The sequence below is a fragment of the Cupressus sempervirens genome, chromosome 11 (genome assembly GCF_028749045.1).
Source record: "Cupressus sempervirens isolate cs-2001-9-10 chromosome 11, ASM2874904v1, whole genome shotgun sequence".
Lineage (NCBI taxonomy): Eukaryota > Viridiplantae > Streptophyta > Pinopsida > Cupressales > Cupressaceae > Cupressus > Cupressus sempervirens.
In genome coordinates, this window is record NC_143128.1 from 626,005,024 (window position 1) to 626,077,112 (window position 72,089).

Here is a 72,089-nt window from a genome sequence, read left to right on the forward strand (position 1 = left end):
AGGGATCGAATTTGACTGAACTGCTTTTAGGGGGATTGAATTTGACCAAAACCATGTGGCACTGACTAGATGCCAAGTGGTGTGTACACATCCATAGGAATCTGATTACATCGGATCTGACCAAATTGAATCCACCAGAATGGGAAAAATTATATAAGTTACAAAAAGACAAATCTACCAGTCATTTATGTCATATGAGCTTGTTGGAATTGCGAAGCAGGAAGAGCTACAGAAGTCATTCGGCCTGATTAGGCATGTCAACAATTTTCCCTAATTTTTTAATATGTTTTAATAAGTTTTATTTTATGTTTTCTTAGGTAAAATTATGGTTTTTAATTTGTATTTTAAATATAGATTGTTTTAAAGAGTTCAAATATTTTATATTATTATATGTTTATGTTTTTAAGTAGTATAATATTAGATGAAGTTTAGAAAAAGTCTTGAAATTTAGTAAAACTTAGACATTATTAGAGAAATTAGATTAATTGTAAAACATTATTTATAGAAAATAGTAGAAAAATATATAGAAAATATTAGAAAATTTATAAACTTTAGAAAATATCAAAAAATTTAGAAAATATTAGAACAACTAGAAACCTTAGAAATTTTAGAAAACAATAGAAAAAAATTATTAAATATAGAAAATTAGTTAGATGTAAATTGGAAAATTTTAATATTTTTATTTTGTTTTTATTACAAATCATTAGAAATTGTTCTATAGGTAAAGGTTTAGAAACTACTGTAAACTTGTAACTAAAACCATTAGATTGAACTAAATAAAACTCTACCTCTTACTATGAACACAAATAAATTCTAATTGAAACCTTAACATTAAATCTTAACATTGAAGTTTATAAATTATAGGTAGGAGGGGAACTTAACATTGAATATAATTAAATCACAACATTAAACCTAATCAAACTCAAACTAAAACTCTCACATTGAACCAAATTAGACTCTAACTCCTATATTGAACTTTGAATCCAAATATGTTGACCTAAACCATAAATGTTTAACCCTCTCTCTCTAGATCTCAAACTTGTAATGTGAGTTGTCTCTCTCTAACTCCTAAACCCCATCTCTCTAAACCCTGAACCACTCTCCAACCCCATAATCTTCAACATAATTTCATCTCTCCAATATCATCTCTCTATCTCTCTTTCTTAGATAACTTCATCTCTCCTCTCTCTCTTACATAACCTCATATCTCTCAACCCTAACCTCCTCTCTCTTTCTAGATCTCAAACTTTTAACACTCTGTCTCTCTTAACTCCTAAACTCCATCTCTCTAAACCCTAAACTGCTCTCTAAACCTTAAACAACTCTATAACCCTATAATCCCAAAACATCTCTCTCTAACTTACATAACTTCATCTCTCCCAGCCCTAAACTCCTCTCTCTAGATCTCAAAATTTTAACCCTCTATCTCTCTCTAACTTGTAAACTCTACATATATCTCTCTGAACCCTAAATTGCTCTCTAACTCCTAAATCCCATCACTCTAAACCCTAAACCACTCTCTAACTCCTAAACCCCATCACTCTAAACCTTAAACCACTCTCTAACCCCATAATCCCTAACACAACTTCACCTCTCCCATCTCTCTCTCTCTCTCTCTCTCTCTCTCTCTCTCTCTCTCTCTCTCTCTCTCTAACATAACTTCATCTCTTTCTCTTACATAACCTCATCTCTCCCAACCCTAACCTACTCTCTCTTACATAATTTCATCTCTCCCACTCCTAAACCCCATCTCTCTAAACCTAGGTCAAAGCACAAACCTATGCCACCTTTTTGTAAAGGAATATGCTAACAAAAGTATAATTGTTCACCTTCAATGATATAAAACTGGTATTATTATTTAGAATTTGAAAATGAAGTAAACTAATGAAATGTGTAAAAATTGATCAAGGTTAGGATTATAATTTTTAATAATTATTTGGAATAAGAATTGATATATTTTCATAATTTTTTAGTTGCTGAAAAATATTGAAAATTAGGGGTCTAGTTCCCACCACAAAACTATATGGAAATAAACTTATTTTCCTTTGATCTCAAAGTATGTTATAGATAGCATACATATCTATAACATTAAAAAAAAATGGCCTTAGACTTCTACTTTCACTTTTATAATCATTCAAAGTTCAACTCACCTAAAATCGATAGTTTTCATCTCCCACCAGATTTTTCAAAACAAATCTATTCTAACCAGAATAAAAATTTTACATTCTATAAGAGGACTCTCTCCTCAAGAACGTCATATAAGTTTTAAACTATTTTGATATGATTTAATATTTTTTTCTTTCTCAAAATTGACATCTTTTTGAGTGTTAAAATATGTGCGTGTAGAATTTTTCAATTATAATACTATATCTAATTAAAATATTATAAACTCTATATGAGAATATTCTTGACTTTGAGCTCTATAAAATGGTGTTTATAAGTTATTAAAAATATATCATAAAATTAAGTAAAAGTTATTGAAACATCACTTTTCTGAAATAATTACATTTCTTTGGTAATTGGAAACAAACTAGTATAAAACAAGGATTTAATAGACATTTCCAATTGAAAAAGTGTGATACTATATATAATTTAGCTTAAATGAATTTATCTAGATCATATATTTGAACAAAATTTATTTTTAGATAGAAATACTCAAATTTAGTTATTCTAATAAGTCAACCTGAAAGGTGACACAACTTTATACTTTTACCCCTCTAAACTACTCTCTAACCCCTAAACCCCATCTCTCTAAATACTAAACCACTCTCTAACTCCTAAACCCCATCTCTGTAAACCCTAAACCACTCTTTAACTCCTAAACCCCATCAATCTAAACCCTAAACCACTCTCTAACCCATAATCCCTAACGTAACTTCATCTCTCCCATCTCATCTCTCTCTCACACACACATAAGTTCATCTTTCTCTCACTTACATAACCCCATCTCTCCCAACCCTAACCTATTCTCTCTCTCTCTTACATAACATCATCTCTCCCACTCCTAAACCCCATCTCTCTAAAACCTAAATCGCTCTCTAACTCCTAAACCCCATCTCTGAAAACCCTAAACCACTCTCTAACCCCATAACCCCTAACATAACTTCATCTCTCTCACATAACCTCATCTCTCCCAATCCTAACCTACTCTCTCTAGATCTCAAACTTTTAACCCTTTATCTCTCTCTAACTTCTAAAACCCATCTCTCTAAACCCCATCTCTTTAAACCCTAAACCACTCTCTAACCCCATAATCCCTAAAATTGTTATCTAAATTTGATTTGTACCTATTAGTGAAAACAAAATATAATGTAATTAACATTTCTTTATATGTTGTACAAATTTTTTTTTTTAGCAAGATTGATTTAGTGTATTTTGATTTAATTAATTTATATAATAATTTGTGTGTGTGTGTGTGTGTGTGTTTAGATCTCTATTATTAGCTATCTAGTTTTATTTTTTTATATCTTTCATCATTATGGCATCTAGGGGTACTAATTCTAGAGAGGCTATTGTACATGGTCATCCCCATAGTGGTTCATCCCATAGATCTACTACTAGTACCCATGATAGGGAGACATCATTCAATGAGACTATTTAGCACTTACAGAGTGCACTTGATGCTATTGATCAGATTCTATAGGATTCACCTACCCTACAACATATAGATAAGGTGACTATGATTGGAGATGAGTTTGCTAGCATGATGCACGCTGTTGAGGGTTTTAACCCTTATGATAGTGTTAGTTTGGACACATTTTATAGCGCTCTATCCCATAGTGTTAGTGGTGGTTTTTTATGTAGGGAGATAGATCATATGGTGCCAATGGAGAGTGTGAAGAGCATGTTCCCATATTATCAATCATTGAAAAATGTCAGATGGTACCATGCTACGAGGTGTACTGATCCATTGGTGGCACCTTTCATATATCCTCGTTGGTTCATTGCACATCACATGTGGCCCCAAAAGGATGAGTTCCCCTTATATTTCTGCAAAAAATTATTTGTAGAATTTCACCTACATTGAGATATTGATTATATTGATATCCCTACACATTGTGGGAAGGATCAGGGTAGGTTCTCAGATAAATTCAAAGACCTAGATGTTCCTACACCCGTTAATAAATGGGCATTGATTGGTCCAAACCTTTTGGTGATTCCAAAATGTGTAGACTAGAGATAGAATGATAGATTATACACATAGAAATGTATATGAGAGGATTTCCACTATTGCTACCTAGGTGCATGAGATGTCTTCTGACCGAGTGCATAGATACATGACATGCTCACAATCTACATCTACAAGTGGTCACACTACAGCATCATCTTTAGGTGATGATATGTATCATTAGGTTGACATCCCATCTCTAGTAGATGTCTCCATGGAGTCTTTAGTAGAATACTTGAGGGCTATTAGTACATGTTTATCCACTAATCTACTTTCAGCCTATTGAGCCATTCAGTTCTTGATCGGACAACCAATTAGTGCAGTGCCATCATATGTGAGTGGTATCATCAAAGGTATATCAGAGTCATAGGGTGGTCAGGGGTAGGAGGACATACATGTTGTAGCTATAGCTCCACCACAGACCCTAGTTGAGGAGGATGCAGCCCTCCCTAGCAAGGCAAGTTCTTATCCACCATGACATTCATTGTTCACATATATGCTCATGGATCCTATGCTTGGCATCAAAGATATGACCTTTGTATGTAAAAATGTCTGCTAAAATATTAACACACTTCTATGAGTCATTATACCCAAGACTACCCAAAAATGAAATCTCAAATGGCAACTCATAGCTCTCTATTCATGGAGTGCAAGGGTTTGTAATGGAGGCCCTTAGTTTAACCTAGTTTGTGCCCATTCAAGTACACCATAAAATGAGAGATTCAAAGAGGAAAAGAAAGAGTGCTAATCTCTATGATCATAAAATATGAATGCAAATGAAGATGCAAGCTAATATAAATAATAACAATGCAAAGAAATGCAAGAAAGGAAATCTAACCTATGAAAGGAAATAACAATGAAAGATTAATCTATGAAAGAAAATATGACTCTAAGCTTATATGTAAATGCAAGGATGAAGCATGATGATGGAATCCATGGATGCATGAGAGAAGCGGACAAGAGAGAGAAGTTGCAATGAAGCTCCAATGTGCAAATCCTAATGCTCAAACTCTTCTCCAAAATGGCTCTCAAAACTTGTAGCATAACAACACTATAGCAACTAACTATCCAAATGAGAAGGAGATGGCTCCTTATATAGTCAGTTGTGGAGGTGGAAGGCTTCTCACAACCAATATGGGATAATAAGGCGTGATTCATGTTAGACAAAATTCTACCAATAAGAAAAGAGGAGTGTTTGACAAGAAAGTGGAAAGAGAAAATTAAGGAATCCCACTTAGAAATATGTGCATTTAAGTGTAGAGAAAAAAAGTATTCATTTGTTTTTATTTCATTTATTTCTTTTTTTCATTGTAAAGAGAGATTTAAGTGGAGATTTTATTTAATTAAAATAGAAGTTTTCTTTTAATTAAATTAGATTTAGAATAAGATGATCAGACCTTAAGAGATATTGAAATAATTAATTAATTACAATTTTATCAAGGAAAATGATTTGAATTTATTCAATAAAATATTGCAATGCATTGATCCAAGAAATTGATAAATTGATTCAAGAAATTGATAAATTGAAGAATGGGGGCCCATAGTCTAGGTGACCATTTTATGGTGCATACATTTGCCCCTCTTTGACTAATGTGTGATCATTTCGGGAACACATGAAATAAAAAAATTAAGTTGAAGTGTGAGGTCAATTTGGGATCACAAAAAAACACAAATGTGTGGTCAACTTAGGAACACATCAGGACAAAGAATACAATTTTTTATAACAATTTTGTCTTGACAAAGATAAGATTGTCCCAAGTGGAATGAAGCCTGATAAAGTTGAATCAAGTATTGAAGTTTGATAGGTACTTCCCCCTCATGATCAAAATTGAAATGAAATAGAGGAAAAATAACAAATTTATAAATTTGATCAAATCAAACTAAATATAAGATTCTTGATGTAAGATGAAAGATATAAGGATCATAGAACCAAGGTAGATCATCAAGCACGAAAGAGTATTCCCTAAAGTTGAATTAGAAGAAAAAAAGTGGGGTGAAAGCAAATAGAAGATAGAAGTTTGGAAAAGGTGGAAAGAAATGGAAAGAAGCAAGAGAATTTGCCTCAAGAAAGAGAATGTCTCAAAATCAATCAACTATTTAAGATTTAAAAAAATTATTGAGATCACAAAATAAGATAAGGAAATGAAGATCAAGACATGACCATAGTTGATTAAAAGTCCACAAGAAAGATGAAGGAAAACCCTCTCAAACTCATAATGCAAGCTAAAAATGTAAATCAACATGAATTCTAACAATGCAAGCTACATGAAAATGTAAAGGTGTACTTGCAATAGAGAAACTATAACATAAGATTTTGTGTTCATCATTCGTTAGAGAATGTTAAGGAAATTATTTTCATCATTGGGTCATTATTAATAGACATTGGAAAATCACACAATCATCACTAGTCGCAAGCACAACTATGAAGACATGAATGTAATTTATATAGGATTGGAATGTGGAAAGATTCTAACATAAGCATCAAAGACTTAAGGGTCAAGATGACTTCAATGTTAGCTTACCTAATTTAATGTAGAAAAACCATGTTCCCATTAGGGCATGGATGTTAGGAGGACCATAAGAACGGTTGTGCAAAAATAGTCAAGGATGATGCCTCAAATCTCCTAAGTGTTTAAGGGGACAACAAGAGACACTAGAGTTTTATGACCACACCCATAAGCAAAAGGCAAAGAAAATATGCCCCATGCCCCAAGTCCTCTAGCTGTACATACTAGAGAGAGTTATTAGACAAGGACACTCAACAAAAATTAATAATAGTCAGAACACAAAGAAAAGTACATGACATAGCTCAAGCACTAAGTATTTTTGTTTTAAAAATTTAAGTGTTAACTGATATTGACTTCCAAGGATAAGGATCAAATTCTTCCTAGTAAGTAAGATTGCATGACAAAACTGGGTAAGACCAAACCAGTAAGTGTTAAATAAACACTTGATGTTAGGGTGGTGTATTGAAAAATACAGTTGGGGTGGTGTTAAAAAACATTGTTTGCAAGGTTTCCTAAAGACTACCAAATCTAAGAGACCAAAGCTAACACAGTTATGCCCCCTAGACAAAGAAAAAGACCAATTGTAAACCAAGGAAACAAGGACAAGGAATGATGGAGAAAGGCTAACTGTTGAGGAAATGTGCTAAGAAATTGGGGTGCAAAGGCCTCAAGTAGCTCCCATTTCAAGGTTTTCACCACTTGGATCTTATTGCAATTTGTTTTTCTTTCTTTTTTGTGTTTTTCAAAAAAAAAAAAAATTTGTAGTTTTGAAATTTATAATTTTTTTTGGTGACACATCAAAGTGCCTATTGCTAGGTTTTCCCTAAGATGACCATTTTTTCAAGACATTTTCCAATTTTTAGAATTTTTGACAATATATCATTTTTTTGGATTCTTTGAATTATATCATTTTTTTTGGATTTTTGAAATATATCATTTTTTTAGTGATATAGACTTGAGTGAGATAGGTAGACATATATTTGAAATGATGATGGCATATGGAGACTTGCACACACCTACGCATCTTGTGCAGCAGGAGGCATGGGTAAAACTTTACAAACATGTTTATTTAATTGTCTACATATCTTCTATTTAAAATGTTAGTAAAGTATAACTTATGACATATTTGTTTCTTCTATTGCATACAGACTGCATCTACATCTCATGAGGGTGGAGATGGAGAGATAGCTATTGACCCTAGTCATCTTGAGCCACAAGTAAATTTAATTGTACTTATGTTATTATTTATTGAATTTATACACATGTTCATGATACATTTGTTCTTATATTGGACACAGGGTTCGAGATCTCATCTCAGTCGATCACATCGTGGAGCATGACATGATCATGTTAAATATTCATAGATGTCATATATACATGAGTTTAGCTCATATATTTTTGATGTTTGATAATGATTTACAATGATATCATTTAGATTTACAACTATGAGACATTTTACATTTACAACATGCTCATATTTGACATATTTCATTTTAGCATGAGTTATCTGACCATTTGCATTTATAGTAGACATATATGATATTTTGATGAGTTATGTGACCATTTACATTTATTTTTGACATATTTGATATTTTCATGAGTTATGTGACCATTTACATTTATAGTTGACATATATGATTTTTTCATGAGTTATGTGACCATGTTTATATGTAGTTAATATATTTGATATTTACATTTATAGAATATCTTTTATGTAAATGTGGAAACATGTTTTTGAAATCTCTCCTACATTATTTTTTAGATAATTGCTAGTGTGTAAGAAATTTATGTGTTCTATAAATGAATGAAAACATGTCTTACATAATTTTCTAGGTGTGTTGTAAAAGTGTATAGCAAATGTAAATGTAAATAGAAATAATTACATTATTTTTTAGATAATTTTTAATGTCTAAGAAATTTATGTGTTCTATAAATTAATGAAAATATGTGTTACATAATTTTCTAGTTGTGTTGTAAAAGTGTATAGCAAATGTAAGTGTAAATAGAAATAATTACATTGTTTTTTAGATAATTGTTAATGTGTAAGAAATTTATGTGTTCTATAATTAATGAAAATATGCATTACATAATTTTCTAGGTGTGTTGTAAAAGTGTATAGAAAATGTAAATGTAAATAGAAATAATTACATTATTTTTTAGATAATTTTTAATGTGTAAGAAATCTACGTGTTCTATAAATTAATGAAAATATATCTTGCATCATTTTCCAGGTGTGTTTTAACAGAGTATAAATATTGAAAAAATAAAAACATGTATGATTATTGAAAAAATACTTAAACCAATGTAAACAAAAAAAATTATGTATATATAAATTTAAAATATTTTTATGAATCATTAAACCTATCTATCAATCAAAAAGTTGTTGATACATATGGTCAGGATCCTCTCTATCTTTAATAATCTCCAACAAATTTTCATGCTCCTCGATATCTAACCTCCACTTTGGTTTGCTACATCCTTTTTTTGGTATAATGTCAAACTAAATCTTTGTGGCTAAAGCCAAGTGGTTGTAATGCAAAACTTTTTGGCCAAGCATGTATTCAATAAATTGAACACCATTATGGTCAATTTTCATTTGCTAATAATAGGTGCCTACAAAATAAGATTTTTACTTCATTGGGTATTCTTAACAATATAGAAAAGAAATAATTGTTTACAATTAATCTCTGACTCTCTAATTAGTTGTATACATCTCATAAGAGGATAATCTATACATTCTATAACAACTAAACCAGTTGCATATGACTAGTTATCACCATCTGTGCTTGGTTTAGTCAACTTGATTTTTGCTTTTGTGCATCTAAGTAAATAATAATCTAAACCTTCCACATTTTGAGGATCCGCATACACAACAAAGATATCACCTACAAATGTACAAAAATAATGGGAGCTATAAATAAATAAATATAAAAATGGAACATGTTTGTAGAAACTCACCTGAAACAACTAAATCAGGAACACGTTCGTAATCAGTTGAATACATAGGATTATGTATGTCTATGTCATTCTCATCTTCTTCATAAGCAGTACTTTTGATTATGTTTGTCCATGTCCATTCAAAGACATAGTCATTCACAATATTCTCTCATTGACCCATTGTATTGTTTTGAATGCAAATATCACAAAAATATGATTTTTCTCTTACTTATTACTGGAGGTTTGTGTTGTCTGGTAGTCATCAGCTGATGTAATCTTCTAATTCCAACAATAGGTTGATAATTGTAAGGATTTCATTGATCAATATATGTAACATATTAAATTGGCAAGTATCGATGTTAATATTCATAATATTAAAGTAATCATATCAAAGCAAAATGGAAAGTTTACCTTGCACTTCCCAAAATAAAATTTTTATTATATGTTGTATCACAAGGAGAAAAATGAGATTTGCACCATTCAACAACTTGATTTTCTTTGTCTATCTTTTCACTTATATAGGAAAGAAAATTGTATCAATTTTAACAAAATATAAAAGAATTATCTAGCAAATGGTCATATACATCAAATTTGATTAGTACATAACAATATTATACCTGAAAGTTCATGTTAGCAAAGTGCATGCTTTACACATGCTCATACTTCATCATGTTCTTTTCCATGACTGCTTTCAAAGAAGTTCCAAAGAAACTTAACATTTTATCTCGCATGTTGTGTTGCAAGCCAATTCAACGCTTTTATAGACTTAAATTACCCTAGGAAAAAAATTAAAATAAATATATGAGTAATCAAATCTATATATAATTAATTGTTTAGTTAATTAAATATGTGCATGAAATTTTAAATTTTAACTTTCAAATACACATACCAACACAACCATCAAATCAAATCCAATGTTCTAAAGTATTTATCCCACATTTCGCGAGATCATCAAAGAACATTCTAAAATAATGAGGTACATAGATCCTATCATGAACCCTGTCATCACTAAGATAAAAATAGACCTCCTTGATGATAATGTGTTCATTTGAATTGATACTTTCTACCCCATCCACCTCAAATTGTGCATGTCTATAGGAAACTTGTAGAAAAATTGCAATTTGATCTGAGTGATAATATTTAGCTTGAATTTTAGATTGAGGGGAAAAATTATAGTTTTCAGAGAAGTCTAAAATTGATTTAATACATCCTAGTGGAAAACAAATTTTTGAATCTCAAAGTTGTTTTGCTTGCCATCTTGCACCATGAAAATGTTGGATGTGTGGACTTATCTATAAAATCACCATATAGAAAATTTCTTTCCTTCAAAGCTATTTTTATTTATTCTTCTCCATTCTTTGTTCGATATATCTCATACTAAAATCTATTCCACACAACTGGTGTTGAAACATCAATATTGTCCATTTCATATGGAAATATTTGCAGCTCTCCACAATTTGTACATGCATTTTTTATGCATTGTACATTGAATTCATCTGACTCTTCAACATTATCACATAACAAAGACTTGACAAATTATGTTGTGCTTCTAGGAATTATCACATTTAGCTTAAGTATTGTCATAGCTTTTCTAAAAGATTGCAAATAAAGATAAAACTCAATATGATTTCATTAACAAGAAGTTTCACATACCTTATTTATGCTTACAAAACATGGGTGCAAGCTCTCAAACATTCTTTGGAAAATTTTCGCATTTGCAAATTATATTTTAAAAGCTTCAAATAATTCACTTTGTATTGTGTCTACAAAGTGTTTTGAATGTGTTATTTTCATACCCATCTCTTCATCTTTGATCTGCATAGTGTCTTTCTATTGTAAGAAACATGTGGCTAACTGGTTCAATATTCAACAATTTGTCTTCTAACATCTTTAGAAATTCTATCCTTTTAAAGAAGTCGACAAATATTAACCTAGTTCTTTTCAATTTTCTCATCAAGCAAATTTCTCCTCTTATGTATCTTTGAATAGTTCTTCTAGATAGATCAAGCATTTTAGAAATTTCTCGAACTTGTTTTTTCTGTGACAAGTCCTTTTTCGTAATCATAGTCACCAATGCTCTCTATGAAACACTTAAATTAGCTACTCAACTTTTGTTATCAATATTATTTAATGCATCTGTCAAATTTTGAACTATTGTTTCCTTGACATTATCTTCTAATCTTTTCTTATTGTTCACACCTAACAACTCTAGAACATGAGTCATTTCTCTTTTCCTAAATAATCTGACAAATAATTGTGCTTTACCAATCAAAGATTTATTTTCAAAAAATTCCTCCCGCATATTTTTTAGATGTAGCTTAATTGTACTTTCAGGCATCATGTGTTCAGGTGATTTAATTTCTCTAGAAAGAGAGTCTTCATCCATCTCTAGCAAATTTTCCAACCGTAAACCATATTTTCCAAATGTCCTAATACTTTATGGAACTTCAACAAGATCTTCTTCAACTTCAATCAATGGATCTTAAATTGGTGGCTCTATATTACGTTTTGTCCATCCTTTCTTTTGATCATCTCTAACTCGATCATATATTTTTTCTCTTTTCACTTTATTCTCCATTGCACAAAAACTTGAAAAGAGAGCTTGAAATCATCTACATACAAAAGACTATGATTACAAAAAAGGACTTGTCACAAAAAAAACAAAAAAAAGGTTCAAACAATTTAGAAAAATACTTTCAACTTTAGAAACTTATTATGTTTGACTAAATGTAAGACTACAAAATCTTAAGTAGTTGCATTAAAGCATTGTTAAATTTAGATTAAACAATTTATTAAATATATTAAATAAATAAAATAATTTAACTATTTAATAATTTTAATAGTTTTCATAATGTTTTAAAATACCTAAATTCATTCTAATATTTGATTTAAATCAAATTAATTAATTAATTTTAGATTAAAAATAAATTTAATTAATCGATTTCAATACAAAAATAACTTTCAAAATCTAATTTCCAAAAAAAATTTCAATAAAATTGATCTAATTCAATGAAATTTCATGTAAAACTTAACATTTTTAATACTACAAATGCAAATATGAATTAAATATAACAATTTAAAAATAAAACTTTATCTTTAAAATCAAAAACCTATTTAATTGAATTAAATATAACAATTTAAAAAATAAAACTTTATCTTTAAAATTAAAAAACCTATTTTATTGAATTAAATATAAGAATTTTAAAATAAAACTTTACCTTTAAAATTAAAAAACCTATTTTATTGAATTAAATATAACAATTTTAAAAATAAAAATTTATTTTTAAAATAAACCTATTTTACTGTTTAAAGTGGATAAAAATTTTAAGCTCGTGCATGTGACTTTGTGTGAATGACTTTTCAGTCGTACTAATTTGGTTGGATCCAATCCAATCGGATTGAACCTAGCCAAAACTGTCTAAGTGTCATCCAATGTGGCACTTTCTTTCATGATTTTTTCAATTTTGAAGAACTTAACACTTCAAAGGCCAATTTCATCATTAGAATTAGGATTTCAAAAAAATAAAAATACCACTAGATAGAACTTGCAGTCAAAATTATGCCAATATAAATTTTTTTATAGGTGACACAATATCGATAACAATAATTGCAAAATAATGCAAGTAGGTATTTCAACATTGAAGATGATGCACATTCAGAAAAATATGAAAATTAGTAGATGATACCAAAAAAAAATTAAAATGATGAATTGTTCTAGAGGAGACAGTCCTCTTTGGTGATATATAACATTTATAATGGTTAACATAGATTTACTAGGGAAAAGATGGTGGGAATGAAAAACCATTAAATTATGAAAAGTTCAACTTAAAATAGCTATAGTAGACAAAATATACAATATTTTTAAAAATTTCTTTTTGATAGTTCTAGGTACATATATCGTCAATAACATACTTCAAATTTAGATGAAAAAGCATTTATTTTCAGTTATTTCTGTGGTGGGAACTATAACCCCTAATTTGTTTGATTTTTAACACTATAAAAAAGGTCATTAAAAATTATAAAAATATACTATTTTTATTTTTTAAAATTTAAAAAAAATATATACATAAATTTTGTCCTTTTCTACACATTTCATTAGTTTACACCAACTTAAAATTCAAGACAGAAATATGACTTTTACATTGTTGAAGTTTAACACTTTGTTTCTCCTAACATAATATGGCTTGAATCTTTCAAATAACATCTTCTCAACCTTTATATCAAGATTTGCACTACAAAATGAGACATACATTTCATGTTGTGTTATGTCCAGCCAATGTTTTGTATGATGTTCATAAAGGTTAGTGCTAACCCTATGTCCGGGAACATCTCTAATATTTGATGAAGGATGAGTATTATCATTCCAAAATGATATTACCATTTTTTTTTCTATCATCAATCCTATCACAATAAGGATCTCTACACGTAATTGCCCAATTTCCTTCCAAAGTACTATCATCCAAAATCATTCTCCTCTTATTATATTTTGATATGGTTTTTCTATTAAAACTAATATGTGATAAAATTGAAGACATTTGTCTATTTTGGGGTATATACAACTACTAATGATCTAGATTGCAACATAACTCTTCTTGTAGTGGTATTATCTTTAATTTGAGTTTTCTTCCCTATAGTGCTCGAACCTTTCTTAACATTTTTAATAATATCATTTTGCATGTTAGAAAATTTTCTCTTTTTTGATGTTGTGTCTACATCTAGCAATTTTAATGACTCTTCCAATTTTTTCTATAAAAGAACATGAGCAAGTACTTGAGTTTTTTCAAGTGTTTCCAAAACATCAAATTTATTTCTTATTTCTTTTACTATCTTATTCAAAGCTCATTTTTTGGAAATAATTAATGATTTAATATAAGCAAGTAATTTTAATTTATCCACATCCATTGTAAGTAAATGATCTAAATTTCTATGAGTGATATTTTTCTTTAAACTTGTGGCTAGTATTATGTGTTCATCCATACCAATTTGAGCAATTGATCCTTACCCTTCTCTAACTTTCATTTCTTCATATCCTGAATTATCATGTCTTCGATTGTCATGACTCAAATCTTTTTCAACATGTATTTGATCATCTTGTGATTGTTTGTTAAGACCTACATGCATACTAATGAATAAATTTAGAAAATTAATTATAAAATTGAAAATACACACATCCATATGAATTTACACATATGCATACCTTCTCTTTTTTTAGTGATAATTTGCTAAAGTGTTTTCATGATTTCTCTATTCTGCACCAAGTGATCTATTTCTTGCAGATTTACTTTGTCTTCCTTGCTTTTATTCCATCTTCAATTTTTAAAAAATTATCAAAATATTTTGAATTGTCTTCAGTCTTCAAAAAACTATCAAAACATTTCAAATTGTCTTCATTCTTCTTCATTTTTCTTCAAAAACAACAAACTCCTTGTAAGGTTGTTTTGTATTGATTTAAAAATTGAAGGCAAGTTAGTTATTTTTTATATCAAATAAAATTGATTAATTTTCTTTTTTTGGCCAACAAACTTCTTACAAATACCCTTTGGCCAATAAGTCTTTCTTTTTTATGCCAACAATGCAACCAAGGGGCTTCGAGTGAAGACCCTTGGCTACCAAAAGGGTGGCATGGGGCTTCAAGTGAAGCCCCCTATCACCCAAGGTGACTTCAAGCGAAACCTCATGCCACCCAAGGGGCTTTGCTCGAAGCCCCTTGACTACACAAGGGCTTCATTTGAAGCCACCCTGGGCCTTCCCATGCAGACATCATTGTGGTCGAGAAACAACCACAAGGGGCTTTGCATGAAGTCCTCATCAAAATGTGTTAAACCACCTTGATGGCTTCATTTGAAGCCTCTCTGGACGAAGACCTAAAAAAGGGCTTTAAGTGAAGCATACTTCGTGCAAAGCATCTAAAAATGGAAATTTCCAAATTTGTTCTTAATTTATGTAAATTTTTTCTCTTTGGAGGGCTCAAACAAGGGCCAAATAAGTTTAAATTCTAAAACTAAAATTGGAAAAGTTTTGTCCTTTCAATAAGCTTTGTAATGAATATATTTTTAGCATATATTGTGTTTATTGTGATTTTTTATTAATTATAGGTTTTTTGTCATTTTAGAAATCTCCATTTAAAGCTTTGAGAAAAATATAAAAGTAAAGAATAAGATTGTTAAAAAGTATGATCATCAAATCTATGTGTGTTATATTTCTGGCAAGTCAAGAAATGTTTTATTTTGATAAATTCAAATCAAGTTATTTTGATCAAAAGAAACCTATGTTTAAATTATCATTAGTGTCACTTTGTCACCAAATAAAACCTTTATTTTTTTATGAAACTAAAAAAAACCAACAAAACTTGCTAGATATTGATGTTACTACTCTAGCATTCAAAGAATTTTATAATTATCATATTTTAAAAAAAAGGTTATGTTTATCAAATCACTCATCACTTTTTGAAAATGTCATTTTTTGTATAAACCACTTCTCACTTCTCAAAGGTGATGGTAAAATAGACTTCAAATAAAATTATTTTAAAATATTGTTAGAAACTATATAGAAAATGCTAAAAATTACTAGTTTGCATCATCATCAAATTCTTTATGGTTTTTTAGTAATATGTATTTGAAAATGAATTTTTTGTTAAAAATATCCATTTTAGTGTCAAACTTGGCCAAAAAGTGGGAAAATTTGTTCATCAAAAAGGTCATGACATAGGCTTAAAATGAGCTCATTATCTGTATAAAAATAGTGAGTGAATGCTATAAACTTTCTTGGGAAAAACTATGGTCTGTATTCCTTTACCAATCACTCAAACGATATTGTAGTTACTCGATGAATACAGTCTCCCTTCATTAACCTTGTGACTTAGTTAAGCTTGTGATCTACAATATGTCTCAGTAATACATGATTATAAAATATTCAAACTAATATTACATGATCTTCTTTCTCTTTTGATTTAATCTAGGCGATGAGAATGACAAATCTCAATTAAATTACCTTGAGAAAATCTTGTATGCAATGTTGCATAAAGAGGGAGGTCTAAATTTGTGAAATTTGTTGGGTTTTGTAATTTGTGGATGAGATCTATGAAGGTATTACTAAGCTCTTCAGTAACTAGATATTCTTTCAAACCTATACAAATATATCTACCAATAAACTCCTAACCTCTCTAAGAAAATTATCATGAAGCCATTTGAGCCTAGTGCTTTATCTAGAGACATTAAAAGTAACACATGGGTCAATTATTTCCAAGGGTTGGAGGAAGTTACTATCTTCTTGAATGAAAAGAATATAAGAATATCTTTTAAAAATTTATTTGAATCTCAACTTTAGAGATGTCACTAGGTGGCACCTCAAATAGTTATGAAAATTAGTTAGTTGTGTCATGTTGAATTTTGTGTTCATCGTACATATCCTTTCTCTAGTGGAAGTGCCACTAGTGAAAATCACTTTACTCTATTTTCTAATGTTAGTTAACAAGTAAAAATTATTTATGTTTTGTCAACCCTCCCTTAGCCATTTAACCATCTATGTTTTTCCCTCTAGAAGATATCTTACATAGAAAGGATTTTGTCTAGATCCTTTTTTAATAAGGATTAATGTTAACATTGTTATCTATTCATTAATGATTTGATCATTAATTTTATCTATAAAAAAAAAAATTTTTTTTTAAAGGAATATGTTCTTAAAGTATGTCAAACTCTACTATTTTATTTTGAGATAATGAAATATGTCTCTTTTACTAGTTGAAACCTTCTAGACATCGAAACAAAGAGTATTCTTTCTCTACAAATTTTCAACATGGATAAAAAACTCAAATTCTTGAACCACATTTCCTAAAATTTGAAAGAATATTTTAGATGGAATGAATGCATGATGAGTTTCAAGGTGATATGGTAATTATCAGATCCTAAGAAAGATTTTTTTCTTTTTTTAGTTTTATTTTATATGTTACCGGTTGCTTTAAACTTATCAAATGAAGTCAAAAACTACACATTAATTGTGAGAATAATTTAATAATATTTTTCTTTTTTTACTTAACTTTTTTTTTTTTAATCATATTTTTTTAGCTTTAGTAGTTGTCATGGGTTGCTTTAAATTATCAACAATTGATTTAAGGATAATCATGTTTATAGTCAGAACTAAGATAGATATTTCTCAAAAATTAGTTTTAGTAATAAGATAGTCATTGTTCAACTTTACATAATTGCACAAATGTTTCTTCATAGAAAGTATTCATATTTAATTTTATTATCAATTATCCTCCTTGCACAAAAATAATATATTTCTATTGCTTTTCGTTACAATTGCTAGTTTAGTCCATGTAAAAAGTCAATTTTAAAGGAGATAGTTCAAAAGTTCATTTTCAAAAATAAAATCTGAAAATATTTTTTCACTTTAAGAGGTGGATTGGTACCTCTTCACTTTTCACTTGACTTATTGCATTGAAATTGCCTCTAAGTAGAATCATTTCTTCTTTTGATTGGGATTATAAAAAAAAAAAAATTTGTCCCACAATAGCTAATTTTAAAAAATTTGAAGACGCTAATTATTCACTACTTCAAAAAAAAACTGTGTGACTCTCTTTACATCATGGACAATTCGTAAATCTTCGTAGCGATCTCAAATAAAAGCAACCATTTGCTTTGATACGTTTGTAGATTAAAAACACATCCAAGAAATAGGAAAGGAAACAAATACACAATATTTTTACACAGCACAATTTTTTTATTAATTGAAATTGCACCACCAATTAAAAACTTCAAGTTGTCAAATTATAGTGGAAGGTGATGTTATGAATATAATAAGTACCCTAGGAAAGGAAGCAAGAGATATCATCATTAAAAGTAAAGGACTTCTTGAAATGGTGTACAATTTTCAGTGCTAGTACACTTTTCAAGAAGGTAATGGAGAGATTGTAAAGGATATTTCTGTTCTAGAAATTATGGCACTTCGTTCTAAAATGTATGGTGATGGGAAAGACTATTCATTTTATTTGGGCTTTGAGTTTTGGATTAACTCTCTTGTTTTTCTTTGGTTTTCATTTCTTCCCTCTCTCTTTTTTTCCCTTATAAAAATCTATCTCTCTTCTATGGTAGGGTGAACTAAAGAAAATTGAACCAAAATCTTGTAATGAAATAAAAAGAATTTTGACATGTATGGTCTATTATTCATGTTGGACATTTCTATTAGTATGTCAAGGGTATGAAAGGATGCAAATTAAAGTTGTTTGAAATTTTTGGAGAGTCTTAGGACAAAGGCAAGGTAGTCATTGGTGAGATGTCAATCAACTGGAATCTATTTAGGTGGCTATTGGTTTGATAGAAGAAGGTAAAGGCGTGCCTAGAAATTCTAAGGGCCACTATATGCTAGACATTAAAATATTTCTCAATCCTTGTAAAAGTATCAATGCGTATAATAGACAAGGTCTTTTAGATGAGTGGAACGATGTTGCGTTGGTGTTGATCAAGTTCATCAATTCTAAGGGAAGATTTAAGAGGTTTTTCATTCGTATCTTCCCTATGCTTAACAATTTTTGCCATGATATAAAGTTTAGTTTCATGTATTGGGTATTTTCTGCTCTATCTCAATTGATTTCTAAAGTTAAAAGAAATGGGGGTCTTCCTCTCCTATGCTTTTATAATTTTGATTATAGCCATGATGCCTTAGGTTGAACTTGAGTCTTGTCTCATAGTAGATCTCAATAACCCTAAGATAAACCCTACTTAGCTAGCTACTAAAGCCTCCCATTCTTCCAAGTCTACTAGGGTTGACCCTATTAGAAAAGATATTTATACAACACCCTTGGCATTGACCATCCTAAGGAAAAAATTGCGGTTGTGTCAAAATTTTCCTCATTCTCATGGTCTACTAAGTCTGATTGGACCCTAGAAAATACTATTGTGAAATCCCCCTCCTTGTTTCAAAACCCATCTTTCCCCATCTTATTCCCCATAAGTATTTATAATCATATGCTTCCTTGTAATATTGTCTCCCCTTCTATTATGAAAACCACCCCTACTAATGACCACTATGATCTTGATCATGTTGGAAAGAAGGTGGACAATCTCTAAATTCACTATAATAGGTAGGATGACATCACTAAATGGCTCATTGTGTAACTTCACACTACAAGGAGGAAGATGAATGGGCTAGAAGCTATTGCTGAGGTTGAAAAGAAGGGGAGGGTTTGGACTCAAAGTAAGCTAGGGGATGAAAGCATGTGGAGGATGGTTCAAGATTATGCACATAAAGTTGATAACTAGAATATCATGGAAGACCAAATCAAAGAACTAGCTCTAATTCATGAGAGGATCACTCAAGATTATGCACATAAATTTGATAACTAGAATATCATAGAAGACCAAATCAAAGAACTAGCTCTAATTCCTCATACAGAGGAAAAACATGAGATGGTCAATTCTCTGGTGAATGCAAAGGCTAATTGATACAAGAGCATCTTGCATGGGAAATTTTAAATTTTAAATTTAAAAAAAAAATTGTGAAGGAGAGAGAAAGTGACCAAAATAGAAGGGAAAATAATAATAAAATAAAATAAGGGAAAAAGGAAAAAAGAAAAAAAAAGGAATTTCTATTTTTGAGGTGAATAGGTGGCATAAATAGAAAAATAAAATAAAAAATGGTTGTCATTCCATTTATCGAGGTGTGTGGGTGGAAATTCTAGAAAGTTGTGGATATTGTGTAGATGGAATTCTAGAAGGTTATGGATAAATCATGCATTTAATATTTTTTGGGTGGTAAGTGCCTATTTAAAAAAGGCATATGAGCATTTCTAATCAAGCTTTGGAAGGTGAAGGCTTCAAGGTGTGATCTCTTCTTAGTAGAAGCTTAGAGAGGAGGAAGTGAGGAGTGAGTTTTCCTAAGTCTATGGATAGAGTGCCGAATGTGAGGCAATTTACAATAGGATTGTGGTGGAGTTGCGAGTTTTTGAGAAGAGCTAGTGGCTACAGTTTAGAAACAAGGAGGTTTCTTGGTGGCTTGCGAGCACAAGTTCTTGGAGGTTTCTACTAGACTATGGATATGGACTAGCTAGTGTTTGGATTAGGTCTTGTAGGATCTTGTAGAACTATCACTTGCTTTATATTTTGCCGTAACCAAGAAGGCCTTACAGCCTAGCACATTGCATGTAACAGTTATTTTATGAATAAAGAGTTGTGATTTGATATCAGATCATGTATTGTTATTGTGTTTCCACTGTGTGGTTATTTGCTGGGGGCTAGGACATCTCCTTTAGGGATTCTCCTACCTTGCACTGCATCAAGTGGTATTAGAGCGGGAGCTCCTGAGCATGTAAACAGATTACCAAAGCTGAGGTAGTTTGCACTAGGACTTGGGTTGGAGAAGTAGATCTGAGTTGGTCTTGATCTGGTAGTGTTGTGAGGTGGTAGATCATGGTTCTAACTTGCAATTGTAGAGGGCTTGCAAATTGATCAATGGATGCGAAGACGGAAGATTGATCTTGTTGCTCAGGCATGATCATAGAGACTTTGTAGATTGCAAAACCGTGGTCCTAGACTTGTGATGTGGTTCTTGATTGTTCATGCGAGGTGGCAAGTTGCAATCTAGATTGCAAACAATTCAAGGTTGTCACAAGGAGCGTGGGAAGGATTTGTTGCAGAGGGTTTACAAAGATCTTGGGAGATGGCTTCGAGAGGATTTGACCCTAAGATGATTACAAAACTCTATGATGTGGTGGAGAGGAGGTTTTTTGAGATGACTGCTCAGCTTGAAGCTAGCTTGGCTAATCAAGTTTGGGATGGGATGAGGAAGGAATTCTATGAATGTTTGTGGAGCTAGAGTCTACCGATCCGGAAGAGAGTTGTTTGGCCGATTAAGAGACTTTTTCGAGAGAGAAGATGGCATCGCATGGTTGAGGTGGAAGAAGTTGATTTTGTTGATCAGTTTGTGGAGCCTGATACAGAACATACAAAGCAACTAGAGGTTGTTGCTGAGGATATTCCTAACCTTGTTGATGTTGGGATGGAGATTGGTTTTCATGATTAGTTGGTTGAGTCTGACATGGAGATAGCAGAGCACTCAGTCGTGGATGATCCAGTTGTTGTTGGTGGTGGCTTGTATGTTGCAGAGCATCTTGTTGTGAGCAATGAAATTGTTGGTGTTGGGAGTTTGGTTTGTGTTGATGGAGATCTGCATGTTGCTACTGATGCAGAATTTGTTATTATTGGTATAGATTCACTAGTTGTTGATGTGGATGAGGGGTTGCTATTGAAGTATTATGTTCAGTTTGTTCCTGGGGGTGAGCATGTTGATTGGATGGTTGAGATTCTAGTGTTTGATAGAGTAATGCAGATGTGGAGGATTTCCATGGTGGTTTTCTTGTCCCTGTTGAGGTGGAAGCCTTTGGTGAAGATGAAGATGGTTGTATATCTTTCTTTTGGACACACTTTTCTATCTACCAAGGGAGTCTAATGTAGGAGCATCTTGCATGGGAAATTTTTTTTTTTTAATTTAAAAATAAAAATAAAAAATTGTGGAGGAGAGAGAAAGTGACGAAAATAGAAAGAAAAATCATTTTTAAAAAAAAAAGAAAAAAAGAGAAAAGAAAAAAAAAAGGAATTTCTATTTTCGAGGTGCATAGATGGCATAAATAGAAAAATAAAATAAAAATAGTTGTCATTCCATTTATCGAGGTGTGTAGGTGGAAATTCTAGAAGGTTGTGGATATTGTGTAGGTGGGATTCTAGAAGGTTGTGGATAAATCATGCATTTAATATTTGTTGGGTGGTAAGTGCCTATTTAAGCAAGGCATATGAGCATTTCTAATCAAGCTTTGGAAGGTGAAGGCTTCAAGGTGTGATCTCTTCTTAGTAGAAGCTTGGAGAGGAGGGAGTCAGGAGTGAGTTTTCCTGAGTTTGTGGATAGAGCGTCGAATCTGAGGCAGTTTACAGCAGGATTGTGGTAGAGTTGTGAGTTTGTGAGAAGAGCTAGTGGCTGTGGTTTAGAAACAAGGAGGTTGCTTGGTGGCTTGCGAGCACAAGTTGAGATCTTGGAGGTTTCTACCAGACTGTGGATCTGGACTAGCTAGTGTTTAAATTGGATCTTGCGGGATCTTGCAGAACTATTACTTGCTTTGTATTTGGTCGTAACCAGGAAGGCCTTATAGCCTGACACATTGCATGTAATAGTTATTTTATGAATAAAGAGTTGTTATTTGTTATCAGATCGTGCATTGCTATTGTGTTTCCGTTGTGTGGTTATTTGCTGGGGGCTAGGACATCTCCTTTGGTGATTCTCCTACCTTGCACTGCATCACTAATTAGAACCAGCACAACAAAAAATTGCAGGACATGATTTCTTTTAGCTAGAAAATGTTGGAGAAAACTACTCCCTTCTTCAACACTTTACAGGTGAAAGAGAAAAGGGGCATAGCGCAGGAAATGGGAGGATAGTCTCTAGGAGACAATAAAAGGCAATGAAGAGACCACTTCAGATGTAAGTGTGTGTCCTTCCAAGAGGACTTCCTTTGTGAAAAATGCTCAAGGAGTTGAATTAGGATTACAAATGGTTTTACACTAGGCTTATTTAAGATCTTGTAAGCTAGTCTTGTTTTATTTTTTTATTTAATTAAATAGTTGAATTCACTTCATGTTAAATCTTGCTAGTTGTCTTTCAAACAACAATAAATTCTATTTTATAAAGCTTGTAATCTAACATATAGTTTAAAATAAGAAACAACTATTATAAATTCTGGTCAAGATACATTTCCTCCCCATCATTCTCTCAACTTAATCACTGGCTGACAGTTAAGTGGTCATAGAAACAATATTAATATAACCATTTAATAATCACATGAAAACTCCATAATGAACTAAACGAAAACCTGTAACCCAATGTTGTGTTCATATATCAGCTCACAACAAATTGGACTCATTTTTCTTCCCAAAGAACCAACTAAGCTGAAACTGGGTTCACAGCAATTGGAGAGTAGACCTTGTGTTTACCATCACTCCACGTTAGCGACCCAACCACAAACTGAGAAGCCGCTTTCATTACACTGAACTTGACTGTGAATGAGACCTTATCCCCCATTTTATTAAATCTGAGTACACTGGGAAACACCTCAACATACACGCCAGGGGGAGGCTGAACAACTGCTTTATAGACAAATGATCCACTTCCATAATTTGTGAGAGTCCTCGATACTGTTGTGCTTCCCTTAACGTTTGCCACTGCAATGGAAGGATAATTCAAATTGTATGGAGGGGGAGGATTTGCCATGCATCTTGTACCATCGCCTGTCAGATTTCTAAGCTGGGCGGGAGTGGCTCCGATGCCACACAAAAACTTTACCATATCTGTCACATCGGAATCGTAAACAAGGCCAGGATCTAAGGCCGCCATTGGATTGATATGGCCCGATCCATAATCAAACGGCCCTGTTATGTTACCCGCAGGGTTTCTGATTATGGGCTTGTTTTCCTTATCTGTAACAAAAGCTGGCGTACATGTATTGTAGATTCATCAGTATTGGGTGTCAGTAATGGAAGTTCATAAACATCAAGTTTCGTTAAATTTCTATTTGTTTTAAATGTGAAAACCCATTTATTAATATGATTTCGAAGGATCAATTTAAACAAAAGAGTATTGTTTGAAAAAAAATTACCTGTTGTCATAATGGCTGACTGGATTGCAGCAGGGCCCCATGTGGGATGCTGTGATTTGATAAAAGCAGATAGACCGGAAACATGTGGGCAAGACATGGATGTTCCAGAAATAATGTTGAAATCAACCGACCGGTTAGCAGAGAAACTTGTTGATACCGGTGACCACGCTGCTAGTATGTTAACTCCAGGTGCTGTAATATCGGGCTAAAGTACCCGTGCAAAAATTTTTGTTCTCACAATTTAGTGAATTGAGCTTTGGAACAAGAAACTCAATTTCAGTATGAAAATACAATCAACACTTGGATGAAAAATTGGGTTACCTTGATGATGTCCGGAGTTAAGCTGTTGGGACCCAAAGAAGAAAACACTGCCATTTGAGGCGCTGGACTAATGTTCAGGATTGTAGATGTGGTTTTGATGTATGCTTTAGGGTTTCTAATCATCACAATCAGATCATAAGAGCCGATCAAACAATAAGAAATCATAGATGGACATCGTTTATTATTATACTTTCTATTAAGGAAACTTCTACAATTTCAATTAAAGATCCCATATAAGACTATTAAATCATGTCTTGAATTCCAAGGAAATATGCTGAATACATAGCACACTTACAACAGAATAATGATTGAAATTACTGAGAGGGTTTGCTTACTTTGTTGAGGCCATGTATGCCATTAGTTGTGCTCCTTGCTCTGCTCCTATTTGTGAGCCAGGTATTACAAATTGGACTACAACGTCCTTTTTGAATGGGTCGATCACTATGATACCCACACCTCCAGCTTCTTTCACTACATCACCTTTTAATGCTTTCCTATCTGTTAAGCCAGATACTGTGCATACCACTATCTTTCCCTTTACTCTTGAAGGATCTAGTGTGCTCTCCAGGCAGAGACTGGCATTTTGCGTATGACATGAGTACAATTTCTATACAAGAATTCACGAAAAGTAATAAATTTTCTTCCTTCTTATCATACCTTGCATTTGTCTGAGAGATACCAGGGGCCGCAGAGCTGCTTCCAGCCACAAGATCCGTCAATCCACTTTGTGGGTAAGGATTTATAGCTCCTCCCTGCAATGGAAAAGCAATCATGTGATCCAAAATCCAAAATCCATTCACATTTGGGTTGAAACAGATTGTACTTTCGAAGGTAAATTAATAAGTAGGAGAATTTTTTTTTAATAAGTTAATTGATGATATTGTTATCAACATTCAATACAAACAAATCTGATCAATTAGTTCATAAGACCTTATTTTATGCTACACTTAACATTCATTACATCTAAATCTTTTATGAATTTCTTTATTTATTGCACTATTGCTATTTTTCTACCTTATAAAGGGTTAAGAACACTGAAGATTGACTCATCATGTCCTGAACTTCCAGAACTAGAAGTCTCTTTGTCCTAAGCATACGTCAAATCTATAAACATCCTATCTAAATCAACGTTAGTATAATGGCATAACATTTCTTAGTTTCCTTGTAAATCAAGAATACGACTATATTTCTGACCAATCTTCTCCTCTTAAAGTTTTCTTGAAATTATGAGATATTTTTTCTGGAAGGTTACATGTTTCAGTACTACTCCAACTCAAGCACTTTAACAATTGAATTTTTTTTCCAAGATTAAACCTACTTTATCCAATATTTCTTTTACAAAACCCTGGACAAAGATAGAAATAGACATTATAAAACCTCTTTAACTTACAATTTGATAATTAGAAAATTTTAGACTCTCATTGATCATTAAATGTGATCCAAAATATTAATGCTCAAAAAATCAATTCTAAAAATAAATTTGCAACAAATCAAATTGCTAAATTACTCCAACAATTGATCCAACAGTCTGACTTGGTGTTTTTATAAGAAAAAGGATGGGTTTTTCATAAATACCTTCAATACAACATTGTTAGCCAGAACTACATTAGTACTGAAGCTCCTATCGATGGAGGAGGCTGCAACAGTGAAAATCCAAGGAGCCACATTGGCAACAGATCCGGGCAGCCCGTCGTTTCCAGCGGAGGCAGAAGTGAGGATTCCTTTCCTGAAAGCATGGAAAGCTCCAATGGAGACAACATCTTCAAAGTAGGGAGGCAGAGGAAGACCAGAACCCACTGAAAGGGAGATGACATCGACTCCATCATCTACGGCGTCGTTGAAAGCAGCAAGCAAATCAGCATCGTTGCAAAGAATGAACCAACATGCTTTGTAAATGGCAACGCGAGCACCGGGAGCACCTCCCCTCGCTGTGCCTCTCCCCAAACCGTATGTATTTGCATTATCTACCAATGCTCCCCCTGCAGTGGAGGCCGTGTGAACTCCATGGCCCTCTGCATCACGGGGAGAACGAAAGAATAATGCTCCATCTGATTCCAATGGTCCGTTCTCCGCTTCATACCCCTTGAAATAGAAACGAGCGCCAATTATTTTCCTGCATCAAGTTTTCAATTTCCAGTTAGGTAACATGTTTTAGCTAATTTTCATTAGAGTTTAAAATAGTTCAAATATGTTGGATAACGAGTTTTATCTGAATTAAAGATGAATCGGTCATAAACAAGATTGCTCGTTTAGTGGTAGATTATCTTAGGATTGAATTCTAATTAATTTATGAAACGTTTAATACAATATTGATTTTCAGTTAAAAAGTGTAGTTAAAAGGATTTGAGCAACATTGGTATGTCACTTCAAACAATTATGAGCATAGTAATAAATGGTAATTCAAGGTTTATCTTTAAGTTAAGATGATGTCACAAAATAAAGTACCTTTAAATTAAAGTTGAATCAATTAGGAGAAAAGCAATAAATGAGTTATCTAAGATTCATGTACAAATTAGAACATAAGCACCAATGGGATGTGTCAGAATGAAGCACACTTGAACTAAAGTTGAACCAACCATAAGCAGATGAATAAATGGGTAGTCCAAGGTTTATGTTCAAGTTAGGCCCTGAGCAATCTAATGGGATGTTCCAAAATGAAGTACACTTGAACTAAAGTTTTTTATTATAAAAAGCTGCAAGAGGGTGCTGACCCTACAAATACTTGAACTAAAGTTGAATCAACCACTAGCACATGAATAAATTGATTGTGTTTAATTTGGTGTATGCAAAGATTTATTGGGTAGTATAAAGTTTAAATCTAAATTCCTTATAATGTGGGTAGAGAGTGAGTTTGAAAATTGAGTTACAAAACACACTCAAAATTTTAAAAATTATTCCTAAGAATTGAAAAAATTATCCCTAAGAACAAATAGAAAATCAAAGATTTATGATTGAATGTATCATACTTAAAGATTATTATTACCAAAAAAATGATCATTTTAGGAAAACTACTAGAAAAAAGACAATAGATTATTTTTTAAATATGTCACAGATAATGTCTCAATAAATTCTCGCTATTTTTAATTATTAAGAGAAATTATCATCAATTGACTAGTAGATCCATCATTACTAATTCAGATTTCATCTGTTATAATGATAGACATCAAATTAAAGATAAATCAATATGAACCAAAAAAAAAAAAAAAACTCAAATCTTTTGCATCTAAGTTAAATACTAGGTCAAGCTAAAATATGTAATAGATAAAACTAAGATTTTTATTCTCTGTTCTAAATGAAACAAAATGTTAGAAAATAAACCACAATTGAAAAAACGATCATCAGAATTCCAATAATTCAATAATAAAACACCCTAACAACTAAATATCAATTGACATTTTAGGAAAAAAGAATATGGGACAAAGACCATACACTATCCCTGAAACATACAGCAAATAGCACCGCGCACTGTATAAAAATACAGTTGACTGAAAACCCAATTGATACAGACTAAAATTTAACCTGTTACAATGGTTGGCATCGAAGTCAGGTCCCGTTTGACACGTTCCTTTAAAGCGACTTGGTACTGGCGGCAAACCGGCATCGCTGAAGCTTTTTGATTCTGGCCAAACACCTACATTTATATTGTCCAACGCTTCACCATGGATGTTATACAAGGAAATTAATTTTCAGTTTCTTTTTACCGTTTCTGATTGATAGTTATGTTATTATATGAATCATGATAAACTACTTAAAAGAACTCACCGCCATCAATAATTCCAATGATAACATCTGATTGAGCCTTAACGTAATCATCTGAGTACATGCTTTTACCCACATAGTTGGGCTGATCTAAGCCCGTAAACTCCCATGAGCGCGTTGTATCAACGCGGCGTGTTTTGCTTTCGAAAACTGAAATCACCTCATCCATTTCTGCAATAATTGGACTCGATTTCAACAAAAATTTGAAACATAAATCATTTTTTCTGACTTTAAAAGATTGTAAGAGCTTATAGATCAAATAATCAAAGATCGGAGTAACTGATAATAAGGGAATTGTGATTATTTAATTATACAGAGATTTCAGATCTGTCTAAAGCCTTCTAAAAATCTTGTATTCTAAATAAATAAAAGAAGAAACTAGAGTTATATAAATAAAAAGAATTCTGAAATATTTTAACAACGTGTTCTTCAACTGAAGCTAAATTCGATTACACCCATGTCGTATCATCACCTGATAGAGAAGTGGCTTCCTCGGGAGTTAGCAGTGCAGAAAACCCTCTGAAGCTTTTGGCATAATGATGGATTATACCATAATTTACCCCGACTCTGTTCACAGTCATTTCACAATGAGGATCGGATACATCAAATTCATCACAGTATGATTAATTCTATTACTTTTAAATTCATCTGTTTGAGGAAACTGAGGCTACAAAGGAGCTTATCGATTTCAAATATTATTTTAAAATTGATGGTAATTTTAGTTTTGTATTAACTTTTAATTTATTTAAGGGGTTTATCTGCAATCAAGATTTCTCCAATAGAACTTATCTATAAATAAGTTTTGGATCAATCTCTTAAACAAATTTGAATAAATATTCATTCCTTATTCATTCAATCTTACAATTACTAATTTTAAAGAAAATAATAAAAATTCATTAATAAATTTCACATCATATTACTATCCATTTGTACTCCAAACAAATTCTAAGTGAAAGAGTTGTGCAATTTTATTGGTACTTACACAACTATTAGAACATTTATGTATAAATATGCAAATTTTTAAGATGGTTATATCGTACAATTCTAAATGACCACTTATTGACCCTTGGGTACATATAAAACTTACTTAAGTGAAAAATTAGCTAAAACGATCATACCCTCACTCTATTAAAACCAAAGTGATATATTTTAATATAAAAAATAACAAACAAGCAAAACCAAAACCAATTAATATTGAATGTGATCAAACCTTGCCGTAATCACTTTGGCATGAAGCTCTTGGTTGGAAGATATTGCAGCTTCTTCAGTAGGATGGGTGACATCACCCATGTACACAATATAATGCTGTAATTCCAACCATCTGCTCTTAGAATTTCGCAGTGCTGTAAAAACCCTAAACCCTCAATGGAAAGAATAATGAATGTTTTGGATAGATTTTATGTACCTTGAGTGCATCGTCCGTTGCCCCACAAATGATGAGTGAATGGCAAAGAATTAACATGATCAGCAGCTTCTGCAAAATGAACATGTTGCTTGGCTGCTTTGACATGTTGAACACAAATGGAAGACTTGAATTTATAACAAAATTCAAGCCAGTTTGATTGAACTTGGCTGATATTGGTATTGTAATTTATAGGAGGCCAGGAGAAAGCAGCATCATCCGGCAGTAGTAAAATCATGTGATACGTTACAAAGACGAATGTTGATTTGCAGTTGGAATGGATCGGCCGTCTGATCAGGAATCTGTTTGTCGTTGTGGATTCTGAGAATATGCCAGTCATCGACATCAATGAATACTCAAGTTACACCACGCATGATCTCAATTAAACATTATGCGTTTTGCTTCTTCGTCAGTTCTATAAAAACCTAAATTTAGAATATTCGGTGCTAACGTTTTCGGTTAAGATTTTTGCGTGTCCAGTAGTTGATTATGGAAGTTCAATCTTCTTGTCACGAGTGTAAGAACAAAATTTAAAATATTCGGTAATAACTGTTTTGGTCAACATTTTTGTGTATCCTGTTGATAGTGTACGTAAAATCTCAAGAAGCTTAAGAAAAGGCTATTTCTTTATACACATCAGAAAATGATTAGTCGATTGCCCTTTTGTACCATTAAACTAATTTAAAAACTACAAAGCAACTTTTAGAAAATCATAAAATCATTTTGCGGTTGAAATATCTGTTCATTACTTTTTTTATTAATCAATTTATAAATTAAAATAATTAATAATATTGTATAAAATAATATCATAATCTATAAAGTTAACTCAAATATATTAAAACTATAAATAAAATGATAGTATAAAAACATTTGTATGCTTTCTTGGTAAATGAACACTATTTTTTAAAATTTAATTATTCTTTTAACAATAATAAAATTATATGTAATATTTATTTTTTAATTAATTAAAATAATCATTAAAAAAATTATTAATTTAAAAATAATAATACTTTTGAGTAAATGAAATAGAAAAAATATAAATGCAATGACAATATCTTCACTTTATTAAAAAATATAATAATATCTTCAAATTTTTGTATACTAAATTTAAGATTACTTTTTATACTAAAAATTAAATAAATAGTTTCTCAATATTTTCTTTTTTCTTTTTTTAAATCATTTATTTAATTAATTAAAAAAACTTTATATAGTAAACTTAAGATGTGGTGATAACCACACATGAGGTAATTCATTCTATGGAAAAGAGCACGAACCCAGGTATGGCCCTTAAACTAGACATTTCCAAAGCTTATGATAAGGTCGAGAGGGATTTTCTTTTTGCTATTCTCAATTAGAATGTTATCAAAATTATCAAAAAATGCGGTGAACATTGTCACATTTTCAGTGCTTGTTAACAGGGCTCTTGGTAGTTTCTTTTCTTCTTCTCAAGGTCTTCCTCAAGGTGACCCCCTATCATCTTACCTATTCATCATTGTGGCAGAAGTCCTCGGCAGAAATTTAGTGTCCATGACTAACTCTGGTAGAATTAAAGGAGTAAAACCTACGTCCCTGTGCCCACCACAAACTATCTAATAATTTGTTGATGACACCTTTTTATTTGGATTCTCTTCTATTCATGAAGCCAGGGAGTGGAAAGCTATCATAAATTAGTATACAATGGTTTCTGGGCAATACATAAATTATCAAAAAAGTAAAGTGTATTTTTTCAACACTGATGCTAGTCTGAGATAAAAGGTGGCCAGAATCCTAGAATGCCAGGAGGCATTTCTCCCGAATACTTACCTTGGTCTACTGCTCTCAATTAAAGAGGTCTCCAATTAGTATTGGAATGGCCTGGTTGAACGCTTCCAGAGAAAGTTGACAAGTTGGAAAGGAAAGATCCTAAGTAGTGTGGGGAAACACCAACTTCTCTCAGCTTCTTTGTAAGGCATCCCAGTGTACTTGCTCTCTATTTTTGAACTCCCTAGTAGATTTAGAGATATTCTTGAAAAAAATTAAACATAATTTCTTATGGTCTGGCACTAAAGTGAAGTCTCGGATGAGCTTGGTGAGATGGGATAAAGTCTGTCACCCTAAGACCCTTGCGGGTTTGAATATAAGAAGGATAGGACATATGAATAAGGCCCTCCTAACCAAGATTGGTTGGAGATTGTTGAATTCTCAGGGAAGTTGGTGTAACATTGTGAAGGTCAAGTACCTGGGAGGGGGACCATTTCATCACTTCCTAGGGACCCATGCTCTCCCCCTAGGTTCTAAAATCTGGAACAATGTGGTGCACACATAGAAAATGTTGAAGATGGGTTGTCATTGGATTGTGGGGAATGGAAACACCATTGATTTCTAGGAAGAGCAATGGCTCCAAGATAACCCCTTCATGCATACTAAGTTCCTACCCTTGCATGAGACTTGTACTTGTGATCATGGTGCTCTAACTCGAAGCTATATCACCCCGAATCATCAATGGATTAGAATTCAAAACTAGGATCGATGTCGGCCAATCTATTATCGCCTGAATCTTTGCAGGATCCACTGAAATACCATCACTTGAAATGACATGCCCTAAATACTGAATCTCCATTTTGAAGAATTCGCACTTAGCTGCATTAGCATAAAGCTGATTGTCCCTTAAACACTGCAAAACCAACCGCAGGTGTTCCTCATGCTCCTTCTAAGTCTTAGAATATATCAATATGTCATCAAGAAACACGAGTACAAACCTGTCCAAATAAGATCGGAACACACCATTCATCAAACTCATGAAAACCGATGGAGCATTAGTCAATCCAAAAGGTACCACTGTGAACTCATAATGCCCGTAACGAGTTCGAAAAGTAGTCTTGTGAATATCTGCTTCCTTAATGTGAAGCTGGTGGTATCCTGACTTAAGGTCAATCTTGGAGAATACTATAGCTCCCTTGATCCGATCGAATAAGTCATCAATCCTAGGTAAAGGATACCTATTCTTAATAGTCACCTTATTCAACTGTCTATAGTCAATACAAAGGCGCAAAGAACCGTCTTTCTTCTTCACAAAGAGCACTGGAACTCCCCATGGTGATACACTAGGTCGAATGCTCCCTTTGGCCAGAAGTTCTTCTAGCTGAAGACGTAGCTCACCCAATTCCTGAGTAGTCATGCGATAAGGAGCTTTAGAGATAGGCTCCGCTCCAGGAATCAGATCAATACTAAAATCAATGTCCCTCTTTGGAGGCATGCCTGGAATCTCACTTGGAAAGACATTTGCATACTCCTGCAAAATCAGGTGATCTAAAGTCTCCCTCATGGAATCTTCCTCATCAAGATCATTTACCATAACAGCAAATATCTGACATCCCTTACGAAAACTTCGCTTCAATTGCATAGCAGAAATCATCCGCAAAGATATAGGCCTCGGTATCCCAACTATCTGCACATCATTCCCTTGGTCATCTTGGCACATAATAATCTTCTTCCTACAATCTATATTGGCTCTATGAGATCCAAGCTAGTCCATGCCTAAAACCACATCATAGGAACCAAGGGGTGTGACTCGAAGATCCACTGCTGTACCGAAGCTTCCTAAACTAAGCCCACACTTATGAACTACAGAATCTGTGGAGACCTTAATGCCTGAGGCTAGTTCCACTTGCCAACCACGATCTTGCTTCACCGCATCCAGCTTACACTTAGAAACTATAGATGGTGAAATAAATGAATCTGTAGCTCCTGAGTCAAACAATACTGAAAGAGATATACCTCTAATAGCACATGTGGTCTCAACCACTATTCCTTGATGATCTGCCTGACGCTGATCAACTGCTGCAAAAACTCTATGAGCTCTACCTGCATCACCAACTGTAGGCTCTGAAACTGTGGGTCTAGGTCCTGAAAACTGAGGTGCTCGCTGAGGACACTGAGCTGCATAATGTCCAATCTGACCACATGAAAAGCATTCCATATTTTTGCCAAAACCTCTTCCCATAGGTGGTACATTAGATTGCTGACGACTGTTCCTGCTCACAAAAGACTGGCTACTCTGAGCTGGTTGATTGGTCTGATTCTGTTTATTGCATTGAGCATTGCGATTGTTCTTGGTGTTAGAACCTTTGCCACCGCCTTGAGCTTGAGAATTTGAGCCCTTCTATTGTTGTGTCTGCTAAGACTGTTGCTGATACTGTTTCCCCTTAGAGAAAGAAAACTTCTTGTTACCACCTAAATTGTAGTTGCTTTTAGATCCGGATGTTGTTGGCGCTCCTACAAAACCACCTTGACCAAGGTTGACACTTTGCTCAACAAGGATAGCTCGATGCACTGCATCCTTGAGGGTTTTTGGCTCAAATACCTTAACTCCTCCAATAATACGGTTATTCAAACCCCTAATAAAATGTTGTGTCAACTAAGCTAAATTTTCACTGAACCCTGAAAAAGGCATAAGCTCATAAAATTTACGCTCATACTCGGTCACTAACAAAGTGTACTGTCTGAGATTATGAAATTCATCAGCCCTTTGTTGTTTCCATTCCTCTGGTAGGAATCGTTCACGGAAACTCTCTAGGAATAATTTCCATGTAACACTGCTCATATCGATTCCCAACTTCTTCTCCTCTATCGTCCACCAAGTGGCCCCAAAATTCTCTAGATTAGTGATCGCAAACCTTGCCTTAACATTGTTGTCAAACTCCTGGATGGAAAAAATCCTGTCGAGAGAAATAAGCCACTACTCAGCCACATAACCAGAACCTTGCCCATTGAAAGGCTTAACCTTGGATCTTGAAAGATCCTTCATCTGAGTGGACACAATGGACCTCTGACGTTCCTTTCGAGGACTTCTAGATCTGGGTCTATGCTCTTGTTCTGTCTGATGCACTTTAGGTTGTTCTTGAATAGGAGGTAGACGTTCTAGAATAGTCTGTATCATCTGCCTCAAACTGACCTCTTCAGACTCAGCTTGGTCCTCTCTACGGATCTCTTCCTGCTGCCTACTAGAGTGCTCTTCCGTGCTCTCTACATGAGCCGATCCCTAATGGGCAGACTCATGCACACTGATAGTTCTGCCATGACCACAGCCTCTACCATGGCCTCTAACAGAAGACCTAGTCCCAGATACCATCCTACAATAGTACAAGGTACTAAGTTCAGTTCTATGTCTAGGTTTAAGGAAAATTTCTAGTTTTGAAACTAAGTGTTGAAGTATGAAAAATACTCAAGTAACAGTTTGAGTCCTGTTTCAATTCACCTAGATCAAGTTTGGAAAGTTACACTTAGTAGTTCATAGTCCTAGTTGTTCCAGAATACCCAGAGCTCCCAATGTACAAACTCGAGCTCTGATACCAAATGTAATGCCCCACCAAGGGATCCAAAGAATTAACCTAGAATTTCACTAAGTTTAGTAGCATTTTTTTTTTTCCATGAAAGTAAATATCACATAAAACTTATGCACAATAACGGAAGCAATAGCAATGTCCATCTGAAATTAAACATAACATAAATAACAGATTACATTCTTTAAGATCCCTTAACGTTGAATCACATACATGAATCCATCTAGTACAACATCCTCATGAAATGATAAGTCCAATGTCTATACATTACATTTCAAATGCTCATTCATCCACTGTACATGTCACAGGGTATGACAAGCTCAAAAATATACATACATACAATAAGGTACATCATCCTATTCTAATCCATGATACATCAAAGTAGAGATAATCACATGATATAACATCATAGAGAACATATATATCTATCATAAAGATCAAACATAATAAACTAAGTGCACGGTTCCTCCCAACCGTCAATAGCATCATTAGACCATCATGGATCCTAGCCATCCCTCCATGTGTAACATTCCAAATTATCGAAGAGATCATCGGTATTACCTAGTAGGAATGTCACTACTAATAAATACAACATCATATGTAGAAAGTAATCTAACATGCAAATAAAAGCATAAGATAACATCATCTAACATATGCTAATCATCAATGAAAAATGATACATATCCACCATCATGAAGGACGCATCAGCCACGATGTCTCAATGAATCTCAAAATGATAAGAGTGGAAAATACACTACCACCCGACCACATGGTACCTAAGTGGTCCACTCCCACCGTGCTAAGGAGATAATCTCAAGTCCCAAGCAGGCTATCAAAATCACATAGCACATATCTCTATAAGTCCAAGAATCCTAAAAGTATACTAACTCAAAGGTTCCAAACACAAAATCTAACATCTAATCCCAGAGGCACACAATGACATGTAGGAACCTACTATGCAAGCGGGAAAGTGTCATCGCAATTATCACGTACAAGTTACCCTGGCAGTTAGCTAAACTCCATGGGTCCATACTGATTTTATGTGGCCACTAGTATCCTCTCATACTGACGAGGCATACTACAGAATGTAAGGTCGCAACCATGCGTCTCACTGCTCCCATCCTAGCCTGTACAAGCACTCAAGGCATGGGCGAGAACAAAACACTTATCTTTTTAGGTTCATTCAGTTAGTATTAGGTGTGAATGTTATCACTTATTAATCCAACTTACAATGAGTTACCCTGGCAGCCTCTTAGGGCCCCGGCCCCCATTGCAAGCCACTTCCCGTCACTACATGCAGATATCCTACCCTAATGCTCATGGACTCATAAATCTCAAAATCACAAAAGATAATCCATAACAAAATCATCAAATATGCATAAAAGCATCAAATCTCCATGAGCTAACAACCATAGAAAATCATGAACACAACAGCTCTCTATTGGCAACTGAAGTATCACTGATAATCAAATATCCAATGGTTCTCAATAACCAAAATATATATATCTCAATCATACTGAACGAAGACTCCAAAAATGGTTGAGTCAAACATGTCACATCATGACATCATCAAAATAAATCCACATAACAGTCCCATCATCGCGACTAGAAAAATAACCAAGGATAACTGATCGATGACCAAAATAATGGTTAAGTCAAGTGTCTCATACATAAGAATCTCAACTATAACAATCAATAATCACAACCAATACATAGAGCATTCCATCACATAACCATGGTTGCGTTTATAAAGATCGAGATCAAAATATCATCATGTCACCACAATCACATAACCCCCAAGCCTCTGGTAGACGTCCTATACTGGTCAACACTAGTCAACCCAAAACCCAAAACAATAGCATAAAGAATACATGTAGACACATGTTTTGGTTTTACAGCTTGAATTTAAATGTAAAGATCTCAGTTTATGTTTCCAAGTTTGAAGAATGAATGGAGGAACACATATATTGTTCTGGATAAATAAAAGTTTCCTTATTAGAACTAAAAGAATCCATTTTCCAATTAATAACATTTGTTTGATACATTCCCCACCAAACTATCAATTATTTATTTAATAATTTAAAACAATTAAATTATTAAATAGTTGAAAGTTATTAAAAAGTCACCTTTATGAAAATAAACCATCAATATAAATCATTGATCAAATAATACCTTAAATTTACAAATAACATACTTACACACACACACACACACACACACACACACACACACACACACACACACACACATATATATACGTACATATATATACATACATATGTAAATACGTTTTCATAAAATCGAATTAACAATTTCGATTGACACCATATGAGAATCGATTGTATATAAACGTTTTAACATAAACATTATTATTATTATTATTTTACATAACATAAACATCAATTAAAACCCCCCCAACTCTCATTGTGGTATGTAGTACCTGCGGTCACAGGCACTGCGCTGACAGCGGGTACGTACTACCCCTGTCGCCGCAAACCTGCGATGGCAGACCTCTGCCTTCCACCGATGTAGGGTACGAAACATGCCCACGGCATATAATATATAAACTTTGTTCCATGCGATATAAATCGCAATGCGAATTAATAAATTTTCCACTGCGATTTTATTAATCGCTCAATTCGGTGCATTATATATATATGTATGTATGTATGTATGTATGTATATATATATTCAAATTTTATAATAGATCCATAATAAATGTATACATATGCATATATATAAATATATCTTTATATATATGTATATGTATGCAGGTCTGAATATATAACCATGTATGTTTTTTTACAAAGATTATATCTACAATCAAGAATAAGATATTTGCATTATAGGATGCATATAAAGTTCTCCAATTAAATTAATCTACCCACATTGAGAATGCATATAAATATGAAACTTCTCAGAAGACATATGGAAGACACGAAGAAGACAGGGAATGCATGATGCGAAAATAGCATAAGTAAAATTACAAGAATCTACCCGAATTCTGATGCTAAATCACTCTTCCTCAAAAAATTCACAGAGCAAGCTCCTCCCTTCTTCAGAATTCTCGAGTCCTCCAATGCTCCAATTGCTCTCCCAACGCTATGTCTAAGCTTCTATGAATGCCTGAATATAAAGAGCTTTCAGGAAACCTCTAGAATGCTTCTAGAAACAGTTGGAAGGTGTCACCAACTAAGCATGGGTCTTTTCCAACCTTCAAGATGAGCCTTAGGGTTGTAGACACCATGTGCTTAATTGATGTACTAACCCCCGTGTTGTTGAAACATGAGAAATAGAGAAGTGCGTTAATTCCCATGCAAGCTTATAACTCCAATTCACTTTTTATATAATTTATATTTAAATATTTATAACTTTCATTTTAACTTTATAACTTTTATTTTTTATTATTATTTATTACTTTATTATTATTTTTTTATTATTATTAATTTTAATTTCTAATTTTCTTTTATTTAATTCATTTTCCTCAATAATTCACATTTAATTAGTTACAATCAAAATATCAAATAACATGATATTTTATATTAATCTTCTCAAATAATTAATTTATTAATTAAATCCATTTATTAAGACTTAATTAATAGAAAATTCACCATAGACCTCCAAGATAAAATATGAAAACCCATCATAGAGAAAATCACTCAAAATCAGTCTAAAGGGTTAAAAATCATGAATCATGTCATCCGACACATTCGGTGGGTAAAATATCCAGATACTTGTCCTACCTCACTAGGACAATTGGCTTAAAGGTTTTGGGATTTGGGCTTGAGAATTTATCTCCCTTCTCTTATCATTGAGATAGTATAATAGGGTACGCTCATCCTGGCAATTCAGGGAAGTCGATACTCGGTACCTGCAACCTACAGAAAAACCATGCATGTACATACAATATATATAATGCTAAGCTAAATAGACAATGGTAGGAAGTGGTGCATCATGTAGATCCCGACTAAGTAGGTGACTACGACTCCCTTCCTTAACCACATCAGAAACGCCATACAATAAGAAAACACACACACCATACACATGCAAGTATGGGGTAAGTATCCATAATAAAACACATGAGATAATAAACCATCCATCTAATCATCAATAATAACTGAAAACAGTATAATGATCATCATGTATGCATGAAATGTAAAATCTAAATGATCTCATCATATAACCACTGAATCCATAATGTCTCATAGTGTCAAAACAATACCACTAATCCATCAACATAAAACTAGTCTATCATAGTCTAATAATAATAACAATTTCCAGAAAAGATGTGAACGAGGGTAGGCACTACATTCGCTTAGGTTAATAAAGCATGTCTTATTAGGTGAATGGTTGTGAGGTGTCACCTTCCTACATGTGAGCATCCATTAGCTATCTTGGGAAGATACTTTGCTATCTTTAGCCCGATAGATGGTTGCTCCTCATTGGTTGGTGTTGCCACCTCCTCCCTCTTCCTAGCCTATATAAGCATGCTACCTGGCTTGTATTTGTGTCTCTTGTTTTTGCATCCTCTTAATGCTATTTTGCTTCCAGCATTTGCATTACTCTCTTGGAGACTAACTCTATGATGCTATTTTGATTTTGTAGCATTTGCATTCATAGTTTAGATATTTATTCTTTGCACTAGTTTTCTGGGTTATTAATCTTATCATATTCTAACATGGTGTCAAAGCTTTTCTATGTGCAAGAGTAGATTTTAGTTTCCTTATTTGAGAGATTCGGGGGGGCTAATAAACTTTATTATAATTTTTTGAAAAATGAAGTATGCTCTTCTCTTGCATCTTTAGATGATCCTGAGAATCAGAAAAGTTTTAACAAAAACGATTTTTCTCTAGGGTTTCAATCTCAAATCTAACAACCAACTTGCATATTTGGAGTTTTCAATCAGTATAGCAGGTTCCAGCATGCCATTGATGGACTTAGGAAGTTGATCCAAAATTTGCATGTCATATTTTGGTTGCTGGGGTCGGTTTTTTATTTTTGGAGCCATTTTTTACTGTTAAAGGAATCTAATTTACACTACAACAGCATCTTCTATACATTAACAAGAAAAATGATTTTTGGGTTTTGTTCGCAGCCCCGAAAAACCATCTGGGTATCTTTTAGATTTTGCATGCAAGCTGTATATTTTGCAGAATCGGGCATGAAAGGCTACAGCCATACCCCTCTCCATTGGCAGTCGCAGATTTGAACGCAATTTTCAAATGTCTCATTCTTGCTCATACGGACTCTGATTTTGATGATTCTTGTTATGAACTTGGCTATTTTTTTGTGCTCTATCCACTAGTGGAGTTGTTTTTTGATTTTCATGCATGAATTCTTCAGAAATTGCAGATTCTCAGCCGTGACTGTGCACAATTCTCGTTTTAGAAACTTCGGAGGATCATAACTTTCTCATACGACCTCGTATCAAGGCGATTCTTTTTTTAAAAGTGCATAATTTTTTGAGTAGATCGCAGTGGTGTTATTTGTTTCCTTGATTATTGTTCCCAAGTTTTAGTTTTAGCATATGCTCTTCATGAGAAGGCCCTATCAGTTTTTCTTCCGTAACTTGAACATACGGACGTATTTTTTCGATCCAAAAAATGCGTCGGAAATCTAGTTGTGAGACAGAGATGATGGTACAAGTTTTTTTGATTTTTTCTATAGTCTAGTTTCCTATTTTGGCAGTCAAAGCCAGATGTTCTATTTTTCCTTCCGAGAGCCATATCTCGCTCATTCAGACTCTTTTTTGGGCTCGCCAGATATTGTTGGAAAGCTGGTTCTATGAGTTATTCAGTTGCAGAGGTCTTTTATCCAGATTCTACTCTAGGTTCTTTCTCCTTTGAGTTTTGTACTTTCGCACTCTAGCAGATTACTTGGATTCTACAGGTCCTGAAATCTCTTCTTCTCTTCTTTTGGCTCACTCTTCTTTATGACTTCTGAGCATTATATGCTTCCATTCTGTTGCATTCCTTTTCTTGTAAATGCACTGAGATAAAGTGCTTGCTTTTGCATATCTGGAATCTTGTACAACTTGTGTTTGTTTGTACTCACACTCAGTTATAAAGTGCCATGGGGGTCATGATGTTTTTCCATTTTGTGCTCATCCACCTTTGTCAAGTGAATTTTTCTTCCACGACATTAGCCCATGCAGTGTGTCGGTGACACCACCCTTTATCCTGTGCTTGTACTTCCATTGCACTATTGGTGTTCCTGATTCTTCTTCTTGCAGATGTTTTTGGCATTCAATTTCAGTGTTCATGTCACCCCTCTCCCTGTTCAACATTATGGAGGGGTTCACTTGTTGGCTCTATTACTTCTTTGGTTCGGTTGAGTGATCTACATATTCAGTTTTTGTTCCTATGTACTAGGCGGATGCAGTGGCTCGGCACCTATGCATTTCAGTGAGATGGTTCATCTACTATATAGACACTCATTCATTCCTACCTTTGGAGGTCACCTCTTCGATTGATCAGCTTTTCAAACTTTGTCTTCTCTACCTAGTCATGCACTATTTCAATGGGGGTTCCAATAGTTTCTTCTGACACTTTTTGCAGCTTCATGCTCTTTTTTGTTCTCTCTTTGGGACATTTTCTAGATTGGAGGCTTAGTTTCCTTCATTTAGTTCTTTTTCTTGTATTGGGTACCTGATCAGGCCTTGTTGTCGAGACCCATTTTCCTGCTTTCATAGCTTTTCTAGGTTAGTATCCACCTAAGCTTCGCTTATGGGGGGGTGTTAGTGTAGTTTTTTTATTTTTCCTATTTTGCTAGGTTTTTCCTACACTTTTAATAATCTCGCTTAGGTTAATAAAGCATGTCTTATTAGGTGAATGGTTGTGAGGTGTCACCTTCCTACATGTGAGCATCCATTAGCTATCTTGGAAAGATACTTTGCTATCTTTAGTCCGATAGATGGTTGCTCCTCATTGGTTGGTGTTGCCACCTCCTCCCTCTTCCTAGCCTATATAAGCATGCTACCTGGCTTGTATTTGTATCTCTTGTTTTTGCATCCTCTTAATGCTATTTTGCTTCCAGCATTTTCATTACTCTCTTGGAGACTAACTCTATGATGCTATTTTGAGTTTGTATCATTTGCATTCATAGTTTAGATATTTATTCTTTGCACTAGTTTTCTGGGTTATTAATCTTATCAGATTCTAACATAAATTATATATAAATGGTTTATTTATTTTCAATGAAGTGTTGGATGTTATAAATAAGTGAATTTTTACGATATCCTATTTTCTTTTGAGTTCTTTCCCTTTCCCCTTTACTTCAAGATTCATTTACTATATTCCAAATATGTATTTAGCTTGTCTAGGGTTCCAAGGTCCCTTCAAAACTTTATATCTAGATTTATTGTAAATAATATATATTTCATTTCCACTATAGATTATGATGAGTCCATATAGATAGTATGGTTCTATTGATAATATACATGTATAGATTTATAAAACTTAGAATTCTCGCATTCAAGAAATAGAAATGAAGAAATGAAAAATCAACATGATGTACAAATAAATGAATGGGAGCTACTATCTCAAGTGGGACTTTCTAGTTGTGTCGACTTAAATGATCTTTCAATACTAGGTCAATGTGATTTTGACAACAACAACAATTGGGAAAACCACAATGTCCAGCTAATTTTTTATGAAACTAAACTTAACTTTGTAAGCACAAATAAGATCTGTGACCAACATACACAAACAACCATAAATGTGTATATTCAAAATAGAATTTTATCTTTTCAACAAGAGCATGCACTTACTATCATTTGAAATCATTTATTGGTTATCCCTTCCAACCAATCATTATATATGGTTTGACACTCAAGAAGACTTTTATATTTTTGTCTTCTTTATTTCCTAATAGTTAATATTGCCAATCAACTACTAATTTGAATCTCAAGACAGATCAAATGAAAAAAAGGAAATACTAGAGATCTACTTTCTACCTTCGAAAAGAGAGGTATATATCTTTTACGTGCATAAATATCTACTACAAATTTACAATTTGACAAAAATTATAATAGAATTTATTTGTTTCCAATGTTAGTATAGTTTGATACAACTTACAAAAAATATGAAACAACACAATTTGAAAGAAGTTATCTCTCCTGCAATTCAACATCAGTTGGCATGTTCGTAAAACCTAGAAAATATCCCAAAATGAAAAGCATTCAAGGTATATTTTTCTTCTTGAAAAGAAAATGGTATATTTTGCAACTATGTTAATGTTTATTTATATTTACATATGCATGATTTCTAATATTTTACATTCATTTTCAAAAATTATATAATTTAAACAAGACTTACAAAAGGAAGGCATAATGTTGCTTCTCATTGGTGGAATAAATGGATATGAGCTGGAAAAGTTGACTCTATCACAAAAAAACCATCAAAGTTATTCACAAATAAGGTTGCAAAACTAAACATTGACTACTACAATATTTCCTACAGTTAGAGCTCACCAATGCATTTGACATACACAAATTCTTGTCTTAAATTATAAATCAATTTATGGAGTAATCCTTGTGCATTAGGGGATTATACACAAGGACATAAATCTCTTCCTTCATACCCAAATTAGGTATTCAATTATCTTTACAATCTACATAATTAATCCTTCTTCTAAGCTATGCACATCAAAGAAGTGTACTTTCTTTGGTTGTTTATGACATAGGATTTTGTTTAACACTGTTATCCTACAAAATCTTACATCATTTGAGTAGAATTATTAAACATTTCATATAAAATTGAATGGTCATCATTTGTTGCATCTTCAAAGAAATACATAATAAATCCTTATATGAGTTAGTGTGTCATTGATCTACAAAATCATATTAAGTTAAAAATCAAAAAGTCATTATTTGACAAAATAATGGTTTTCAACCTTTAAATGACTTCAATATGTGTATTTCTATAAGACAACTAACTAAAAAAGGAAAGGTTAAGAAAATTGGTCAATGCAAGTAACCTTACTAGAGCTATGGAAACCTAACTAGTCATAAAGCAATGTCATGTGGAAATTGAGACAATATCATCCATGGACCTACAAATGCCTTTCTGGAAATAAGACACTATCCAGTTTGATATTAGGAATGACCAAAATATATAGCTTACTATGACAATGGATTTTAGATCTAAAGAGGAATGCTTAACTCACATGCACACACTAGAATGAATGCTCAATTCAACTCCTTTAAATAAATGACATATGAAATCTACCTCTTGATCTATGAATTTTTAGCTTAATAATGGCATTACTAATCTTACACTTTGGGATTTTCATATATTATGCATTGTAGTTACCACCACACTCTTCCCCTCATTTGTACAACTATTTAGTTTTTCATTCTATGCCACAATTCTTGAACTTTCTTGATTTTCCATCAATGTAGATACTTCTTTCTTCCCATGCTTTCCCTAACCTTTCACACCTTACATTTCTCCATCCAAGCCTTAGGGTTGCACAAATATGTAAGGAAAAAGAGATTTTGTGAATCTAAAAAGGTAGTCTTCATTAATACATTCTACAAATATTGGATACAATAACCCATTGACATATAGTTCTTCACAAACTTTTTATTGCATTATGACAAATATTATGCGTATTCAATAAAAATATATACAAACTATTACTTTAAGATTTAGGGTTATTCCATAATCTAGTAGCTAATAGTAAATATATTTGGATTTATATATGATGAAAATATACAATGTCATGTCCAAATGATAAAAAATTTAAATGCATTCCAATTACTATTAAAATGCATTGATATTAAATTTCTGTTTACTAATTAGATATGTAAACAAGACAAATATCACAAACACAAATCTTACTTTTCCAAAAAATTGTTAAAGATTATAATTGCAAAAAAATATCATTCTTATTATATAATAATGTTTCCTTCAATGTTGTACAACATAAAAGAGCAACATCAATTCTATTGAAAGATTTAAAAAAATACTCCTAGATAGACTTTGACCAATGAATCAATGTTTTTACATATTGATCACACATGACAAAGATTTTATATTTAAAATTTTATTTTAAGTAGTTAAATAATTTTTCAAAGGGATCCAAACCTTTAATAAGTTAACAATCATCAAAATCATCACATCTGAAGTTGCCTAACGGTTGTTCCCTTGCACCTCTTATGACGTAAGTGGTAGTTTAAAGTTATATATTGTAGTGTCAAGTAGGGGTAGCATGATCATCCATCCAAAAAAACCCTAGCTTGGTAGCACATTAAAATTTATGTTGCATGGAATCAATGAAGAGGACGTTTCACAATGAGATCGAGAAAGAAATTCATAATCTTAGCTTTTTACGAATTAGGTGCTTTTATAAGGGGTTAAATCACATATGTACTAGAAAATATGAGAAATGGCTATGGTTTTGAAATTGAATATGGTTAAATCACACATGTATTAGAAATGTGAGAAATGTCTGGTTGTGAAAATCAATATGATTAAATCAAGCATGTACTAGAAAATATGAGAAATGGCTATGGTTGTCAAAATGAATAGGGTTGTATTAAGGATTTTAAGAATCATGGTATGTCTTGTCCATCAATGTCATATGAGGATTCATTGGTTGTAATGTATTGAGTGTTGTTTTAATGATTGAATGATTCTTATAAATGTTGGAATTTTAATATTTGGTTTTAACTTGAGTTTGAATTTTATTTAGTAATAGAAGAGATTACATTTTTTTTAATCAATAAAAATAGAAATTAATGTTTTTAAGGAAAAAAAAACAAAATAGTTTCTATTTTTTTATAAATAAAAAAGAATAACTTTTAAGCAGTTTCAAAGTTAAATAATATAATAGTTTCATGGAGTTTTATCTCCTTGTCTAAGTTTATGATAGAAAAAGTGTAAGCTGGGGTAAAATGGCTTTGAATGCATCAGCATATTGACCAAGTACCAAATATAGTCCTAGATAGTGTGAGTAATGAAAGAGTGTTGGTACATGCAATAAAACTATAGAGACTAAAAAAGCAATGCAAGAAAAAAAGAATTATAATTCTTAAGGAATGGATAAGATGGTGGCTTAGAAATATATGCTACACGTATCATTTCATATGATAAAAGTTGCATATAACTTTGATTTAATAACACATGTATATTATTTAGTCCTTCATCAATTTTTGTAATTTTTCGTAGGGATTATTTTATGTAGGGAGGTAATTATTACTAAGAAATGTTAAAATTCATTGTGCATATATGGACTAAGAACCATAGGGTCATTATTAAATGGATTCATCTTTTATCTTCCATTTGGATTCGGTGCATTTGATTTATGTTTTCAAAATGAATCTTGCTAACATAAGATATAATATTTTTAACTTGATTTCACTTTGAATATGAATGTATATATGACCAACATTCAAATATATGATCTTGCAATTGGTTCATGGTGCAGGAGCACCTTGGACACAATGGGTCATGATGAGACCCATATGGACGATTTATGAAGACGTTGAGTTTATAAGGTCTATATGATATTTTCTTAATACATAATCATGGCTAATAAGGTCATTTGATGTCATGTTGGATCTTTATAATCAAGTTGTCAAGATGTTGCTATATTGAGCAAATTAGGCCTATAAGGCTATGTAAGGGCTTAAAGGGGTAGAAAAAGCATTTGGCCAATACTTTATGTTGGCATAATTGATGTACATATCTTGAAATACATGTTTGGTGGTGATTAATTAGCTATTGTGTTGTCATTGATGTCAATTTGTTATTTGGTGATGAACTATTTACCAGAAAGCCAAGTTACCTACTGTGCAAGTGACAAATCAAGTGTGCAGTTGATTTGTGTGATGATCTAGATTGAACAATTGGTATAGGAGACTAAAAGATGAACATTTCTTATTTTTGTATAATAATTTCATGCACAGTGCAATAGTATTGTTTGAGTTATGATTGGTTAAGTCTTGATCATTTTATGATATATAGTGAATAATTTGGTTGGTTTATCATATCCATGTTATTTTAAGAGATGGAGTGCAAGATTTGTGATGATTACATAGTCATTGGATCATAGTTAAAGTTGTGTTTGATTTGATTTACAGGAAGACATGTGTTTTGGATTGATTGAATAAAATTTAGGAAAGAAAATGAAGAACGGATTGAATGTTTGTGTTTGATCTTGAACAAGTAACATGCAGGCAATAGTGAGTTGGTTAATGATGTGGTAATGATCTGGAATCAATAAGTTTTGATGAGTCAATTATAGATTGGTAATTAAGATTAAATTTCTCAGAAGTTTGTATGTTTATGAGAAAACATGTTCAAACGTCTGATGTTATATAGTAAATTGATGCACGATTTAAGTGGTTGATTATCTGGTATCACCTAATAATGAATTAGGTTTTGGTAATAAATTTTGGTGAAACAAAGATGGATCTCATCATGTAATATATTTGGCGTTTGGATACCTATATTGAGAAGTATACATGTATATGGTAGAATTTTATTTTGCAAGGAGAGAAGTTAGTGAGAGTGTTTGTGATCAACAAGGGAGTTGTGATCAAGGTAGTAGTTAAATGTATACTAGGAGATATAGATGGTGAACTCAAAAGGATATATTCAATAAAAATTAAAGTGTTATTTCATAGATCACTCTACTTGGTTAACCTAGATAACAAATTTTCAAATTAAAAAACCTTTAACAAGGTCACTTCTAATAGGCTGAGAAAGACCTATATTAGGATCTAAAAACTTAATTCATTTAATTAGGTGTCTCGTTAATTTTTTTAGAAAATGATTTTTATGTAATATTACTCCAGTGTAAAGATCTTAACAAGTATGAGGTAAATCCCCTAACTGGGTGACTCCTAATAGGGTTCATTCTTAATTGAGAATAATTATAAACTTCTAAGTAGGACAAGCCCTTAATAGGGCATATTTAGAAGAGTGTAAATATGGGTATTTATTCCCATCATGTTTTTCCCTCTAACCTAGGGTTTCTATGATAAAAAATTTGGTGCTATTGTGCTACTTTTGTGTATGCTTAAGCTTTATGGTTAGTTTTACAAGCTAACATAGAATAAAATGATGAATGATTAGATATTAGATATGGTATTGGTTAATTAGTTTTGTGAAGTTTTGATTAAAGTTTAAAATTAGCAGACTATTGATTGATGTATGAGAATCTTGGGTACTTTGGAAATATTGTATCAACCAAGAAAATTTCCTTTCAATTTTTCTTGCCTATTGTTTGAGAAATGGACTTTGTTGTTTAATTTTTCTCTTTCCATGCAATTAGCTCCTTAATGAGGACTTGTCATGGATCCTATTGGCTTATAAATTAACAAATTTTGAATAACCTAGTGATAAGAACACATACACCTAAGGGTAGCTAATTCCTATGTTCAATGCATCTATTCAGACACCAGGGCCAACTATAAGGCTATACTCTCCTTCTTCTTCTTCTTTAGGCTCTACAAAACCTAGGCAGTTGGACCTCAAATTCTTTATATGGTACCAGTGTAAAGGCATAAAACTGAATCTTTATAATAGATAAAAACCCCTGAATCTTCTATGTTTATTAAAAAATTCATAGACATGAAATAGCTAATAACATGACACATGAATCTGATAAACTAAGTGATGGAAACTTCTTTTTAACTCTTAAATAGAAAGGGAAATGGATTTTTCAATTAAGTTTGGGTCAGCATTACCCTGATATGCAACAACAGAGAACATGCAATTTCTCAAGTTGATCAATCCCCTATCCATTGGGCATCAGCTAAATCTAAACATACACCAAGATACCCAAGATGCACTAATGCACTCAAATATCAAATCTATCTATTCACTTCATAAATAGACATCTATCTTCAAAATGATACTCATACTTCACATTCCCTCCCATGACCCTACAATTCTGTCAATGTATATTAAGCAATTTACTTAAGTCTTTGACCTGACAACAAACTACACAACGAAATATAGCTTCAAATCCAAGCTGAAACTGGAAAATATGCACTTTGTACATATATCAATAGAAAATTACAAAAACCATTAAGAGGAGACAAGGTTCAAATTGAAACATTTTCAATAAAGCTCTGTATTAATTTCTTTGAAACTAGTACATTAAATGTATGCAAAAACTCATAAAATATACAATGGATGACTATATTGACTAATGCTCAAAAGAAAATACAACTATTGCTCATAATAGAGAAAGTGTTGAGAAATGTGGTATTACAGTTATGGAAGAAATTTCAATCAAACTGGAACTACAGAGTGGTCATACAAGAGTGAAAATAAGTCCAAGAATGGAACCCTTTCAATGAGAAAAGAAGAAGAATATATAGACAAGAAGAGACTCTTGGATATGAATCTGATCTTGCCATGTTTTCACTTGAGACTCTTCATGCTAATGTTGTAGAACTAATATCTTCCTTCATCTACAGGAAAATCAAATCTTAATTAATTTTGTTTGCAGAAATATTTGATATTCCCATAAAGTAATCAGAAAAACATCCTCTGAAGGAATATTAGATACATGTCATAATATGCAGGAGCTCTCAATCTGATTCTGTTTATCCTATTCTGCCCTTTCCATGAAAATTAACCTGCCTTCTACCAACAAAACTTTTACCTCAGCAACTACCTTTAAAACTTCTAATTATATTCTTTATGCCTGCTTAGTGCATCAAATATCATCAAAAACTAACCACAATCTAATCATATTCCCCTCTAAAACAAAAAATCTTCAATATCACTAAGAATGCCCCAAAAATGAAAAAATACATATAACCTTTTATGTTGAATACTTGTGTAAAATATGACTACAAAAATGGAAAATTTATCTTCTCTCATTTCTGGCAGTATATTATAGAGTATATTTTGGGTAAAAATGGTGGCCCTAAAGTCAATTTGAAAAACCAGGCCTCGGCCCATGAACAGAGCAATAAAATTGAAAATTTTAAAATAACTATATAGTTACACTATATTTAATATCATTAAATTAAAATCAAATCTTTCAACTTTTGAATGACGAATGCTCAAATTGAAGATATTTGATTTTATTCTTACTTGCCTTGTCTCCAATCATAGGATGCCACTTGTCCATTTCTCATTCATCATCTTCCTAGGTGGGACCCACATCACTTATGCAATATTTGAAATATTGAACTCCTCACACTACAAAATCATGATTATGTGATATATCTTAACATCTTAGGCTTAATATTGTATCCTCATGATTTTACAATTCAAATCATTTTTGTAACATTGTAACTCCTAAATTTCACCTCCTCAATCATATGGCAACTATGTAGCATCCTAGCTCTTATTTTGGATACTTACGATCTCCCAAAAACTCATTTTAGCATAACATTGGACCTTGATTTCTTTCCTTTCATGATCCTATGGAGCACCTCCACTTTGTATCATCATAATGCTCTTTTCTCCTTCTCCCAACCTTGCAATAGCCTAATTAATTGTAGCATCTTACCACCTCTATTTAAGATCCATGATCATATGATGACATCATAACATTGTGAGTCTTCAAATCTCAACTCTTGATCTCACGCCACGGTGCCACATGGCACTTCTAACTCCTACACAAGGTTGGTCAAAATTTTGTTGACCCTGCTACCAAATGGCCTTAGTGAGCCCCTCTACACATGTGCTCAGCTTGTCTTCAAACAGTTGCCTCAAAGACACCTCACTACTATGCCCTTGTGTACTTAGACAGCAAAACATTCACCTACCTAATGAATGTGGGACAATTGTGATCTGACGTTCCTTTTAACAAAATTTCTACTAATCATGCCTCTTTATGTTAGTGAGAGATCCAGTCACACATCAACTAAGATATCGGGGAGCTATTAATCACTTGATGGAGATGGTGAGTGATCCTACAATGGGGAACCATTTTTATCATATGACATCAAGAGGTGAAGATACAATATAAATCACAAGGGGTAGGGACATTGAGATTGAATAAGTCTTTGTTGTGCCAGAGCAAGTAAAAACTAATCGGCAATGTGTGAAGCTTCCATGGCAACAAATCCTTGACTTTGTAGGTTTGGATCAAACACCCTTAACATGTTTCCAAATATTTGTAGAAGAAATAGTATTTTAAAGGTTGACAACCTCCAATGAAGAACCCATGGATCAGCTCAAAATAAAACTCATCATCTTCGGTGATTCTCTCTCTGAGATACTAGTCCTTTTTGTTTGAAATCCAATCTTTGATGCAGATATTGGACCAAATTGTAAAGACACAATCTGCATCATTCACAATTTCCTAACAGTGGATGGGTGTACTCATAGTTCTTCAAAACCTTTGTACTTGAAGAAAAATAATTTTTTTGACAAATGCATAGCTCAGTGTATCATGTGGTGCTAAGAATTGATGATGACAAACCCTTACCTACCACAAATGGGAAAATCACATAGCAATACTTCCACCATTGCTCAAGGGTCTACTCATTGCATCAAATGCCTCCCCTACCATGGACTGCCATGTTCTTGTTGTGGCCTACTTTCCTTCAACTCCATGGATGCTATGTTCTACATATCTCCTCTAGTGACTACTCTGGCACTCCTACCATGGGGGTCTATTCATCTCTTTGTTGTTGAGATCTACACCTCCTTCAACACTGTGGAGCTCAAGAATTGGCTGCATTGGAAGGTCCAAGTTTTAATCAATTGAAACACTCATTCAACACATCAAACTTTAAAATATTCACAATTTATATGCTCAACTAGATATTTTCATTGGTTTCTGCCATTTCCTCCCTCAAACTTCTCCCACAATCATGAAAATAGAGTAATACTCCTTTTGCGAGTAGAAATGGAGAAGCCAACCAAAAGAAAGCTCTCCATTTACTCCTATTGTTAATTTGGGCATCACTATATGATCTAGAACATTATGAAGTTCCAAAGATGAATGCCATGGATTGTTCCCTTCCACACCTTCCTTCTCCATCCATTGGAGCTCACTTCTTTGTCATTAAAATAGGGGAAGGGTTGGGAGTATTGGGTTCAACAAATAAAGGGGATAAATAAATATGGAGGGATTAATAAAATGCTCGAACAAAGTTCAAGTTATGCCAATAAATGGTAAGTATGTTCTCAATAGGAGACTATTTATGTCCTCAAATGTAGTAGAGGTACCACAGTATCATCCTATGTAAGCCTCAAGATCCCCTGAACATATCTACCTTTCTTTATTTCTAGCCATATTTTGGAAACACATATTTATTTGAGCCTTAAAGATGAAGTACTCATACTAAAGATTTTATAATGATTACAACCATTATAACCTCTTAACTGACAAATCTCCAAACCCTAGTATGCCTTATCCATCTGATGGAATCAGTCAAGCCCCAAGGTGGGTCTAGCTAAAAAAAATTGAACTAAAACACTTGATTCCTAGAATTGATCCACTAATATTTTGACACTGATTATATTCTAATTAAAGCACTGAACCAGTATTTAAAACTTATTTACCCTATTTTCACAAACTAATATTTTATGACAGGAAGGCCTATAGGTTGGCTTTAAAAACTAACATGCTGATACTTTGTTCCACATTCTTACATTGTGTCTAATTTTGTGTCATGATGACACTTGGTTCAAAATAAATTGACCATCAATGTTTCTCAATTGAAAATTCCTGCAAACACACATGTCAGAAAATGGGAAAGTGCATTCAGTTTTGGCTTTGAAAATAGGTCATACAGATACTTGGAGGCTTGAAAACTAGGATGTTAGTTCACTGTCATGAGGAGAATATAATTTTTTGATTTAGCATCATGATGAATAATAGGTCACATTTTGAAAGCATGCAAAATGAGGTACTTAGAATTACAGAACTGGAAACATCAGCAAAACTATGGTTTTTGTAAATGGAATGGACTTAGGAAAGTGTGCTCGTCAAGACTTGAAAACTAACACACTTGAACTATTTTTAGAATATAACACCATGGTACAATCCACTTGGTTCAAAAAATCAAGGATTCAAAGTTATGACATCCCAAATAGGGGTACTAATCAATCTACACTTCTTGACACCAGTAAAATTTCAGAAGTTGCATTCAGAATTACGTTTGATAATTGATCAAACAAAATTTTTCATAGGCTCAAATATAGAAAATAGAAATTTTGTGACCTCTAGAATTCAATGCAAAAGGAATTTTATCAATATGATTAACTTGATCAAAGTTATAATCATTCAAACAAGGCCTCCTAGAATTTTGAGAAATATGCATTAGTGTGACAAAGATAAGTAACAAACTTTGAGGGATTCATAACCTAATAAAAACATATCAAAATGACTCAAAAACTAAAACATAGGTTCTTTTATATGTGTAATAAATACTCTCAAAGTTTCAAGTCATGAAATATAATTGGGTGCGAGATATTGAAATGCAAACTAGGCTTCATGTTGTTGTTTGACACTAGGCAAAAATGCAAAACTGAACACTGCTCGAAACGAAACTTCACAGAATGACTCAAAATGTCATTTTATCATTATATGATGCATGGATAGGCTAAATGAAAGGTGACATAAATATAAAACACCTCTTATACCTTAAAATGATAGCCAGGTATACATGCATTTAAATGTGCTTACAGGGCTAAAAATGACTCAAAATTTTGAAATGACACTCAAAATGGGAAAGCAATTTTGAGTCACATCAAATCCTATATCTAAGCCCACTAAAATTCTTTTAATTATCCTTTTTTTTTCTTGTGGTGTGTTATTTCCAAGTAGTTTGAGTAACATATGGTTTTGCTTTGATGAGGTTTCATCCAGTACCAAGGCTTTCAGCGGACTTGAGGTTTGCTTCTTAAATCATGTATGAATCTATATCTATCCTCACACAAATTAGTTTTCTTAATTGTAAAGTCATTGAGTTCTCCTTTGGGACAAGACCTATATTTTGTAATAATTTTCTTGACAGACCAACTTGTGCTCTTGCTAGCTATATATTTTGAGATCTTGAGTTAGAATAGGCAAAAATGAAGTTAGATAGAAGGAAACTATTATGATTTGGATCTATAAACCTATGATCCTAAGCTTATAGATTATATTTTTGATGTTTATTGCTGAAACCAGGTAGGCCTTATGTCTAGCATGAAGATTGTCTCACATAACTGCACTAAAAATCTCTATAATTTCTTGTGGTTTCTTTGATAATATATCTTTTACATGTATCTCTTAGCACGGTACCTTAGGATTCCCTTCTTTGGGATCCCTAGATCTTGATTCAGGTAGTATTAGAGCATGGCTTCTTTTCTTCCAAAGTTAGAGATCGTAGAGAACCTTGTTGTGCATTACTTGTAGGGTGGAAAATTTAGTTTCTGACTTATAACTTGCAGAAGGTTATGATTCTTGCAGGAACTATTTTCAAAATGGTTTGAGTTAGAGGGAATGCAAATAAAACTACTATGGACATGTTGAGACAAATTGCAACTATACTTGAAGCTATTAAAATATCCTAGAGAAGAGGATTTCATCTTGATGATGTTAGTTGTTAGAGTTCTTTCTAGTAACGAACATGCTAGGTAGATTTAAACTTGATACCAAGAAACAAAGACCAGGGACATGCCTAAGGATGAGCTAAATCCTATATTTAGCAAGGCTAAATCTTAGTTCTGGACCAATTAATAGCGTCATCAGGACTCACTTCACTTTAGGCTCTACTAAACCAAGGTGGGAAAACCTAAGGGATACACCTCAATAACTTGATTTTCTTCTCTGCAAGACATTCCCCTATAGAAGAAATGGCCAATTATCTTCTATGATTTGCTGACAAGTTTCCTAATTACAGTAGCTAATTACAAACAAAGAAAGTAATCAACAAACAAGCCATGACCGACACTATTATCTCTTCAACATAAAGAAAAAAGGGTAAAATGATATTGATTGTTATATAAATTTCATATAGTTATATGAATATTCCAATATGCCTTCAAACATCTGGATGGGTCAATGTCTTATCCACTGGGCTATAAAGTGAATAGTTATCAATTTAAACCCTTTTAATCAACTTGTGATTGAGAAAGTTAACATCAACTTCTTAGTTTCATTCTGATTCTTATCCTTCTCATAAACCCTAAGCCTTATCAATTATAGAAAGAAAATACCTAATTTTTTAAATCAGTAGCAATCAATAAGAGATATACAATCATTTAAAATGCATTTAACTGAAAAGATAATTTGTCTACTCAGTCTCAACGCTATGGATATATGAAAAAGAGACAAAACTTCAAGGATAATGACGATTAAGGATAATCCTCCTATTTTATTTCAATATTGCTGATAAAACTCAAACTATAACATATAGAGAGACAACCATCTTTCAGAATGTATTCCTTGCATATTCAAATATGCACTATTTTGGAAATCATTCAAGTAACTACAACACACTCTGGACAGACTGCAAAACAATAATATTGCATATCAAAAATTCTACAGACAACCGACCTCTACTTCTCATCTTGGGAATCCATAAATAGGATTGCAACAAGCTACAAATGAGAGGAGGACACATGTCAAAATTTGAAAGGAACACTAAAATTATAGGAAGGTGAACACAATTTATACATAAGACCAATCTTCCACAGTAATCGATCAAAAAGTAAGTAGCTGAGGAAGCATAAAAACATTAATATTGAAGCCTTTGATCTTTTCTTTCCTCTGTACTTTTGCTGTAAATATATAGAATATCTTAGCTACTTCCAATTGGCAAGGCCTTTATTTCACCCATTGCTTCCCAAACATAAATTTCTCTCTTGGTGGGCCAGTCAGTGTCCTTTACCCCTTGTAAATCTTGAGTGGCCTTAGTCCACCTGGCATCCATAATTGCTTTAGACTCAGCAATGAATTTATTTAAGTTTATCCTCTGCCTTGAAGAGAGAATCAACTAAAAAGTGGAAAGGGAAATTTGAAGTATCTTCAAAAATTGTTGATGTAGACTCCTGGGTCAAAATGTCATCAAAAGAAGTTGACCACTCCTACCAGTCTCTTACTACATTAGTAGTAGCCACAATTGATGGTATACAAGGTTCCATTCCATCTGACAATGTCCTCAATTTTCCTTGTATAACTTGTAACTTACCAGAAAAGAAGTCACTCAGTTCTTTTACCATTTCTAGGCTTTCCTTAACTGTAAAAATTTTGTTTGGTAAGTCTGGCTTCTTAGCCATTAGCATTATCAATCTATCCAAAAATTTCAAGTAAGGTCCCCAAAGGTTGAAAGTTGGAGTTAACCATGAAAGTGCTTCATTGCAAACTTGCTCAGCACTCTGCAAAGAAACAAAAGAGCTATGAGCCTATTGAGATAGGTTCTTAAGAGTATCAACCCTATGGCTCATAATGGATCTAAGGATCCCAATCCTTACATCTTCTCCCTGCTGAACTAACTAAGTGTCAGTGTTCATCCTCCTAAGCTGTGAGGATTGCTCTTCTTCAGTGTCCTTAGTCTGTACCAGAGCTTCAACAGTATCCTTGGCTGGCACTAAAGCCCCTTGTCCCTCTTCTCCCTGAACTGGAGCCATTATTTGTTCTATTCTGTATCAATTTTGGTTTATTAGAAGTAGGGGCCATGCTCCAAACTGCCAAGGATTTGGTATCAATGTTAAAACTAGTTCCCCTCTTCAAACCACCAGCACCAATTTCCTCATAAGAGGTGGCACTCTCTTGTCTTCTGATTTGATCAAGCATAAATGCTTGCTCCAAGTCCTAACCAAGTACTAGCAACATGCCACTCCTTTGAACAAGATCCCCAGCCTCTCCCAGGGTCATTACCTCACTTTCAAGGTCATAGGAGTGTAGCTTTTCAATCAACTCCATCCTCTGTTCATCTGATTCATCAGGTTTCATTTGGAGGACAAGTTCACTCTTTTTTATCTTATATAAGAAACTCTTGAATTCTTTGCATTTGATGAATTCATCATCCTCCAAGAATTGTTGAGCCTGGATGATCCTATCATCCAATCTTGCTGCTGCTAATTCCAAGTTTGTCAGATTGCCTTCTTTTGCATCAGCCCTAGTTTGGAGATAATTTTACCTTGTGTTAGCAAAATACTGACTGTTCCCTGGCAAAATTTGCAATATTCCTTCCCTAACCTGAGGTGGGATCTGCACAATCTTCTATCTTTTATTCCCCTTTACCATCCAAGATGCTTGGGGTGCATCCTCTTCTTCTACCTCCAGGGCCACATCAGGTTTAGGGCTATCTAGGCACACCCTTTCTTCCTCTCCCACTGGACCCTCTGACATTTTAGCCATTATTTCAGCATGGTCTATGACCATCTTCCTGATTCTATGAGGGTAAGGGATATCCATTTAGAAACCTAGGAATTGGGGGTCAATTCTTTTCAATTCCCTCTCTACCCTCAATACATCATCCAACCTTGCAAGTTTATCTGTTGCCTCCGCCTCTGCTACTATATTTGGAATGATGTCTTCATGGGGAAATTCTTTGGAATTTGGTAGCACATAGTTTCTCATTTCTTTTAAAGTGGCCCTTATCCATCCCTCAGGGTCATACATTCTATAAGGGCCAGTGCATAAGTTGAAATGATTCAGAAAGGCATGGACAGGGTCTAGGGATTCCTTACCAATGATAAAATCACCAATTTTAAAGCATCTACATAAAAAGGTTCCCCTATGTACCTTAGGGCCTAGGTATTCCCTATTAACCATGAACAACTGCCAAATAAATTCAATTATCCCCAATCTAGGAGGGATGAATTTTGGTAAAATGTGGGGTGGCTGAGGACAACCATACACTCTCATCAAAGAAAAAGTAGGAAACAAAAAGATATCCCCCCAATTATGATCTAGTTTCTTCCCATCAGGCAACATGGATGGTCTTAAGAGATATTTCAAAATTTTAGGGGCCCTAAAGTACCCCAGGTCTAACATCTTCATTATAATAGCACTAAAATTATTTAAAAATGACACAGAGTCAAAAAAGTGGTAAGAGCTATCCCATACCCGTGTCCACAACTATACAGGCAAGGCTCCATCTAGATCAGAGGTTTGATCAATAAAGTCAAAGCTGATGTATCCCACATTCCTGTAGAGGATCAAATGCATCAGCAAAGAGTAATATGGGAAAGTGAATTCCCTCATTTCTCTAGACCTTGCCTTTGCAATATTCTCCTTCATGATATCTAATATATGACTAACATAGTCATATTCACGAGCATGGAAAGCATCTTGTACATCTCTAGCAATTATATATTCAGCTCCCCAAACTTCATCAGACCCATCCTTTCCAATAACCTTATGGACACCATATATGGTCTTGACAAAATAATTTTTGAACTTATCCATGGACATATTCTTCTCTATCTTCTTTGGGAAATCACCCACCCTTTTCAATTCTCCAGGAATATGTTGTAGCAATGAATTTCCAGTGAAAGCAGTCGGGTTTGCCTCAAACCTTCTCTGTAGGTCCTTCAAATCTAGAGGTTGACCCATTGCCCCAGTCAACCCAAAAGCCTCAATGAAAGATTCTCTATCCAAGGTGCATAAAAAAATCTCATCTCTCTTATGGAAAGATTTGGTGGCAAGATTATAACATCTAAAAAAAGATTTCATTAAATCCACATCCATGAACACCTCTAGGAAAATCAGCTTAGCAAGGTTCTTCTTCCAGGGATTGCAAATGGGAACCTTCTTTTCCCAATTGCAGTAGAAAAAGTAGAAAAGCTCAGCACCATTGGTGCCAGGGCACCTAGCATCTCTACATTTGGCATATGGATCAAAGAAAGCATGATCATCAGTAGAGTTGGCATTTGTGGATCCAGGGAACAATTTTACCCATTCCTCAGGAAATCTACTAGGTTTCTTCTATCTAGTTTTACCTCCCTTCGAGGTCAATGTCTCTGATACTACCATTTCCTTAGCTAAAATTTCTTCCACTTCCTAGTCTGACATTCTAAATCTACAATAGGAAACTCTATAACTGTAGAAAACTATCCCATATAAATCTCTGAAACAATGATGCAGCTCACACAGACAACACAAGATGAACTCAAAATCTGATTCTGTAGATGATAAACAGTGATAATGAGAATGGAAAAACTTATAAGTTGATAGGCTTAGATGGACGTTTAAATTGCATTGATTTCAACATGCTTGAGAATGATCGTAAGCCATTCTGTCAGCCTCAGGGAGCACCAAATTTATTTCCAACTATGCACTTTTCGTACTGCATTCAAAACTGATTGGATGAGAAGCTCAAACCACTTTTCTTGTCATTATGTTTGCTATAGAGATTAGATTCTATGATATTATGACAAGGTAACTGAAAAGACCTTCTGTAATATTGCAACATTATATTAACAGCTCTTCAATCCCACGATATCCTTTAAAAACTTTATATCGATCAATCGGCTAGAGTGACAAAATATTTCATGATCCTATGATAATCCTTTTATCGCAGCATCGACAGCTTACTCATTGTGTTCTACGATCCCACGAAAAATGATTTTAGGGCATCGTAAGTCATCTTCAGAAGTCCTATTATCACATGATCACAGTTGAGCTTTTTGCCTCGTAGCATCGCAACCCTTCATGTTTTCTTCTACGATGTTATAGTTAAGTTAAAAACATTACATTGTTACATCATGGGTTCACAAATTTATCCATGCGATGCTACGAAAAACCCTAGTCACAGCATCAGGAAACCCTACCTCAGAGTTCTAAGATCTTACGATGAAAGAACTTATCGTAAGATCGAAGACCATTATCCATTGGCCATCTCACAACCCTTGGTCCCACAAACGCTAACTATGAACACACCTGGCACATGTATGCTAGCTCAATTTCAATAGGAAACTGACATCTGTCATGTCAGCGAGTGACAAGCTTGCCTTCATGAATTCCACGATCCTACGACAATAGGGTGTCACACCATTGTAACATATCTTTATCCATCATACAATCATACGACAAGGCCTTTGTCATAATGTCTTAACTCTTTTAATTTCATTCCTCGATCATGCGATATGCCTCGTAAGATCGTTGGGCCTAATCCATCTACTTTAAGACTTGACAAAAAAAAGCTTTATCGTAGGTTCGTGACCCCCTTTGTCTTTCGCTTCTAATGCCACGAACAAACATTGATCATAAGATCGAAAAAGACCCTTTCATAGGAAAAACACAACGGGACATGATCTTACGATATAAAGGTCACCGCGGGATTGGGAAAGAAAGAAAACTTTTCTACGATGACACAATACAAGAACTATCGTGAGATCGTGAAAGACCACAACACATGCCCACAATATTACGCCAATCCCTTTGTCATAAGATCAAAAAATATCAAAGAACAAGGTATTTTTAAAAAATGAAAACTCGCTCATACTTATGGCCTAGGGTTAGGGAAAGATGATGATTATAAAATTCACTAGGGTTTACTAAAAATGAAAAAATGATCCCAACCCTACCAAAAAATTTTGAAAATTCCACCACAAAATGAAAAAATTTTCCATTCTCAAAAAGGAGCTATCAGTGGCTCTAGCTGGGGATGATGGACAACTTGTGTTCATGCAAGGATTCAGAATTTCTGGTTTGAGTAGACCACACACAAAACTTCAAGGAGGAACTAGAGAATATTAACAAGAATACACATACATACAAAGGCTATACAAATTTGTACAAGTATTTACAGAAAGAAAAATGCTTTCAGGAAAAAGAAAAACCTTTAATCAAAAATATTTTTTCAAAAATTGCCCATGAACTGGCAATTCTAAAAGGCTTCTTGACAATTCCTTAATGAAATATGAATCTTGACCCCAAAAAGAGTCAACCAAATAAGGTCCCAACCAAATGGGATCAAATTTTCCATGTTTACCTTTCTCTTGTAGCCTTGCATTCCACATTAAAACAAGATCCTCAGGCTAGAACTTCCTAATTACTACCCTTCTATCATACAAATGTTTTGTTTGCAACTGTAATTTCATGTTTCTTGCAGAGGCTTCTTTCCTTGTTTCTGCTAATCTAGCCAATTCATCAATTCTATGATGCATATCATTAATGATGTCATCATCATACATCTGAATAAAGTTATATAAACTTATGATATTATTTTGAGGCATTCTGGCATGAATTCCATATACAAGGTCAAAAGGTGATACACCTATTGCCTTCTTGACTATCACTCTATCAGCCCAAATAGCAAAATGCAAATTTGAGTCCCAGGCCTTCTTGTTGTCATCCAAAGTTCTCTTAATGATTTTCAATAAACTTTTATTGGTAGATTATGCTTGTCCATTCCCTTATGGATGATAAGGTGAAGAAACTGACCTAGTGATGCCATATTTTTCACAGAACTTAATGAATTCTTCATACCTAAAGCACATAGCATTATCAGTAACTATTCTTTTAGGGCATCCGAATCTGGTGATGATGTTGCTAAGTAGGAAATTATTTACTACTTTGCTGGTTGAATTCCTAGTAGGGATTGCCTCAACCCATTTTGTGAAGTAATCAGTTGCAACTAGTATCTAGGAAAAACCACTACTAGAGCTAGGTGAGATCTCACCTATAAAATCCATTCCCCATTTTTGAAAAGGTGCTTGAACCTCAACTGATTTCAAAGGTGTGTTTCCTGAGAATTTCAACCTTCCTACAAACCTTTGGCATGAATCACACTTTCTCACCAGAACTTGAGCATCCTTAAACAAATTAGGCCACCAAAAACCTGCCCTCATAACCTTATGGGCTGTAGTCTTTTCCATATAATTTCCTCCACATATACCTGAATGCATCTCACTTAATATTTTTTCAGAGTTCTGCTGATCAATGTACTTCAATAATATACCTTCAAAATTTCTCCACCATAAGGCTTCATTCACAATAATATATCTGACTGAATGCAATTTTATAGTTCTCCTTTCATTTTTTGTTAGGTGAGGTGGAGACTACATGTGCTACACGTAATATATTACATCTTTGTACAAATCACAGTGTTCCATGTTGTTGAGATAATGGGTGTTGCACACATTGCATAATATTGTTATTTTATTATTTTATTTTTATTATGTAATGTTGTGCCTAGATGGACGTGCAACATGTAAAGATTTCCATGGAATATTCTTGATGAGTTGTATTGTAACATTGTGATAATATTTCATGTAATTATTTAATATTGGGGAAAAGAATTAAATGCCCAATATTAAATGTGGGGTCAGTGGGTTAGGTAGCACATGGTTTATGTAATACCACTTAGTGGTTTTGTGGGACTTGCTATTATATAAGCAGCCACAAGGGTAGTTGTTGTAGAGAGAGAGTGACAAGGAGAAGACAAAAGGCAAGAGTCGAGCGGGACAAGGCTTGACAGGTTAGCCAAGGGAGCATTTGTGAAGGTTGAAAGCATGGCATGGGATGTGTGGTTTCATGCTTGTTCGCATAGTTTGCTCGGTTGTGGCTATGGCCATGAAGGCTTCCATGGTTGTATGGCAATGGTATTTTTGTTGAATAATACATGGTGATGGATGCTTTTGGAGGCTGGGTTTTTCCCTCAATGAGGGTTTCCCAAGGTATATCTTGTGTCACATTTTGTGGGTATGTTGTCTATTCTCTTGCATGTGGATTTTAATTACATATTTATTTTAGATCTATTATGGGTTATGTGGAAACGGTTATATTCTTTATTGCCAAGTTTCCTTACAAGTGGTATCAGAGCTATGGTTTTATTATTGTAACCCTAGATTGAATCCATGGGAATGCATGAGAGGATAAAAGAAAGGGCAAGATATATGAATGATTTATTGACAATCTGAGGGTTTTGGATTTGCTGTTATGATGGGATGTTAAAATATTTGGGCATGTGAAATTGTTGGACAAAAATATTTTTTCGAATGTTTCATTTAAATGAGGTTTTTTAGGGGTAGCATGCAGAAATGACCTTCTGGGTAAAAACAGACCTCACCATTGGATTTGGGTCGACATTTCCATAAAATTTGATATATAATATGCCCTAGTTTGGCCATGTTCAGAGGAAATGAAAGAGTTTTTTGGTTTCAGCCCATGATGGCCGTCAAATTTAATCCCGTCAGAATTTTCGTCACTGAAAAAATAAAAAATGAAAAATTGTACTGAAAATGGTAAAAAGATTGTCTTAGTAAAATGGCCATAACTTTCTCTCAGAATATCGGATTTCAGAGTTCTTACAGGTGTTGGAAAGCTAATTTAGAGCACTACAACATGGTGTAGGTTTGGTTCTATGATTTTAAAATTTTGTTAGGTTTTCAGAGCCCTAAAGTGAGATGTTGTTTATTTTGAGCACGGATTGGGGCATAACTTGGGCATACGGAGTTGGATTTTGGACTTCGAGTAGTCATCGGAAAGCTATTGGAGAGCTCTACACATTGGTTCAGATTTGGTGCAAGTTTGGCATGATTTATTTGTTGATATATTTATCTGAACAGTTTATGGTATATATTCTGACTATGGTAATGTTATGAGTTTATGGCATTAGAGATTTAAGATTTGATGTCATTGTATAATCAATTAATATTTTAGATTGGTCTCATGATGATATGGTTATCAATGTTTGGTTTGGATATGCATGATGACTTATTGGGTCTACAAGTTGTGCAGTGTTGTAAGCGGTCTATACTTACAGGTTGCATTTATAGCTTGGTTATGGGTTGTCTTTGCCCATTGATCTTTTCATTATTGATGCATATTCAGATTGGTGGCTTGGATTTGGGTTGTCTATGCCCTAAGTCACATAATTTTATCTTCATGTAGAAGGGATGAGATGTTGTTACCACGTACAGTCATGGTGGAGGATTGTGGTTGACTATTTTATGCTGACAAGTTGGACACTTTGAGAGCCAGATGCTTGGTTCATGGATGTGATCATGGTGTCATGGATTTTGGCATGACATGATTGGTTATACAGGTACATCCTTGATGTTCATTAGCTTGGATTTTCTGATTTGGTTATGGTGGTATATCTTCTTGGTTGAGGATCATGGTTATTTGGTTTCTTTTGAGGAGCTCATGATGTGCACTTTGAGTTCTTTGATGATTTAATGCCTTGGTTGATTCTCATGGTTAGAGGATGGATTTGTTCATCATATGTCATGGATAGCTTGGATACACGGTTTAGTGGGAGCTTGTGACAATGATGGGGTGACAGTGCAGGATTAGTTCCTGGTTTGATTTATATCTTCTTAGTTTGGAGAGGATGGATTTTATGATGCCATAGGTGACTTGGTACCACGGTTGAGTGGGAGTTGTTGGCATTGATATATTTATTGAGTGTTTGCAGATGTTGGAGGTTTGTCTTAGATCCTATTGCTGCAGAAGCGTCTTTGACATTTGCATGGTGCACTTGTTATCTTCATGGTGTTTGAAGATGGTTAGATCTTGAGGACTCATGGAATTCTTGGTTATCTTCATGGTGTATGGAGATGGTTCTTCCTGGTATGTGGAGATGGTTTTCTTCATGGTGTGTGGAGATGGTTGCATCTTGAGGACTCATAGGGTTCTTGGCAAAGGTGTGGTTTATGCTTTTATTTGGCATGTTATCCTTGGTATGAGGATGGTTTCATTATTATGTCATGGTATACTCTTGATACGTGTTTAGAGTTGTAACATGTTATGGTGTGTTCATATGGAGCATGTTATCTCTTTAGTTGAGATGGTAAGATCATGTTGTCATGTTTATGTTCCTGAGGCCATGGTTGGAACTTTGACATTGATCTTGGTTTAGTTTCTTGGTATTGAGTACATTGATCATAAGTTGGATACTTCATGATATTGCTATGTTGCATTTGGAGTTGGCATGGATTGATTGGTTACAGGTGCTCATGGATACTTAGAGATGGTGGTGATGCTGATTTCTCTTGGATTAGAGAAGTATTTGTTGAGATGGTTAATGGTTTCAGTAGGAAGTCCGAGGGGCAATCACCTGATATGGACTTGAGAGGAGATTGTTCTTAGATGAGTCTTGGTTGGAGACTTGGGTATCTTGATGAGCATTCTCATTCCCCACTCTTGGTCTACTCGGCGGTTTGCTACTTGAGAGGTATAGCCCATTGTTTCTCTCAGTTGCATTATATTTATGCTTGTCTTTCATGGATATGGATCTTGAGCTATGGTACATGAGTTAGTTCTAGAGGGTTCATTTGAGAGATGGTTTAGCATTGGTTATCTCCATGTGCATATGTTGTTATGTTGGTTGAGTTTGGGAGATGGTTTTATATTGGGCATATTCCTTGGATTAGGAATGGTTATTCCTTAGTTTATGAATGGTTTTATTGAGTTTGGTCTTCTTGTGAGAGGCTCACACCCATGATGAGTTATATGGCATGGTTTGGGTGTTTTTGAGGCTTCTTGTTGGGGTTTTATGGAGGAGATCATACTTGCACAGTTTACATCTAGAGGTGTGTGTAGAAGGACATGATGCAGGTTATGATTTGCATGGTTTCTCTGGTCTTGGTTATCTTCCTGGATGTTCACTTTTTTCTTACATTGGATTTGAGATTGGTTAGAGATTGTGATCACTAGTTTGTGCTCATGTATTTCATGTGAGAGATGACATGGTTATTTCTTTCTCTTTCCTTTGTTGCTTGTAATGAACTTGGGAGAGCATTGGAGACTTGTTATGAGAGTTGTTCTTGCAGGATATCAATTTATGTATTGTGGATGTCCTTGATACTACATGGATTCACTTCTTTGAGATGTTGTGAGTGGATTGGTTATAGATTTGACATTATCTTTTGCAGTGGGAGCTTCTTGGTATATATGTGACAGGTATTGCTCTTGAGGCTTGTGATTGCAGGTTATAGATTGGATATGTCGGTGATATGAGATTCACTTGTTATACCTTTGAGGTATGGATAGTTGGATGGGTTTGGCACTTTGTTGTGGGTATTATTTTAGCTATGGATATTTTGACAACTACAGATACATGTGATTACCTTTGGATCAGGTTTTTGTGCTTGGAATTTTAGTTGGTACAGGATTTTATGATCTTCTAATGCGAAAGGTTGGGTGGTTTTCTCTTTGGATGGCTTCTATGTATGTCCAGTGATAGTGGCATAATAGGAGGTGAGATCATTCATGTTCGAGATGCTGGATACTTTGATTTTGTTGCGGGTACTAGGATGGAGCACTTGGTGTATTTTGATCCATGATGGTGGATGTGCTGGGAGGGATTGTTCCCTTGTTCATTTATGTGGCTACGGATTGACCCTATGCAATGTATACAACAAGTGGGAGATTGTTGAGATAATGGGTGTTGCACACATTGCATAATATTGTTATTTTATTATTTTATTTTTATTATGTAATGTTGTACCTAGATGGACGTGCAACATGTAAAGAATCCCATGGAATATTCTTGATGAGTTGTATTGTAACATTGTGATAATATTTCATGTAATTATTTAATATTGGGGAAAAGAATTAAATGCCCAATATTAAATGTGGGGTCAGTGGGTTAGGTAGCACATGGTTTTAGCACATGGTTTATGTAATACCACTTAGTGGTTTTGTGGGACTTGCTACTATATAAGCAGCCACAAGGGTAGTTGTTGTAGAGAGAGAGTGACAAGGAGAAGACAAAAGGCAAGAGTCGAGCGGGACAAGGCTTGACAGGTTAGCCGAAGTATTTGTGAAGGTTGAAAGCATGGCATGGGATGTGTGGATTCATGCTTGTTCACATAGTTTGCTCGGTTGTGGCTATGACCATGAAGGCTTCCATGGTTGTATGGCAATGGTATTTTTGCTGAATAATACATGGTGATGGATGCTTTTGGAGGCTGGGTTTTTCCCTCAATGAGGGTTTCCCAGGGTATATCTTGTGTCACATTTTGTGGGTATGTTGTCTATTCTCTTGCATGTGGATTTTAATTACATATTTATTTTAGATCTATTATGGGTTATGTGGAAACGGTTATATTCTTTATTGCCAATTTTCCTTACACATGTCACATGAGCTAAGGCTAAGATCCTAATCCTCAGCATTGATTTGATTATCATCTAAATTTGCTTGTGCCATGAGCTTAGCTAATCCCTAACCTCTTACTAGCTTAGTAATTTGGATAGCTATATTAAATTCTTGGATCCTATTAATCCATCTGCATCTTCTACCAGATACCTCTTGCTGAGAGAAAATATCCTTCACTGTTGCACTTGGTACAAAAGCAATAACAATAGCCCCTACAAGATAACATATGAAATCCTTAATAGCTTTAACTAGAGCATATGCCTATTTCTCACTGATATCATATTTCAATTCTGCAGGTTGTAGAGACTTACTAAAAAATGCTATAGGTTGTTCATGTCCACTTTCATTCTTTTGAAGTAAAACTGCTACAATAGTATGAAAAGATGCAAAAGAGAAAATATGCATGGGCTTTCCATAATCAGGGGTCCTAAGCACTAGAGCATTCTTAATAGCACTTTTTATTTCTTAGAAGGCAATAGAAGGCTCACCTTCCCAAATTGTTGCAACACCTTTCTTGAGAATTTTTGAGATTGGTCTACTGATCTTAGCAAAGTTAGTCACAAACCTTCTTAAGAAATTAACTTGTCCAAAGAAAGATTGTATACCTTTAACATTTTTTGGTTTTTGGACCTTGTCAATTGCTGCTACCCTCTCAGGATCAATCTTAACACCCTCTTTTGAAACTATATGACCTAGAAGTTTGCCTTCTATGACCCCAAAAGTACATTTTCTTGGGTTCAAAGATACTCCATATTCCAAAGCTTTGAGAAAAATCTTTTCAAGATGCCTGCAATGATCTTCATCTTTCTTTGAATATGCAATCAAATCATCTTTATATACTACCATGAATTTGTCAATATAATCTTTGAAAGCCACATCCATAGCTCTCTGAAAAGTTGCCCCTACATTTATGAGGCCAAAAGGCATTCTCACATATACATATAGGTTCCCCAAGGGGCGGTGAAGGCTATCTTGAATTGCTCTTTTTCATCAACCAAGACCTGGTTATAACCTGAAAAACTATCCATCATGGACATCAATTCTAAACTAGTGACTTGTTGAAGCATGGCCTCCATATTGGGCAATCCATAATTATCTTTTAAAGATGTAATATTTAGGTTTCTAAAATCAACACAAAGCCTAATGTCACCATTTTTTTTTCTCACAGGTACAAGATTAGACACCCATGAAGAATGTCTAATTGGCTTAATTATTCCCCCATCTCTAAGCTTCAATGATTCTTCCTACATCTTAGGAGCAAGAGTAGGTTTCACAAGTCTTTGCTTCTGCCTAAAAGGTTTTACGTTTTCTTTAAGCAGTATAACATGTTGGAACAGATCTTGCCTATAAGCCTTTAGGTCATCATAGGACTAGGAAAACACGTCTAAATTTCCTTAATAAATCAATCAAAGACTTTCTAATCTTAGGATTTAAAGTTTTTCCAATGTGCACCTTTATTGGGGTGTCAAGTGTACCCAAATTAATCTCCTCTAGTTCTTGTGGGTTATCATTTTTTGCATTTGAAAGTATCCTATCTTGATTGTCAAAAGAACTTTCCAATACAACCAGACCCTTGGGTACCTTGTTATTTTTTAGTTGCAGAATCTCTTGTCCAAAAATTATTTCTTTCCCATCAACTGTTTCCACCCATGCACTACAATCAAGTTCTTGTCTGTGATATTTATCCTCATTGAGTAGAAAATTTAGAATGTCTTTGTCATCCTCAAAAACTTGCCAACTATGGACATTGTCTGGAACTGAAGGTTTGTTATGTACTTCTATGGTGGACACACCAGCAAATGATATATCATTAGGCTTTATGGCCACATTTGCCAGAAGGTCTGCCATCTTATTGTTACTTTTGTCCTTCCACATTATCCCAAAGGCATCAAAAGACTCAATCATATCCCAGATAGCATTCCTATGTTGCTTCAGTCTTTTATTTTTTGACACATAAACACCCCTAACTTGGGAAATAATTAACTCAGAATCACCAATAGCATGTATGTTCTTGATTCCATGATGTGTTGCAACTTTCAATCCTAGCAATAGGGCCTCATACTCTGCAACATTATTGGTACATGTAAAATTTAGAGAAAAAGAATACCTGAATGTATTCTTGTCCGGAGAAACAAAGACAATTCTAGCTCCTGATCCCTCCTTTGAGCTCACTCCATCAAAATACATGCTCCAAAGATTTGGAGAATCTAAGCAACATGTGATCTCTTGCTCAATTAAGGTAGGAAACTTTTCCACCTCTTTGATGATTAGTTCAGCTCTAAATGCATTCACATTTGTGTCTATGAAACAAGTTGCATCATTGTCAGTACTTTCCTCAAATATATGAGTCACTCTAGGTTCTCTATTAACCTTGGTGGCCTTTTCTTTTACTTTGAAGGTGGTATATGATAGATCACATTGCATGCTTCCTCCCATTACAACACTCCACTTTCTTGAAAGTAACATTCCATAGTGGGGGGGAATATCCACTACTAGAACTGACATGGTTAGCTCCTCATCAAGATGTGCAGCAAGTCTAAAAGGTAAAGCATTAATAGTACCTATGATAGGTACTTCTCTAGCATCCATTTCCCTACACTTGCCTTCTCTAGTATCAACTCCTAGACAAGGGGCCTACATCACTTTAAAAGGCATTATATTATTTGAGGCTCCTGAGTCAATCATGCAATTTTTTAAAGTTCTGCCCTTTATGATCAAACTTAAGAAAAAAGGATCAATATCCTACAAATATGCTACTGATGAATTTTCTAGATACATTTGGGGTATCTGAGACATGACTCCAATATCTTCCTTTTCTTTATCAATCACTGGGATCTGCAATGTATTGGCTGGTGCTTGTGTAACCACATCACTATCTTGTATCTTGCCCAGCCAAGACAAAGCCTTTCTTTTATGTTCCTCTATCCTAAACATTTCTACCAAAGGGACCTTAATAGTGATTTGTGACAACATTAAGACCATATCAATTGGATCATAGGCAGTATTCTTTGTATTAACATCTAAAGGTGTAGGAGTTTGAATAGTAGATGAAAACTTTTGTTTTAAACTATCAGAACTTGTTTCCTTTCCCAAGATAGTTAGCTTACCAACCTCCTCATTTTTCAAATGCACCTTTTTCTTTGGTTCCCATCTCTTATTCTTGTTTTCTTTAATCTTAGGGATCTCAAGGAAAGTCTTCTTATTTTCATGGGTAACTTTTTTCCTATTTTCCTTGATGAAAATGCCAGATGACTTAGGAGGGGCACCATCTACAAACCTATTTCTCAAATTTTAAGTACTCTAGACTTGGGCCACTAACTCTAAAGTAATTATATCAATTTCCTCAACAGAAGGTTTCTTCAAAGTGACATGATCAGTAGGAGCTAAAGTGTTACATATAACATTCTCATCTTGGTCTTTATTGTCAGAAAAGACTTGTTAGTGATGTATGTGGTATACCATTCTCTGATTTATAATATCTTGGTTAGGCTCATCAATATCTAACTCTCCATCACAATCACAAAGATGAATCATATTGCAAGTGATATCCTCTTGATCCTTGTCAGTTGTGTCTTCATTATTCTGCAACTTCTAACTATCATAAAAAGACTTAGTAACAGCACAAAAATTAGGAGAATGTGGTGATTAATAAATATGACACCAAGGAATGTAATCATTCATATTTATTGAATTTCTTTGTAGAGGATTTGGTGTCCCTTTGCCTAGGTTCCCTTGTGTAGGATTAGGAATTGGATTTCCATCTTTCCATTGAGTAGTGTAGGGATAGTTTTGCATTCTAGGATGCTTATTAAAGTTATTATTGAAAGGAGCCCTCTTTGGGATATTTGGTTTGCTGGCTAAGAGAGTTGGGGAATTTAATTGTTTTAACAATTTTAAAACCTGTCCCATTTGGTCATCTTCTGGTTTCTTTCCTGAAATAGGTTTGTCATTATCTTTCTTTCCCCTAGTATTGAATAACTTAGGGTCATCCCTTTTCCCAAGCTTTCATGCAGCTCTTCTATTATTTTCAATGTTAATAGCAATTGTGTATGCCTCCCTTAATGTTTTTTAGTTCTTTATCCCTAAGGACATAGGCAACCTTACTATCAAAGGCATTGACATAAGTAGTAAGACACACATCTTCATTGAATCTCATTACTTGGAAAAGCTTGCACATACCTTTTTGGAATCTGACATTGAAGTCAAAGACTGATTCATTTGGATTCTTCTTGATATTTTTGAATTCATTCAACATAAAACCAGCATTTGTCTTGTCACCATATCGCTCTTTGAATAGGGTCTCAAGATCACTCCATGAGTTGATACTATCATCAGGCAATCTTCTGAACCAGCCTCTAGCATCTTCGATTAGTGAGTGAACAAAAAGCTTCATCACCACATCTTCATATTCAACCTCATAATCATTTAGCATATCAATGAAATTTCTAAGATGCTCTTCACCAGTAACAACATTATTTCCAACAAACTTGGAAACCTTGTCCCTAAGGTCATTTGGAACTGAGTGAGGAAAACCAGGGATACCTAAAAAGGACATCTTCTTGTATCTCTCCATATGAATCAATTTTCTCTAGAAAACTAGGATGCCTAAGGAACTTGCTCCACCAGCTTGATTTTGAAAAGGAATTTGAGCATGATGGGGAAGCTAGAGAAGAGGAAAGTGACTAGTAGTAGCTAGAAATGAAGAAGGGGCTAAAAGTGGTGCACTTTTGACCTATTGTAAAAGTACTAGTACCAAATGCAAAGGGTAAAACTTGTGCGGGCTGACTAGGTTGAACTATTAGAGCAGAGTTTGACTTGATAAACTTGATTTTCCTTCTAGCCTTAGCAGCTTGAGCTTCATTTTCTACTCTTTCAAGTTCCTTGGTCAGGTCCTCTTTTTCCTTTCTTGATTTCTCTAGATCTAGGTCAAGCTTTGACATAACCCAAGAAGTAGGTTTACCAGGGAGATTTGGCTCATTGAATTGCACTCCAATAGCCTTCTACTTACCCTTGTCCACATCCTTCTTTTGAGCTTCCTCAATTGTGGTCTCGAAAGGCCTATAAGGT

The 72,089-nt window shown here is 33.8% G+C and overlaps 1 protein-coding gene across 1 annotated transcript; it reads right to left on the minus strand.

Moving 5' to 3' along the window:
* Positions 1–23,538: 23,538 nt before the first annotated feature.
* Positions 23,539–37,597, minus strand: LOC149531264 (subtilisin-like serine-protease S). Its single transcript, XM_089808309.1, has 13 exons — positions 37,494–37,597; positions 29,978–30,053; positions 29,736–29,859; positions 29,541–29,673; positions 28,803–28,897; positions 28,334–28,501; positions 28,091–28,202; positions 26,147–26,684; positions 25,229–25,323; positions 24,907–25,146; positions 24,572–24,686; positions 24,251–24,455; positions 23,539–24,083 (listed from the first exon to the last, which is right to left on the minus strand). The coding sequence occupies exons 1-13, from the start codon at positions 37,595–37,597 to the stop codon at positions 23,539–23,541; spliced, it is 2,550 nt and encodes an 849-aa protein (XP_089664435.1).
* Positions 37,598–72,089: the final 34,492 nt, after the last annotated feature.

Coding starts and splice junctions, on each gene's coding strand:
- LOC149531264 (XM_089808309.1), bottom strand. CDS start 37,597: ATGTTTCGTACCCTACATCGGTGGAAGGCAGAGGTCTGCCATCGCAGG. Junction 28,203..28,333: donor CATTGGAATTATTGATGGCG/GTGAGTTCTTTT, acceptor ATATAAATGTAG/GTGTTTGGCCAGAATCAAAA. Junction 24,456..24,571: donor TAACTCCGGACATCATCAAG/GTAACCCAATTT, acceptor CGGGTACTTTAG/CCCGATATTACAGCACCTGG.